The sequence below is a fragment of the Corvus cornix genome, chromosome 17, assembly GCF_000738735.6.
Source record: "Corvus cornix cornix isolate S_Up_H32 chromosome 17, ASM73873v5, whole genome shotgun sequence".
NCBI lineage: Eukaryota > Metazoa > Chordata > Aves > Passeriformes > Corvidae > Corvus > Corvus cornix.
Genome location: NC_046346.1, coordinates 7223517 through 7294827, shown reverse-complemented (window position 1 = coordinate 7294827; position 71311 = coordinate 7223517). Strand labels below are relative to the sequence as shown.

At 45.7% G+C, this 71311-nt stretch overlaps 2 long non-coding RNA genes across 2 annotated transcripts; one reads left to right on the top strand and one right to left on the bottom strand.

Annotated features, from left to right (window-relative positions):
• The first annotated feature begins 21070 nt into the window (after positions 1–21070).
• On the top strand, positions 21071–25314 carry LOC120410925. Its single transcript, XR_005603278.1, has 3 exons — positions 21071–21246; positions 21850–21899; positions 23675–25314. It is a non-coding gene; the product is annotated as an uncharacterized LOC120410925 (long non-coding RNA).
• Positions 25315–25369: 55 nt separating this feature from the next.
• LOC109950977 lies at positions 25370–48199 on the bottom strand. The gene is made up of 3 exons (XR_002273374.1): positions 48022–48199; positions 39798–39905; positions 25370–25670 (listed from the first exon to the last, which is right to left on the bottom strand). It is a non-coding gene; the product is annotated as an uncharacterized LOC109950977 (long non-coding RNA).
• Between the last annotated feature and the right edge of the window lie 23112 nt (positions 48200–71311).

Here is a 71311-nt window from a genome sequence, read left to right as displayed (position 1 = left end):
CACCACGGCCTGCAGAGGAATCTCGGCTCCGCTGCCTGGATCACTTCCTGCCCCTCCTTCTTCACTGCCCTTGGTGTCTCCATGTTGTTTCCCTCACATGTTCTCACCTCCTCCTCTTCTCTAGCTGGAATTAAAACTGTGTGCGCCCCACTTTGTTTTGATTTTCTTCTTAAATCTGTTATCACAGAAGTGTTACCATCATCTCTAATTGGCCCAGCCTTGGCCAGCAGCATGTCCATCTTCAGAGCCATCAGGGATTGGCTCTGCAAGACATGGTGGAAGCTTCCAGCAGCTTCTTACAGCAGCCACCTCTGTGCCCCCCTACTACCAAAAACCAGGCTGTGCAAAACCAACAGAGACCATGTGCTCTAAATGCCCCAACAATGCTACAGAAACCCCCTCCTGGGGGCCTCAGAGGAGCTTTTTTGTTCCTGCCACCTAATTCCCTTGAAGAAACGTGTCCAATTTGAAGTTCAGCTGGATGAAAAAAATTATTTGGGATTTGCCTCTAATGGATATAGGGCAAAGTGTAATTAAAAGGTGAGAACCTGAGCTGGTGTTCCATTTCTTCTGCGGTCAAAATGACTGATCCACCTGCAGCACTGCTTCTTGTCTCTATAGGTTATTTGGCAAAGAAATTGCCAATTATTTGCTGAGGAAAAAATATTCCTTAGAAAGCAGTTTTCTTTTTTGGGTATCTCATCTGTGACCTAGTTAAAGCTTGCCTATTGATCTTAGAGGTGGAGAGCAGAGAAAATCATCTATTGGATCTTTTGCCTCTGAGGGGAAGGAAATTTGGTTAGTAAGCACAGCTCTGGAAGAGTTTCCACTCTTGTTTGCTTTGTCATCCCTTTTTCTGTCCTCAGCTCTAGTCAGTATGACTGCTGAATCCCAGGGAGTCTTTTTACTCTGATAATCCAATATTTATACAGAGGAAAACATGGTCTTGCAGTGTATAAGATCTTCACTCACTATTTTGTCCTTTGCAGCCAGTTTTGAGATGCTGCAAACCCGAATCTGTCCAGCCACAACCGTTTTACAAATGGAGTAAAGGCAAAAGGAGATCGAGGAAAAACAGCTGAGGAAAAGCCAGTTATCTCTTAATGATAGAGGGGCTGGAAATGTTTCAAGTTCCTCTTCCCTCTGAGAGGGAACAAGATCTGAAAATAGTACAGGGAGCTAAAGACTTGAGTCACATTGACAGGACTGAGCTGGCTGCCAACAGGCTCTCACCAGCAAAGCCTAATTACCCTGGAAAACAGCAGCACCAGGAGCTGCGTTCTTCCCACCCACATCAAAGCCCACCCTGTCGTGCCCCCAGAGCTGCTCGCAGGCTCAGATTTTCTGGATCACTGCAGAGAAGCAAGCCAGGCCCTCTGGCATATTGGAAAACCAGCTCTCAGACACAAGTAGTTCAATAATTGCTCCGCCAGTTGTTCTTTTCTTTAATTTACTGTGCCCAGTACATATAGAGAGTATTTTAAGAGTGTCTCTCTAAACATCTGTCTTATTGGGAGTCAAAACTTCGGCCTCTATGGTAGATCTTAAGCTGGAATAAAGCAAGTGATACAGTTCAGCTGCTTTCATGGAGAGCTTGGCCTGGGAAGCTGATAAAACACTTTGGTATCCAGACAAGCTCTTGTTTCTTGGATGGCAAAATATTTTCTAGTTTAATCTCGTCTCTTTCAAGCTCCACTGACTTTGATTTCTACTGAACTTTAAAATTAAGTGGAAAACTAAGGGTAAGGACTAGCACTGAGAACTTCCCCATCTCCATCGTGTGAGCACTTGAATACAGCAAGGCAAGAGGAAGATGCAGGGGAGAAGGGAAGGGAATTGCCGTGAATCACAAAGTTTGCTCTTCCCCTGGTTTTATGTTAGTGCTTGTCAGAGTAAATCAGTGCCTTTGCTAGGTCTGCTGGAAGGCAGTCCCCTTGGCTGGAGCCTTCCCCTGCTCCCTGCAGAGTGCTCAGGATCCATTAAGGAGCTGAAGGACATGTTCTGAGGGAAGCTTCATCCTTTAACATGCTTAATATTGTTGTGAGTCTTAGAGGAAAGCTAAGTTAGGAATCTTGCTGCTTTGTGTAGCTTTCTGAGCAATTATCTCCCTTATTCCCTAATTTAGATTAAATTAACCCGTCATCCAGAAGGGGCCCACTGCCAGCTGGGACTTCATCACATGTCAGGTGTGTGTGCATTGGGTTTTTGAGGAGTTTTAGCAGAGGTGAGCTGTGCCTAGGCACCAGCTTTAGTCTTCCTAAGATCGGCTTTGCATTCCAGCCTGGCACACAGCCTCCTCTGAGCCATTAATCTGGCAGGATGTGCTTCAATCCAAAATTGTTCCATAGGAATGATGAAACAGTTCATTTTAATTTTTTTTTTTCGAGGTTACGATTAACAAAACATAAAATTTTCGTTGCAACCAATCCTGTATTGAGTTTGTTTTACAATTTGAAATATTTAGAATCACAGAATCCTGGAATGGTTTGGTATGGAAGGGACCTTAAAGATAGTTTTGTTCCAAGCGCCTTCCATGGGCAGGGACAATTTCCACTATCCCAGGTTGCTCCAAGCCCCGTCCAACCTCGCCTTGGACGCTTCCAGGGATCCAGGGGCAGCCACAGCTTCTCTGGGCACCCTGTGCCAGGGCCTCCCACCCTCACAGGGAAGAATTTCTTCCATGTATATTTGGAGAAATGAATTCCAGCAGGGACGTTGTTAGACACCAGAGTGAACAGGACAATTAAACCTGTGGATTTAAGCCTTTCTTTTATGAACCAGTCTGAGGAAACAACTTTGAAAACAAATCTTTTTGAATAATTTCCCTATTTCCCTGAGTTAATTTTTACTATTAATAAAACTGCCTTTTATAAGTGTTTGAGCACTAGAAAACATCAGGTGGGCTTGTAGAGATATTTTAAGGATAATCCTTTGGGTTATATTTTGCTTTCATGAAGCTATCATAACCCCTGTAAATGTCAGTGGAAATTAGGTATTTATATTAATGGAGGCTCTCCCCTCCCTTCCTTGTTCTTAAAGGTGGAATTTTTGCATCAGTGATTCAAAAGCAAGACTGAATTTCATCAACATTTCCGCTGAAGGAGCTTGTGCTTGTCTGAGATCTGCTGGCAAGCAGCAATTGTTTAGAGGGGCTCCTTAGAATCTAATTTACAATGAAACAAACTCAAATAATATGCAAAAATAAAATTAAAAAGTGCATCAATTAGCATACAAAAGTAGAACTACAACACATTCAGCTTTAACAGCTCCTCAGAGGGTACAGCAACCCATGGAAGGGAAACAACACTGAGCATGCAAAGTGAGCAGGGGAAAGGAATGAGAAAATAAACTCAGGGTTCCTCTTAGACAGCCAAAACCAAACAAGATTTTAGAGCGAACTTTGAAGATGAGATGCAAAACCAGGCTAATAGTCTTTGGAAAATAGTCTGTGCCTAAAAAAAAAAGCCTGGCTTTGTGCTGGACAGAATGTTGTATGGAATGTCTGGGGCTGCTACTGGGGATCAGTCTCATGTTGGCAGCTGAGGTCACAGCTGAGTGTAGATCCCAGGCTGCTGGTGCTGTACATCTTCAAAGGCATCATTATTGCACTGAGCAACTCAGGGACTGGAATTTTTATATATTTTTTAAAAGCCAACAGGACAGAGACTGCCCCACTGCCAGAGCACAGACTTCACCTCAGAATCACAGAATGGGTCAGGTTGGAAGGGACCACAGTGGGGTCCTCTGATCCAACCTTCCTGCTCCAGCAGGGCCATCCCAGAGCACCTGGCACGAGATGGTGTCCAGATGGGTCTGGAATATCTCCACTGAGGGAGACTCCACGCCCTCTCTGTTCAGGTCTCAGTCACTGCACAGGGATGTTCTGCCTCCTGTTAAGGTGGAACTTGCTGGGCATCAGCTCCTGCTCATTCCTCTTGACCAATTGCTGGGCCCTCCAGAGCTGAGCCTGGTCCCCACTCTGACCCCTTCCTGCAGACATGGATGAAGTCCCCTCTCAGCCATCTCTTCCCAAGGCTGAACAAGCCCATCTCACCTCTCCCCAGGCCTGAACTAGAAGCTGGCACTCATCTAAGCCTGTGCCTTACCATGGTGCACAAAGCAGGGACATTGTGTTCTCCTGCAACCTAAAAAAAGCAAGAAACCTCTGGTTTGGTGTGTATCCCTCAGAAAACCTGGCAACAGGTGGTGTTGGCCATGACTATAAAGCACGGGGGTAACATCGACCTCTGGAAAGGAGGGAGGACTCTGGGTGTTGTGTAAACGTGGGGTACCTGTGGAAGCGCCGCCATCCTCACAAGGTGCTGCCGTCCGCACCACCTTATTCCAAAATGAGCTGAATCCACCTCTGGGTGGATCAGCCAATTAGTTAAAACTCCTCTGCTGGATTCAGGAGGATTACAAGCATGGGAGCACAGGAGGGTTGGCTTTGCAAAATCTGCGGGGAAGGCAAGGGCGGAAGGATTTCTCCGATGCGTAGCCAAGCCCCAAAGGAAGTGCATTGGTGCTTGTCTGAATGTTAAGTGCTTGATTAAGCACTTTGCTGAATCAAAGCCTTAGATCATTCCTGTAGGCAAGGATTGTGTCTGTATTTTTATCTCTTGCACAATGCATTAATACATTCATGTGTTTTTCAAATTGCAGCAGATTTTTTATTGGGTGTTTTGGTATTAAGCATAGCTTCTAGGAGTCCTGAAAAGTCTTGGATGGCAGTCATAATGTCACTGTGCAATATATACAACTTATAAGGAAGTGATAATTAAAGTTTATGATTTCTGCAGACCTCACTGACCACTTTGGACAATTAATGACCCAATACACCTTTTTTAAGGTTCTGGGAGCATTTACTGCATGTCAGATTTTGTCTCAGGGCATTTGTTTTATTAATTTCTCCTTCTTCTATTAGTATTTCAACCCAAATGCCACTTTCCTTTTCCCTATTGCTGTATAGAATGTACAGAAATGGGGTTCCTGCTTTACTCACAGGTGCCTGCAATTCAATGAATGACTGAATGGTCTTTATAGAAAAGGTTTGCAGTGGGCTTTAGGATCTGTCTGCTTGAGAAGCACTGTGTATTATGTGTTGTTATTAATATTGCTCATCATGCTGAAATAGTTACCTGTTCCAGATGAATCACCACTGGCATAGCATTATTCAGGATATTGAAACTACCAGAAAATAGTGTTTTTCTAGGAGTAATATTCCCTCAGCACATTAGTTAGTAAATGTCACACACAAATTGCTCATGATTTCCCTTAGATCAAAGGAATATTTCATAACAGGTGCAATATGCTTTTCTGCCTTCAAAAGAGAATGTGAGAGTCAGCATGAGATACATCCTATGGAAAAAGCTGTCTGGGATAAATCAGATTATTATGAGGGATGTGTAAAAGGAAGGACAGTTTCTATTTGAGATCAGGCGTGTTGTCCATGGTACTGAAAGATGAAATATTCTGCTCTGCTGAAGGGCAGCTGAATGCAGTGACTGCAGACGTTCTTGCTGGCAAGTCAGGAAAATGACTTTCCATCCTCTTCACACCCAGTCACACACCAACATAGAACTGATGATGCTGTCATGTTGTTCATTCCCTTTTCTTTCTTTCCACCCCATCAGCAGGCAATGCTAAACTGCTCACCATGCTGCAGTGTGGGGTGCAACTGAAATGGGAGAATAAATAAGGATTTTGGGCATTAAATAGTGGGACTGGGGGTGTGTACTGCTGTGTGTGATCTTTAAAGCTGAGGATTTCTGCGACGGTTCTAGCATCCATGTTTCCATGTGAAACCCTGGAATGCTTCAATACAAGGGTAGGAAAGGAGGAAGATGGTGTTTGGGTCAAGCTATAGGATGTTTGGACTTGGAGCAAGGCTGGATATTCCTATGAATAAAGGGAAGGTTCAGCAGTGCATTTCACCAGCTGAAGAATTAGGTGTTACATTTCTGCGTGTGATACAACCTGGCCTGAGAGCCAGCAGGACACATCCACCTTGAGCATACGTTTGCTCTGGATGAGATTCTTGGCATTTCAGAAGTTTGGGGTTATCGCTGCCAAAAAGTGTGAATCCAGGTCGGAGTGTCTGCAATCCAGTGGCAGTTTGTGTCCTGACGAGCAAAGGGCAGTGAAAAACCAGCAAATCTGATCATTCTCTGGGCTTCAGAGGTGGGGAAACAGTGCCCAAACTGAGACTGACTCCAGGTTGCCCTGTGAAGGCATGGCAGGGTGGAATGGAGCCAGCAGCTTCTGAGACCCAGATCAGCTCCTTCCTCTCACAGCAAAAATCTTCTTCCCACCCCAGTCTTGGAGTTATTAAGAGCTGTTTCCAAACTGAAAGCGGCTTTATGAAATTGGAGCATAAAAATAATCTTTCTCCTTCTACTCAAGCTGAACACAAACCTCTGCAGATGGAGGGGAATGGAGAATTAGGGGAAGTAGAATATTCCTTTTTATTTAATCCTAGCAAAAATACATCCTTCTTAAAACCATACAACAAACAGAAAACCTGTGCTGCCATAGATCTTGTTGCTAAGAAGGAGTCTATCCCAGCAATCTGTCTGCCTGCCTTTCTTGCTGTGCTGGTACTTCTCTGAAACTGTTGAGTCTGCATTTTTATTCCTCCTCACACTCTGTACCCAAAGTAAATGATGCCAGACTCTATCAGCTCTCTGGACATCTTTCCCAAAGCATTTTCAATCTTGGCTGGGGGGAGAGGGATGGGTAGTTATCTGCTTCAGTTTAAACACTATGAAACAAAACAATTCTCTCCAAGAAAGCAGCAGAGATCATCTGAATTTACATAGCTTAGGTGGGGAAAAAATAACTTCACTGTCAGTGAGATTGCCTATTCTCCCTTCATACTTAGGTTTTTTGTCAAAGGATCATTTACCAGCCTAAAATGCAGGTAAAGCAGAGAAACATCATCTGAAAGCCTGGCAGGGAGGAAATGAGCATCATCACTTGTGTCTCAGTGTCTTCCCCATCCCTTTCCTTATATCTTAGCTTTGACTGTGAGGTCCCGACAATGGGGCTGTTTACAGGGACTGTTTTAGTATTTAAAAAAGTCTCAATCCTGAGCAGGACCTGGGAGGTGGGGCTATTATAGGTTGTAATAAGGTACTGGTCAGACAAGTCATAGATAGCAAAATTTGTCTTTTCTCTCCAGGTTTTCTCCGTCTGTGACAAACAGCAACTAGGAGATCCCAAAAATGAAGTTAAGTTGATTTCTCAGCAGACAGAAGTAGAAGGTGAAGTGCTGTGCACCACGTGAAATATTCCTGAGTGTTTTGGTGTAAATAGTGATTTATGCTCCCCCAGTACCATGGCACCACTGAAACTCCTGAACTTGGTCAGCTCTGGATCCTTGAACCACTGGGATAGCAGAAATCTCCTGTGTTGCCTCATTCGAAATCAAAATGTAAGACCCTGATATTTTCCTAAAAGGAGGAAAGATACTGTCCTTTATTTAATGGAAACTTTAGACAAAGTTTCTTTCCTTGAAGAGAAAACGTTCTTGAGCACATCCCTGTCAGAGCACAGTATGCTTTTATAGCAGGCACAGCCTGTTTGTCCTTTACATTTACCTCTTACTTGGCTGATATCAATTAAGGAGGAAATTCATAAAGGTCAGTTCACAGAATCCCAGGCTGGTTTGGATTGGAAAAGACCTTGAAGATCCCCTTATTCCAACCCCCTGCTATGGGCAGGGGCACCTTCCACTATACCAGGTTGCTCAGAGCCCCTTACAATCTGGTCAATAGGACAGGTAGTGGCTTATTATTCACATGGCCCCAAAATTATGAAATTATGAGTAACTTCCAGCTAGGACAACTTGTGTCTTAGCTCATTGTAATTGTTGGGGCTTTGAAGTGTATTGCTCTTATTTTAGCCAAGGGTAGGTTCTGTCTCATCTTCACATGCAAGACCTACATGACACACTCCTGGAAATTAGACCATATTCCCATTCCTTTTCCCTTCATTCTGGGAAAAGTTCCCCGTGCTGCCTTGGGTCTTTTATCAACTTATGTATAAATCCAAATAAAATAGAAATATCCAAATAATATTTTCCTGCCTGCTAGTGGGCAGGTGGCACAATCTTAAGGCGATTAAAGGCTTTCCCTCCTCTTTAGAAATAGTAATTTCCTTCTATTTTTAGAGGTGGAGACTGTCTCTGTGTGCCTCTACCCGGAGAGTTGTCCTTTACCCAACGTACGCAAATAACAGCCAGCATTAACAGGAAAATAGAACCAAACCTCTTAAGTCCTGCACAACTGGGGCACTTCCACAGCAGTGACCAAGCCCTGTGGTGAAATGTTCTCCCCTCCTGGCAGAAGGGTGTCCTGGGGACATGCAGGGCACTTGGAGCATCCCTCAGGTGCCAGCTCTTCAGCTCAAGTCCCAGGAAACGGGCAGCCCTCGTAGTCATTCGGCTCACGCCACATCCCTGTCTGGGAGTCCCTCATTTAGCGATTTATGGGCCATGTCAGCGTAATTTAGTGTCTTAATACTGCTGGTCAAGGACCATCAGCATCTTCAAAACCTCCGTTGTCCTTGGTAGGGAATGGAAGCAGAACTCGCCTGGAGTCAGCTCTCCGGGCAGCTGAGGGACAGCTGAAGGCAGAGCTGATATACACTCTTGGAGAGAAAATGATTTCCCTGCTGGAAAAAAATGGCTTTAAAAGCAGCATTAAAACTAGTAGCGAGAGAGAATGGGCTCTGAAAGATCCACTTCATGGGCCTGTGCTCTCCCCTGAAGGCAGCAGAGCTGGGGGTGTTGCAGGGCAGGCGCAGGAGCAGGTGGCTGCTCTCCAGCTGGGTTGTCCCCAGACCCTGCTCTCTGGCCAGCCATCCCTGCTGGACAATCACTGCCACGTTCAAGGACAGGCAGGGAGGTGAATGCTGAAGTGTTTAACACCTGCACTTTGGGGTAAAATATTCATGGTTTTATACTTTTGATGGACCCTCCTTTCAAGGCAAAGAAGCGATGCCCGATTTCTCAATCATCTGCGTTCAAGACTTTTACAGCTTGATCCAAGTATAGCAAAGATATTCCCTGTAATTCAGAGGCTCACTCACCAGGAAGAATGCTAGAGGTGGCTTTCTACTGGTAAAAAGGGACAATATAAGAAGGATCTGTCTAAAAATCCATATTAAAAAAGAATAGTAGCTTAAATGCAATATTTGTAAGCAAAAAGTAAGGACACAGTGGACTGGAGCTTGCCTGAGTGTATGGCTTCTATGGAGTACTGCAGGGAAAATGACATTTGATTCTCTTTCTCAAGGTTTTGGGGGAAGGTTTCCATCCATTTTGTCTCACAGAGTGTGCACACCCTGATGCTGGAAGTCTCTGCTGGTGCAGTCACATCTTCCAGTCCTCTCTGCCAGGTTCCCAAGGGCAGGCTCTTCCTTCCCAGTGGGTATTTACTTGTTTATTTTTCTAAGAGGGTCTTTTTCTGTTCAGATGCTGAGTAAGTTCTGTACGGGATGTACCAGAGTGGAGATTCACGTGTCATTGCTCTTACTGACTTCTAATAAAGAAAATATAATTATTGTAATTATTTACAGCAGTAACATCCTATGATTAAACCTTTCTCTGTCTAATCCCACTCCCAGCTCCTCTGCTCTGTCCCCCTGCTGCTCTTCACAGAAGGCCCCAGAGGGAATCACTTTGCAGATTTTTAGAGATGTTTTTCTCCTGTTGACCCTTGCTGCTCTTCTGTTGGCTTTTTGCAGGGAGTCCAGGCCAAGGACATGTAGTGAAACCGTTTGTTTTCCAGCCAGGCTTCTCAAGCGGGGGGACAGGGAGAAAATAAACAACTGGCTTTGAAATTCCCCATGCAGTGAGAGCAAAGTGGTTTTTTGGTAGGTTTTTGGTTTTGTTTTTGGTTTTTTTTTTCAGTTTTCTTCCAATAAGAAATTTTCAAGGAAAGGAGTGAGGAGCATTTTATCTTGCTGATAGGAGAATATTAAAAACACAGGAGGATGCTGTGAGAATGTGAAACCTTCATTGCTCTGAACCCAAGGAGAGGCAAGAGATAAAGTGCCAGTGCCTTTGTCCTATTAGCTGCTCCTGTTTACTCCACTGTGCCAGTCCGTTGAGGTGTTTAATGACTTTTCACATCACCATGGGGGCACTGAGACAAGAGAAACATTCATTTCCAGTCTTCTCTCTTCCTCCTCCTTTTTTTCACTCCTTTGCCTCAGCCTTTGATGTGACACATTCTTCCAGGGTGTCCTGGCTGTCCTAGTTCATGTGTCACCCTTCTTATTTGCTGTTTATTGGTTGTAGGCAGCACCTCTGGGGCAATGGTGCAGGTAAGGAATAAGCAAGACGAGGAATTGGCTTTGGAAGCCCATTGGAAGCAAAGGAAAAGGTGCAGGTAGGAGTAAGCAAGCAGAAGGAATTTCATGGTAAGAGAAAGGAAAGCATCAGCTGGCATTACTGCAGCAGAGACATCCTGGCAGTGCATCCCCAGTTCCTGAGGGTTTTTCCAGTCCTTCTCCAGCGCTGCCCTGCTCCTGGTGAGCTGCCTGGGCTTGCTGCTGAGAGCCCCAGGCTGGCTGAGCTGCTTTGCAGTTTACAAACAGCTCTGCATTCCAAAGTTCAGCAGGATTTATAATGTGACGGCGCCGTGTGAGTCACCAGTGCCGGGGACTGAACTCGCAGACCCCTCAGTCTAAATCCAAGAGCTGCCAGAGCCCGAGGTAAAAGGCCACGTCTCTGAGACGAAGGTTGCAGGAGAGCCATAAAATACCCCATGGCCCCTCTCTTTGGTGTGGAGGACAGTGCTGGCTCTCAGAGCAGTGCGAGATGTGGGAGCCCTGCAGAGCAATAGCTGCCACACCGCTCATGGCCGGTTCCCTGCCTTGCGCAGGGGCAAACAGGGACCAGGAGGGAGGAAAAGGGGACCAAAGCATTCCAGAGGGAAGCTGGAGGCGAGGTGCAGAAGTGGCTCTGAGGGAAGTTCGGTGATGGGTGTGGTGGTGGCTGGAGCTAAAGGCCCAGGGCCGTTGGTTGTCCCAGCAGTGTGAGCTGCACCCAGGCAGGGCTCGCTCCCTGCAGCGCCCAGGAGCAGAGGGTCCATAGCAGCTGAAAAGTGCCTTTAGGGGCCTTCTCACCACTGACTCTGCAGTGGGGCCGGGCAAAACAGATATGTGAACTCACTGCTGTTACCTCTTGCTTTGGGGTTGCAGGTGGGCCTTTGAGTGCTGGGGGCATGGAGACACTGCTGGGCAGTCAAGCAGCAGCAGTCTGTAGCCTTTAGGGTGTGTGGATGCTCCTTATTCTTCTGCTTTTGGATTCTGTCAGTGTCCTTGTGCTTAACGGAGACTGAGGATGGGAGGGGATGGGAAGTGAATAATCCCTCTGGTTTTTCCCTCTGGGAGAAAAAAGAGCTTTCTGTTGCCTCTCTCCACACCCAAAATATCGAGGTTTGAACCTTTGTTTTCATTCTAATACAGTGGGAAGATGGAGAATTGGTTTGTGGCTGAGCTGTGCCCTTTCATTGCCAGGGCTTTGAACATCTTTGCATTCCCAGTGGCATCTCACAGGTTACAGATGACTGATCAGTCTACCAGGCTTAGGATTGTAGAAATCCCATCCTTAATTCAATGGACCAGAATTTTCCAATGGGAAAATCAATAAGGTCTGCAAGAATTAAGTCATGGGGGGTTTCCTCAGGAATGCCCATCCCAGGGCATAGAATCTCACAGAGGTGAGGTGTGGATGTTCCCAGCCTGCATTAGGGCAGTCTCACTGTAACTAAAGCTAACTAAAGCTGTGGATTTGACTCCATTTTCTTTTAATCAGAGCTCAGATCATGGCCAATATCAGAGATATATTTGGTGTCTTCCACTCTGTATCTTGAGAAAATAGTATGTGGTCCAAAAATTGTTGTTTTGTCAAAACCAAAATATTTTGCTGGAAGGAGTCTTTTTCAATGATAGTTCCAGCTGGGAATAGTTGAAACAAATCATTTATATTTTGTTTTGATACCACTCCACTGTTTTGATAAAATAAAAAGTGTCAACTGCATTTATTATGACAGTTCAACTGTAATAAATATAAATGTCTACGGCCAGTGTTCTATAATATATTATGCTACTTCAATGTAACCAAAATTGACCATTTCCCTATTAAAATTTAATGTTGCAACACAATTGAAATAAAATATTTTAAGCAACAAATCATCTCTAAAATTTTAATTGAATGAGAAATATAAAAATTTCAACTTCTTTCCCTGAGTCAGATATAAAAAGACAGACAATTTTCTGTATAATTCATTCTCCCACCCAAGTAATTTCAATTCGGAGAAAGAGGTGAGAAATAACCTACTTGACAATTCTGAAATAATTTATTCAGCAGATTAGAAACTGATGGAACTTGTGTGTCTGTAAAGTTAAGTGGTAGGGTAAGGCCACAAATGTAGGTGTGAATATGGGAGTGGATATATATATTACCACTTACAGTAACTGACATCGTGCTCAACCTCTTCTGTGCTAAATGCTCCTTGTTTCCACTGTTTAAAATCTCAGGAGACAAGGCAAGGGAAAGCTGGAGCTGCCCAGCCAGGTGCAGATGTGTTTGTGACAGGCTTTAGGACACTTTTGCTCACGCAGGCTCCCTCTCACAGGTAGCAACAGCAAAGACAGGAAAGTTTTGGCTCAGCCAACACACTGCCATTGAAAAATAAATTTATTGCAGGTGCTAGGGATGAGTTAGCTCGACCCTTCTAGGTGACAGCAGTGTGTGGAGCACTGGTGGCCTGATGTCTCATCAGCTTTGCAGCAGATCAGAAGCTGTCCTCACATCATCCAAGTTCTCGTGGTGTATCCTGGCTATGACATCTCTCCTGCACATGTGGTTAGAGGCTGCTCTGTTAAATGGAGCAGGGTTTGTGAGTTGACTTCAAAAGCTGCTTTTAAATATTCTGAATTTTTATGGCACGTTGGTGACAAAGTTTTAAGCCCTTTTCAAAGAATAACCTCAGCACACTGTGGAATACAGAGGTTTCTAAGAATTATGGAGTGCTTTGGATTGGAAGGGTTCGTAAAGATCAGCTTGTTCTGACCCCACTGCCATGGGCAGGGACACCTTCCAGGTTGCTCTAAACCCTGTTCAACCTGGCCTTGAACACTTCCAGGAACACTTCCACAGCTCCTTTAGGTGAGAGAGGAAAGAGCAAGGACATTAATCTTCCCATGGCTGTGTAAAAGCACAAGTTCTCTGTGTGTGTGCTGGCTGAGCCAGTGGTATTCAAACATTGAATTCAAACACAGTGTATTTTGTCAAGTACATTGCTTGAAGGCCCTGAGTCAAAACAGGAGTTATTTATGCACACATAAAATTAATCCCCAAATGATTAGCTCTGGAATGCATGTCCTGCAAGTAATCGCTGGTAGTATTTTAATAATGAGAAGCTAAATCAGGAGAAATTCTGCTCTTAGTTATTCTGCTAGAGAATGTGGCTGCTAGTAATGAAATAATTCAGTGAGTTATACATTTGCTTTATTTATGGATGTACTCTTTACTTATACATATTTTTATTACTTAATATTTAAAATGCACTAAGGGCATGTAAGATGCAGCTGCAGAACCCTCGTGCTGCTCCAATCCTGTGCCAGGACTCTGTGGAGAAACAGCAGCAGGAGAGCTCAGATTCCCCAAGTTCCTGTACCTGCCCAGTGGTCACCTTGGGGATGTCTGGGTGGGAATGATGGTGAACTTTTGGGTCCCACAAGAGCCAGGCAAGGAATGGAATTCGGTCCAAAACAAAACTGCTTGTCTGGGCTGACAGTGACACATCCCTGCTGCAACACTGCCAAGCCTGAGCATACAAAAATCGTGGTGTAAAACATCAAATTCATGAAATGTACCAAAAAAAAATATAACAGCATATGGAAGATTGCTTTTATTTGGCACGGCTCGCCTTGTTAAATGTAGGAGCTGCATTTTTAAACCTTTCCCCTTCCTCTTACTGAAGTGAGGAGGGTTAGAATTGTGCTCTTATTTTTGCAAAAGAAACAGTCAGAAAATCCTTTAATGCTTTGGTTTAAAAATACCAGGTTATTACCCAACAAGTGACACAAGAAGAACTTTCTGCTCACATTTGCACCTCAATGTCCCCAAGTCTGTACAAGTAAAGGGTTGGCCCAAGTAGATTTTTTTTTTTTTTTTGAGATATAAGGAGGTATCATCTATCTGCAAGAATTGAGAGGAAAACAGATGATTTCTCTTTTTCCTTTTTTCATTACCCCAAGAGGTTTACAGTCTGGTCTCTGTGTGAAAATAAATGGGTGAGGCCAATAGTCTGAAAGCCCCATTGAATGATGCAATGGTGTGTCTTAAAGCAGTAATATTTCATGGCAAATCATCTTGCTCTGAAAGAGAGACAAGATGCTTCTGTTTTTCTCCAAGCTGCATCTGTTTTCTCCTTTTTTTTTTTACCCTTCTCTTCCAGAAACTTGGTTCAAATCCAGCCCAGGGCTTAGAGGCTGTACTGAGCTCATTTTGGAAAGTGATTTTAGTCTTGGTAGTGTGAGTTGGGTGGCTGCAGTTCCCTTGCTTGATGAAAATTCATTTCTGGTAGAGGAGAGCAAAAATGTGGGGGTTTGGATCTCAAACATCCTCTTGGTGGTAGATTCAGCCTCAAGAGCTGATGTTTGAAGGCAGAACTGAGCTCTCTGATGCACAGGACATCAGGCTGCTGTGAGAAGAGCCAAGCAATTGGATGGCATGGGATGAAGACAGTCCAATATTTTCCAGCTAAGAAGATCCCAAGAACAGTGACATTTGGGATGGGCAGGGAAACCACAAATATCATAACTGGTTCTCCTTTCTTTCCTTCTTTCTCCTTTTTTTCAAATATGAAATACAAAATAATTGTTTCAGCAGCTTCTGAAAACATCTATAGGTTTTTTTTATTTCTCTTCAATAATCCATTTGATTTTGAGATAATCCCTTTTGAAAATTATCAACCTCTAAAGAACTGGAAGGATAAAAATCATTAGCAATTGCATTTTCCTCTATTTTTGTTTTAAATTTAAAGACTAAAACAAAACAAAAACAATTGCTTAAATAATTTTTGGTGGTAGAGGGAAAAAAAGGTCAAACTGCCAAATTCTGCTGATGGGCTCCTCAGTGACTCGTGCAGGTGGACAATGCATTTTGATGTGCAGACCCAGAAAGATGGCACTGACTGCCTTTACTGAGGTTTACTTTCCTCCAGCTGCAGCTCTCACAGGGACAAAACCAGACAAATCTCCCAGTTCAAGCCCAGCTGACTCAAGTGCACTCCAGGTTTATTTTCCCTTCCCCTGTAAGTGTCAGGTGCTGCCCACAGCACAAACCCACCCCGAGCTGCCCAGCAGTGAGATCCTGTGGCTGTTCCCTGGCTCAGGAGTGGAATTGAATTGCTCCAAACCCTCTCCTTTATTATTATTGCTTTTAGATGGACAGCAGGGAGGTGTGTTAGGACCGGGTGCTGTGGAGCCATAAATCTGTGGCAGCAGCTGGGGAAGGAGGACAGGCAGGGGTCTGCAGGGGGTGACACAGCCCCTTCACAGAGGTGTTGTCTGTGGGGGAATTCAGCACTGCAGTGAAGTGCAATTCATGTGCATATGGATGCAATAATAAGTAAATACGACTGGCGAGCTCCTCACTCAAAAATATTGGTGCTCTTTTTATTGTCCTTTCTCTCGCTTTCCCGTGAGTTTGCTCCATTCCTTGGTCTGTTCCAGGGGTCCTTCGCCGTCCTGCCCATCCTGAGGAAATTGCCATGGCACCTTTCAGTGCCTCTCTGTGGCTGCTTGCTCGTCCTCATGCAGCTTCTGAAGGGAATGAGGAAAACCAAGCCAGCCCTGCTCGAACGCCGGGGGCTTTGTTGTCTCCTACCTCATCTAACGCTGCTCATTAGCCTGAATTTTTGCAGCGTGTTTGGTAGCCTGGGCAGAGTGCATTGATCTTTCTGCTGCCAGGCAGTGGAAAAGGGGGAGAAGCAGGAGAGGGAGAGGCACGGACTGGCCTGCAGTAGTGACTCAGCTGGAACTGCTTGGCAGGGCTGTTCATGAGCTCGGGAGAGGCGATTGCAAGGCACATTTTCCAATGAAATTTGCAGGAGGGCTTCCTTTCAGCCTGGGAGACCTGTGGCTGTGCTGATTGTCGTGGGTTTTGTGTCGGAGCTTTTGCAAATCTGTCTCATCTTGAAATAGTCCAAAGGGTTTATTTCGCTTCCCGCTCCAGCCAGAAGGGGTCTGGATATTTGTGTGTGCATGTGTGTGGTTTTATCTCCAGCCCTGCAGCGGTTTTAAAAGCTGAGCAAAAGGTAAACACAAGTGCTTAAAAGGTGTTGGGATTTTTAATGCCCCTCTGGTTAAAAAAGAAAGAAGTAAATGGAAAAAATAAAACAGAATAGAAGAAAATGCTCTGTGTACAAGGGAAAGAGAAAATGTAAAGAAAATGGGTGTTTAAAATGAAATGCCCCAAAAGAATGCCTCTGCAGACAGGAAAGTGTCTACACCACAAGCCTCTTTTCTTCCTTTCTTTTTGTCATCACAGAGGTGTTTCATTTGTAGCTGATGGATTGATGGTCCATTATCTTTATTTACACTCTGGCAGAAACAAATCAGGGTCACTCACAATGTTACCCCCATCAAAGGCTTTTGTACAGCCACAGCAGTACCAAAAGGATGTGGGGGTACAGAAGGCTGGTTTGAGAAGTGGCACTGCCACCATAAAACACCCCTAAAGTGTCTGGAAGGCCTCTTTGGTGGCTCCTTCCTGCGAGCCAGTGCTGCTGCCATTGCAGTCCTTGAGATTTATGGATTTGAACAAGCTTCAGGTCCCCATGCCCAGGAGAGGGAGAAATGCCATCCTCTCCTGGCTCCACAGATCCTGACCTCGTTCCCCCTATGGCTCTGTTTGGTTTTTTCTGGCTCACCAAGCAGGCTCAAAGGCAGTGATTTGGCCAGTGTCTCCCCCCATCCTTCCCTTCCTTTGGCTTTATCTGATGAGCCAAGGCTGGGGAGAGCCAGGGTCTGGGGAGAGAGCCTCCAGCAGTGTTGTCTTTTCTCTCCAGTTTAGTGTCTCCTACAAGCACTGCAGAACTCCCTTGCCATCAAAGGACTTTTTAACACAGGGAAATCCCTCTGAGACCACTTTGAATGGGGTTAAGTCTCCTCTGCATTGCCAAGTGCACTGCCAAGTGACCAGATGGCACTGGAGAATCAGGCCTCCAAATATTAGTTAAAAAGCCCATCTCCTCCTCCCCTTCAATTCCTTTTTTGGCTGTTGGCACAGGGAAGATGTCGTGTTTCCAGAGTTGGACGCTTGTCAGCATCCTCACTGCTCACCCATCCACCCACATCCACCCCCCAGCCCTGAACAAGCTGCTCACACTACAGATGTGATGTGTCTTTAGCCATGGAGTCCCCATTACTGAGGGATTTGTATTCAAGCAGGGTTATGCGTTTGTGTAGCTTTTTTTCCCCCCTTTTCTTTAGCACACCTTGTATTCAATTTGGCAGAAAGCTCTGTTGAAGCTGCTTTACCTTTCCTACATTATTATTCAATTGTATTTCCCTTGATGAAAAGCCTGGCAGTCTGCTGCTCAGTGACAGATGTGCTAGCTTTGGTTGAATCACCACCACTAGGCTTATTATGGGTTTTACTAATGTTTGCTGTTTTACACTGTAACAGGTAGGGTGATTCACTCAGTCAAGGCAAACACACAGACACACATATGCACACACAGATTTAGAGACACCCACACACACACACAGAGAGGTGAATCAGCCTAAAATGATCTTTCCTTTTTGCATCTCTTTGACAAAATGTTCCTGAATCCCCTGCCTGTGTGTTGATTCCTTGCTGAGCAGCCACCCACGAGGAGTTATCACTGCCCAGAGGGGCTGGGCTGCAGGGGCTCTGAATTTCAGTTACCAGCACAAAAAATATCCTGACGAATCACAAGCAGGCAGCTGTGACTGGTGGTTAGGACGCCTATGTGTAAGATTAATGGAATGCTTCTTCAGTTAATACAGGTTGCAGGAATTCTTATTATTCAATCCAGAAGTCCTGAGGCTGGTTTTAGCGAAGGATTTATCCAGCTGTCCCACTGCATGTGGGGAGCTTCCCCTGCCTGGCATGGGCAGCAGGGATTTGTGACTGCTGAGGTTAATTGTGTGGGGTTAGATGGGTGTGAGCCTGAGACTGTTTTAACAGAGAAGATCCCTGTCCCCTGCAGTGTAAACCCAAAAGTCTCTGCAAATGGAAGTGTGTTAGCAGCCCAGAAACCCCCCCCTGCCCTGCGCTGAGCCCCAGCGTGGGCAGCAGGGGAGGGGGATTGTGCCCCTGTGCCCCCGTGCTCAGGTGAGACCCCACCTGCAGAGCTGCCCCAGCCCCGGGGCCCAGCACAGGAAGGACCTGGAGCTGCTGGAGAGAGGAGGCTCCAGGGGGGATCAGAGGGATGGAGCAGCTCTGGGATTTTTCAGCTTGGAGAAGAGAAGGCTTAGGGGGTGACATAATTGCAGCCTTCCAGTAACCAAAGGGAGCCAAGAGGAAAGATGGAGAGAGGCTGCTTACAAGAGCCTGGAGTTCCAGGACAAGGGGAAATGGCTACACACTGCCAGAGGACAGGACTAGATGGGATATTGGGAAGAAATTCTTCCCTGTGAGGGTGGGCAGGCCCTGGCACAGGGTGCCCAGAGCAGCTGTGGCTGCCCCTGGATCCCTGGCAGTGCCCAAGGCCAGGCTGGATGGGGCTTGGAGCAAGCCTAGAAATTGTCCGTGCCCATGGCAGGGGGTGGAACGAGATGAGTTTTAAGGTTCTTCCAACCCATCCCATTCTGTGATATGCCAAGGCCTCTGGGGAGAGGGATACTGCCTGAATGTGGGGCCCCAGCATCACTCCAAGCTTTTCAATTCAGCTGTGTGATGAGTGTGCAGGTCACAATCCAGTTCAGTGCTCCAGAGAGCTGCCTTTTTAAAGTGATTTTCTCAACTTGCAATGCCAGGGAGCCTGAAGTGTTTGCAGATTTAATTCTACACATCCACACACTGAAATCTCCAGTGCTGTCCTGAATTATGTAAATCTCCAGAGGCTGCAAAACTGGGCCAGGAGTCTCCCAAGAACAGTTTTCTTGAGGGCTTGCACCCTCCAGACTGTTTTTTCTCCCAGCTTTCAGGGTGGAATTGGCCATGTACTGTGCAGTGATAGAAAAAAACGTTTAAACTAGGAAAACTTTGGATTCATATTCAGTAAGATATTAAGGCAAAATATTAGGCAGTTTATATACAAACTGCCTGGTCTCTTTAATTAAAACTCACAGGGACTTGCTGTAAAATAATGAATGTCTCACTCTGCAGTACTGAAACTTTCTCTAATGAATTCTTTGCCTTGTGTGCCTCTGTTCCCACCTGACATCCTGTATTCATTCACAAGGTGTTCCTCTTAATGAAAACAAGGTCACTCTTTCAGCATTTGATGGCCAAGAAAGGAAAAGGTGATGGAGCTGCAGCCTTACAGAGCGTGTTACGTTTTTTCCCTCCTTCCATAATTGCAAAAAGCTTCCATTGATGTCGACAGGACTTTGGCCTGAATAGGAAGAGGAGAATAGGTGCCAGATTGGACCTTAGGACAAATTGGAGTTCAGTCCAGATATTCAGTTTCTTACATCGATTTTCCACTTTTGTCTGTCAGTGCCTTATGGGACAACAATCCTAGTTTGTATGAAGGAAGCATTTGTTCTTCTCTGCTTACAGGCTGATGTCTAATGCTTATTAGGTAGTAATATTGATGTCACATTCACAGACTAAATTTGAGTCCTGAACAACTCAGGGCAGGGCTGCTCTCTGCACAGAAACTTAATAGCAGGTGTGGGCCCTGACAAACACAACAGCCAAAGGAAAAGGAAGGGAAGGAAAGTTTTATAAACTTCCCTCACAGGCAGGGAGCTGAGCAAGGAAGGAAAAGTACTTTTTCATGCTTTTCATGTGGCAGTAATAGAGCCTAAATCCCTGTCCCCCTGTGCCTGAGGGTACAGCCAGCACTGACTGGAGAAAGAGGGGTATAATTGACCCAGCAGTTTCCTGTCACCTTCTTCCTCAGGGTCATTTCTTTCACCACTTCTTTGTGCAGAGTCATGCTTTGAAGCAGCAGTGTGCAAACTCTTCACACTGTGGGCTTTCCTGATCTCTTGCCTGTCTCTTTGGCCTCCTGTGAAGCTCCTGAGCATCCCCCCAGCCTGCTGCTCTGCTGGGTGCATGTTCCCTTTCCCAGCTCCCATAGTGTAGGAGGTTATTCTCACCCTCCCACCACAAGGCACTACCCTCAGAGTGGTTCTCCACTCAAATGGGAAAGGACGGCACCTGAAAGGAGCCCACAGGAAAGATGGAGAGAGATTACTTACAAGGGCCTGGTGTGATAGGACAAGGGGGAATGGCTTCAAACGGAAAGAGAGTAGGTTTAGACTGGATATTAGGAAAAATATCTTCCCTGGGAGGGTGGGCAGGCCCTGGCACAGGGTGCCCAGAGAAGCTGTGGCTGCCCCTGGATCCCCGGAATTGTCCAAGGTCAGGCTGGACAGGGCCTGGTCTAGTGGGCGATGTCCCTGGCCATGGCAGGGGCTGGAATGAGATGGGCTTTAAGGTCTGTTCCAACCCAAACCAGTCTATGTGAGAGCCCCATAGTTCTTTGTTCCAGACCCCATCTACCAAAGTGTGTGAGTGAGGCTGTGGCAGAGAACTCCCACTCTGGAATCCCACCTTGTGTCTGCTGCACTGAGCCCTGCTTAAGTAGATGGAGTTTCATTTCTTTCTCTGTTGGCCTGTTTGTGAGAGTCAAGGCTTTTTTCCTACTTCCTTGGAAACCTATTCTTGGAACAGATTATTATTTAGCATAAACCCACAGAGCTCCCTGATATGTTTCTAAGAAAAGTAAACATCCCAGCACACGTGGTAGCTGGCAGGAAGAGCTGACCTGCAGTGTTTTCCCCAGAAACACCCTGGAAAATAACTTTGAGGAACACAAGACATTGAAGATTGGAGGGGGAAGAGGGAAATCACAGTCTGCTCACTGAAATATGGCAAAAGGGGGGGAAAATTAACTTAAAAAATAATTACAAATTATTTCTTGACCTCTATGGAATGAATACAAACACTCTGGCACCTCTGGGAAGCCCCAGCATGTAGCCCCTGCCAACTGTAACGAGTCCAGGAGCTCATCTGTCCAGGAGGTGAGTGTCACTGCCAGGGGGGACACATCAGACTTCAGCTCTTAGTGACATCCACCTTCTGGGGACACTAAGCCAATTTACCTAATTCTGAAGAAATTTTGGTAATAAAAGTAAAGGTGTCGAGCAGAGCAGAGGCTGGGGAAGGATTAAAGGCATTTGCATTAATAAATAGAGATGTTATCATGGAGAATTAATGTTCTTTGATCTAGATCTTGGCAGCATTAGGAGATGCTAGGTACAGTGCCTCATTATCTCTCAGAGGTTACGGGGTCAGCCTGGGACAAGGGGAAGTGATTTATGCAGTATCTCTGTCAGAGGGATGAGAATATGTATGAAATAATAAGACTTGCAGAGACCATTAGTAAAAATCTCCCTGGATGCCAAGGTCTCACACTGCACTGGCTTCCCTCTGTGCATCATCCAAGCACTTTCTTCCTCAGCTGTGTCCCCTCTCTTTCTTACCATTTTTATATCTCAAAGTAGGAGTGCTCCTTCCCCTTTCAGCCTCTGATGGGCAAATGGCATTTAAAATGGGCGGTTAATCCAGAAGAAAAAGCAGGATTCCGTAATTTGAAAATTCTCCCCCTTCCTCTCACTCCTTAGGAGAGACTGGTTTGGGAGGTGACATTTGAATGAAAAGGACAAGTGAAGAGGTGAGTGTTGAATGGTTCAAGTACTAATTAAACCATCAAGGACAAATGAATGCGTGTGTGGATCTCTCCTGTGTGTGTGTGAATTGAGAATCCTGCAGGTGGACATGGCAGGGAGAGTTCAAAGCAGCCACACCTCGGGTTTTGCTAACAGAGTAATCTAAGCTCCTCACTGAAAACAGCTTGTGGCCAGGATGAGCAAAATCTACTGATTTTAATTCCTATCTTGCAGAAAAAAAAATTAATAAAATATGACTTTTAAAAGCTTGTTTCTCAAAGAAAATTAAACTTATTTGAAAGCATCATCTGGCCATGTGCTTCTCCGGATTATTGTTTGAAAGAGTCCCATTTAAAACAAAAAAGGGCAGGAAGATGGAATCCTAAAAGCTATTGATTTCTTTATGCCTTTTCTAAAAAGAAACAAGTGAGAAGAAGAGAGAGATCTAAATAAATGAGGCAATCTGCTGAAGGAGAGGCTGAGACTGAGCCCAGATCCTGGGAAGCCATAGGAAAGAGAGGAAAAAACCTCTTTACGAGGGAGTACTTGTGTGCCATAGGTTTCCCTGAAGTGCTCAGAGCTAAGGATGCCCATTAAAGAAACCCCCCAATAATCTCCAGTTCTGGGCTCCAGAGACACCAGTGAGCACAGGCCCATCCCTGTCCTCCCTCCTCTGCGTTACAGCAAGAACCACGATGGACTTCAAGCACCAGCAGCAGCAATTAAGCATTTAATTCTCATTTATATTCTAAGGGAACTGGGCCCTGGACTGCTCCAGCTGCTTTGGAGCCTTCTCATCTTCCCTACTGTCACCTCTACAACATAAGACTTGTCAATAGCTTTTCCTATGCCAGATCAGGGTAACAGGTAAAATCAAAATTAAATTGGTGTGTGAGAGAAATGGACCCAAGAATCTGGATCAAAGCAGATGAAATCCTCTATTTTCACCTTTTCATATTTTGTTCTATTTTCTCTCTCCACTTCCCTCCTACATTTCAGGAGAAATGCAATGCTTTTGACCAAAACCACCTGAACTTTCCATTTTTAAAAATACCCTTCTCTGTGCTCCCATCCCATTCAGTGGCATTTGCCTATCAAAACGTCTTATTGAAAAGTTGCCGTCCAGCCTCATAAAAGTTACCATTTCTGTTAGCAACTATATTTGGATCTATATTGAGCCTTATTTATGGACTTCTTGATTTTCCAAGTGGAATGCTGTCAAATTGAGTGGTTTTTACAGTCAGTGAAGAAAAAATCATAAAGGAAAATAAGAATGAAGGCTATTATAAAGTTTAAAAGGCAGAAGCCAAGCACAGGACTGCATAGGAGGCAGGGAAAAATACAGCAGAAGATTTTGTTATAATATAATGAATGTTTCCAACTCACTTTGGCCAACCCATTTCATATGTGGGTGGGTGTGTGGAGGTTGGGATTGCTTTGGTTTGTGCGCCAGTCTGGTTCAGAGGAGATAGGAAATACAGTGCCACAGTGAAGGAAATGAAACTCTTTGTAGCCGTTTTCAGCATAACTTTGTGCAGGAATGCACAAAGATCAATGCAAATGTGTGTAATGAGCAGCCTCTCTCACCGGAGAACAACTGTGTTACACCACAAAGAGACAAACTGGGTGATTTTAATCCTACTGAGGCTGAAGGGGAGGGAGTTTGCCCAGCTGGCTCATCCTCCAGTGTGTGCTATCTCCAGGCTGGTTTGCTGGGTGATGGAGAACAGCCTCCCATGTGGGGGAAACACCACCTCGGCCATTTGCTTCTTGTCTGCAGAGCCCTGAGAAGGCAAACGGGCCTGACAAAGAACTGCAGGTCTGCTTTCAGACATCCTTTGAACACTTGGGATCTTCAGGAGGTAAGAACTTCTTTTAACACTCAGGACTTTTTGTCTGCCATGTTTATGCATGATGAGCTTGTGCCAAGGACCCAATTACGATTTTCTTAACTCTCTCCCCTCTTTCTTCTCTACTTCTTCCTCCACCCATTATCAGGGACACCTGGAAACAATAAAGAGTTGTTTGTTTGGTCCCTCCTGCTTCCCCTTATTTTCTGGTGTATTTGATGTTGTGAAAGCAGGGCTGTTAGAGATCCATTAAGCAGTGTTTGTAATGGAAGGGAAGAGTTCTCTCTGGTTTGAGGAAGATAAGGCACATAAATCAAACTCCCCCTACATCTAAACATTTCTGTAAATAGCTGAGAAGGACACAAACATGGAGCAGCTTTTCCTGTGTGCTGCGTACCCCATCTTGTCACCACTGGAAGCCAGGAGAGCTGAAGAATTGGGATCAGAAGCTTCAGACAAGACTGATGAACACGTATTTACAATGAGATAATTCATTTGTTTGCCAAGGTATTGTTTATTCAAGGAGCATCCAGCATGTTCACCCAGCCAGTGAGGCCATTCTCCAGTAATGATCCATTTGGGAATTGCCTCCTCTGGGTTTAGGAAAGGCCCGTGAGTGCCAACTACCTCAATCATGGGGCTGCAGAGACAACACAGTCCTGTCTTTATTCAGTAGGGTTCTGCCGTGGAGGGGTAGAGTCTCCTGCTCTAAGTGATCCTCTACTTTGTGTTTGTATCTGTTCTGCAGCAAGAGGAAACCAGTCAGATCCTACGCATCCCTGTGGGATGTCCATGCCATTTTCTCACGTCCACATATTCAAGATTTTTCTCCCAAGAGATACTCTAGAACTTTTGTTAATAATGCAGTTCACAGCTCATACGGGAAGGAACACAGAGAGTCTTTTTTTAGAGCTGTTTCATCCTGAATCCCTTGGCTTAAATGATACTCTTTCCTTTCAGCAAACTTAATACGGATTGGAAAGACTCCCAGACGTAAAATGTGCAAATTAAAACTCTCCTGGAATGATCAGGAAGGAGAATATTTATTCTCACTCTTGTCCCAACGTCTCAAAAACCCAGGTCAAGAGATTATCCCCTGCTTCTGAAGGAATGAAGAAAAGTGGGCAACAGCCCTTGATAGACAAAACCTTCATGATTTGAGCTCAGAGCTTAGGCCCCAGGTGGATAAATGAGTCCTCTGCTAAAGGATAGAGTCCTTGGATTTAATCTGTACTGGAAGGGGTTTGTGGGCAATTAACAGGTCAAAGGCTCTCCCTGAGAACTCCAGAAATCTTTCTTTTTGTACTTCTGGTGACATTATTTAAGGAACATAATGCTGTTGGGTGGGCAATCAGGTTTAACCCTGATTAATTAGGGACTCTGCACCTAATCATTATGGAGGCACAGAACAGCTGGAGGGGAAGGGGCCAGAGCAGAATGAAGCCACACTAACAGGAGTCCTGTGTTTTTCTCCAGCTCCCACTCCATGGCACTGAGGATCACGGTTTTGGACATCCTTCTACAAATAATTTTGTGTTTCTCTCTTCAAAAACAGGCCCCAGTGGAGTTTTGTGGCCCTCACCTGATCCCCCTGAGTGAAAAGCAGAGGCCACGACATCAGAGACTCCAAGTTGCCAACTTGTCTCTTTTATTAATAGGTGGGAGAAGATTTTGGAAGGAAGGAGGGAATTTGAAAGATTTTAAAGAAATATTTCAGCAATAGAAGCAAGAGCTTGAAAAGCCAAACCAGTCCATTAATCCCTTGCCAAAGACAGTTTAATAGCCATTAGGAGGCAGACACAGAGTGTATTTCCCTTCTTGGACACGCAGATTTGGTTCTGGAGTTAGAGACACCAACCTCGTATTTCAGGGACTGGCACAGAACTGAGGAGTCCATTCCCCTTTGGGGTGTAATTTCTTAAGATACTGAAAACAAAAGACACATAACATTAAAGATGACTTTAAAAATGTTACTAATAACTCCCTGGGGTCAAGAGATCTCGAAGCACTCAGTTATTTCTGACTTTGAGCCAGAACTAGCAGGGTTTTTCACTTTAATATCTCTGGTGTCCGTGGCTGTGATGTGCTGCCTCTATTTTAACAAGAGATTTTGACAATTTTGCCCTCTGAGTCTTACAGAAATCTACTGTCCCCAGGGAGCATGGCCTTGCAGATGGTTTATACTTAATTTGTTTTTCTCTTTAAACAGATACACTTTCTCAGAGACATTTGCTAGGCAACCACAGCGTAACTGTACTTTTCTACAGAACATTTCATCTAGGCCTGCTAGAAAAGCTTTAAAATCCTGTGAAGAGCCACGTTATGCTGCTGTTCTGTAGCTTACATGGTGTAGGTATGTGAAAAATCAAAATTAAATGTTACATACCATTTTGCAAAGGGAACTGAGGGAAGCTCCAAACATCGTGTTCCTGGGATATTTTCTCTAGTTTTGAGATCATCGAATTGGTCTTGTGCTTTTATTTTTGAGAGCTACATGAATTACGTTTTTTTAAGGTTTCTACCAAAATTGAGGATGCAATCTGTGTGTTTCTTTTCCACTGCCCTCCAGCTTCTGATACCAGCTCCAAATTCTCACCCTGGTTTCTTCCAAATCCATATCACATGGAGATGATCCATTTTCATTTCACAGAATTTTGCCTGCTGTTTTAGCATCCATCTCACTAAACATCATCTCCACTTGTCTGACACTGCTGAGCTCAAACCTGGGTGAAACAGCACAATTCTAAACCAGATCTGTCACTTCGATGCAGCTCGGTCCATTCTAATGATCACTTTAAAATTATATTCTTTATAATTAAAGATTAGTCACATCCACCAAAAAAAAAATATTTCCCAACAGATTATGGGTTGGAGAGAAAAATTGTAATAAAAAACATAGGGATTTTACACTTCTTGGTTAATTTATTTGTCAAGGAAAGGCTATTTTTAGACAACTCCATGAACTTTTTCCTCTTAAAACCTTGTTCTGGACATCCTGTACCCTGGAGACATGGATGCATGGCCTTAGTGGGTGCAAAAGATGTGGAAATGATAAAAGTTACACCAGACTCCAGGATCAAAGACTTTGTTTCAGATGTTGTTCAGGAGGGTGGTCCAGCTCTGAAAGTTCCCATGGGAATCCTTGGTCAAGACCAGGGAGGGTCTTTTTTCTCTAACTGCTGCCTCTAATAGGGACTGAGCAGAGCAGATTCAGATCATCAGCCCCTCTGCTTCGTGCCTGCATTTTCCAGAGTGCCCTTGCTAAAGGTCGGGGTTACACCATCCAACAAGGTCCTGTGAATCCCAGCAGCTGCTCTTCCAATGGGAAGGTTATTAATGGGCATAATTCATCAAGCAGGAGACTTGAGGAAATGAGACTGCAGAAATGCACCTTTATGACTTGTGGAAGCTCAGTTGGCTGTTGACAGGGCTGAGGAGTCTTAATAAGAGGGGTAGGAAGAAAAAAAAACGCCCTTTATGAGGAATTAATTTCCTGTCTCCATTATGAAGTGCTGCAATGTTCATTTAGCATGCAGGAGGTGGGTGTGAAGATTAGAGCTGGGAAGGAAATGGATATCAGAACATGCTAAATCTTCCTCAGTGCCACAGCAAGAAGCTCTGAGAACATGCTGATGAACCTTCTTCATTTCAGCCAACCCTAACAATATCTTCCTGGAAGCAGGAGGCCACTGCTTCCCATTAAATCTGTTCTTCCTATGTTTCAAGCCCTCAAAAGAGATGTAAAATATGTCAAGACTCAGAAGAAGAGACATGCAAATGTTACTGATGAGAAAACTTTCAAGAAGTCTTCACAAATCCATCCTTGGCGCTTTGGGATTCATTCCATGAGGTTAAACCTGTATTTATAACTTCTCTCTTTATTATATTGACGTATTTATTCTTAAGAAAGAAAATGGAGGGGCTGAATGTGTGTTGGAGGACTTCACATCTGCAGCCCTCAGAGACCTAAACAGAGCCCTGCTGATCTGGTCAGCAGACCCAAACTCATCTGATATAGCAACCTTGGTCCCTTCAAGAAATCTTACTCTAGATCTGATTTCAAGTATAAAAAGTGCCCTTGCTTTCCTCAGACAAAAAGAAGGTTTGGGTCATCTCATGGAAAGCCATAGGATGTTTAGCACTTTAACTTCTTTTTGAGTGCTGGAAGACTTATCCAGGTGATATGTGAAACCAGAAAAAGACAACAGGGCTGCCCATGAAGTTGATCTTTATGAAGGTTTCCAGCACCCAGCCTTTCCCACTGCTTCAGTCACTCTCTTTTCTGGATACAACAGTACTCAGGGCTCACCTGCCGTGTGAAGACAAATGTCACCTTGCGTGGGTGGGGAGAGAGCATTTTCAGGGACTTTGAGAACACTCTCAGTTCTTAGTGGACTGGGTGCTTTGCTCTTTGCGAAACACTCCTCTCTCCCCATAGTCTGTGATAGTTTCTGCTTTGATTTTTTCATGAAGAATTTGATATCCAACAACATTAGTATCATCACACTCCTCCTTGGTCTGTCTTGTCTGTTGATATTCACCCACTGGGAGATTTTAGATATTTAGGGTTAAAGCTCTTTGGAGAAGACCAGGTTTATTCCAGAGTGCCCTTCTCCAGTACCTGGCACCGTCCCAGGTCTGAGCCACCACCCTGCCAGAGATGATAAGCAAGGACATCCCCCTTTGCAGCTGCTGTAACATCTTGTCACCATCAAAGCCCTGTCCTTCACATCTCATGCAGTACATTTGCTCTGCCTTGTTCTCCCCTTGCAACAACAGACATTGTTTGGTGTGATAATGGAACCTAAGGTCGTATTTTGCCTTCAGCCATCAGCATGTGCAAACGCTGTGTGACTAATGAGCTAGTCCCTGGTGACTCCCCTGTGCTGTTTGTCTACAAGAAGCTTTGTTGTGTTTGCAGTCCCTCCTGACCACTGGTGAAGAGCTGTCTTTTCCCTGGGCTTCTGACTTGAGCTGGAAATCCAATGGCAGTGCAGGTTTCTGCCCACAAGGGACTTCCTTCCCCTCCTCTTCCAAAAATATGCTGAAAGGAAAATCTGCCTTTTGGTTTGTCTGTCTTGCTTTCAATTTGTTTTCAGTTCTTTTTCCTTAGGGGACTCTTTTGCTGGCTTGGGGAAGCTTTGTTCTCTCAAGGATATCAGATGGTGGCTTGGCCAATGCACATGCTGGGGATGAGTGGGACAGACGTGGAGAAAATGGGGCAGCAGCAGGATTGGTGCATGGCCACAGTGCCAGGAGATGAAATAAGGTTCTCCCTTCCTCCGTGTTTCATGGGCAGAAATGACTCAGCTTGACATCACAGAAAGCTCTTGGACAAGCAAGGTTTAAAAATGATGGATTATAGGACGCAACTCATCAGTGACTCAGCTTGCCAGCGTTCATCACTGGAACTCTGACCCTTCCTCTTCTCCTCCAGGGTTTTCTAGCCCTGGATCATTGGCAGCGATTAAAGGGGCAAATGGACAATATTTTCAGACACTGTGAACACTTTTGGAGAGTGCACTCCCAGTGTGTACTTGAGCAAAGACACTTTTAAAAAGGACCTGCTTTTCATGAAGCATTGAGTGTCTTCTGATCTGAAAAGTCAGGTCTCATTAAGGATGCCCACATTGGACATCCTTGAAATATGAAAGCTAAGGGAAAAAAAAGGTGGTGAGGTCTGGCTCAGAGTGCCCAGAGAAGCTGTGGTTGCCTCATCCCTGGAAGTGTCCAAGGCCAGGTTGGACAGGGCTTGGAGCAACCTGGGATAGTGGAAGGTGTCCTTGCCCATGGCAGGGGGTGGGATAGGATGAGCTTTAAGGTTCCTTCCAACACAAATCAGTTTATTATCCTATAATTCTATGAAAATTAACTCCTGACTCCATTTGGAAAAATACCCTAAGGAGCTGCAAGGGACTTTTCAGGATTCTTAGAGAAGTCCCTCCTGGGTCAGACTGACACTTCTGGTACACAGTGACCCAAATAGGCAGGCAAAATTTCCTTTTCTCCTTGCAAATGTAGTTTACAAACTTTCTTTCTCATTCCACCCTACATTTCCACAATTTGTTCTCTCCCTGACATCTAAATCCAAACTCCTGCTTTGCTCTGAACTAGAGAAAAAAGCACAGATATGATTTTGTTTTGATCGGACGCCTGACCCTCTCTCCTCATCTCCTTTTTTTTACCTGTTGAAGGGAATCCATCAAGATAATTTCCTGTTATTAGGTCTGAAGTGTTTTGAATTTGGAATGGTTTCTCACTTAGAAAGAATTGATGCCTATAACTTGTAATGTGCTCGCAGTTGTGTGCAGTGCCTGGCAGCCCAAACTCCATTCCAGGGAGCTAATCCCAGCGGCTGAACTCCATTAAAGCCTAGATGCTATCTGTTAATACAGCCCTGTAGTTTGGGTCATTGTGCTGATGTAAGGAGCACAGCTGCCTGGAGACAGATTATGATGTGAGGGGACATCTTTATTCTATTTTAAACTGAAAAAAATGGATGGGAGACACACTAGTCATGATTGATTAAAGATATGAAAAGGACTTTATGAGCTTTCTTGAGCGCTCTGTGTTTCTCATTCTGTTTGTCATTCCTCTGTGTTTGGTAAATAAATAAATACATAAATCCAAACCTTGAGGATAATAGCAAAGAGAGAGACTCCTCGTGTTCAGTGGGTTTTATTATAATGGGCTGAGGACTGTGAGTCTCAGAAATCAATTCCCAGCTCTGGCACTGATCTATTATGTAGTCCTGGGACACCTTTTTCCCTTATATCTTCTCCCACTATTATTTCATCCAATCTGTTTAAAATTATAAATATAACATGGCAGTGCCTTTGCTCTCCTGGGTGTGTGTGCAGATCCAATCACAGTGACAATCCAGTCCCTGCTGGCTTCTCTGGGCCATCATCCAAACAATGTCTCTTTCCCCATCTACTGCGTTTCAGAGCCATGTGCCATTTTACCAAATAAATATTGATCCCTCATTTCCCAGCACTGGTTATTCCAGGGACACTCTCTCACCTGAAGCCTTCAACCTCCCTGTCTTCCTTCTCACTGCATTACCAGTAATATCCAGGGCTGGAGATCCTCTGCACATGGAATAACACTTCTGTTCCTTATTCTCTCTATGTGGAGTGGTTTCTGTGTGCTGTGTCACAGCCAGTGCTCACCTGACTCCCTTATCTAGGGGAGGCATAAACTGGCCTGGCTCTGCCTCTGGATCCACCTCACCACTCCTGCCATGACTGCTCATGTCTGAGGTTGTACTCTGACAGCTCCATGTACTCCTTGGCAAGCTTGGAAAGGAAACAGTCTTAGAAAAAAAAAAAAGAAATCACATTAAGCATAACATGTGTTTCATGCTCCTTTAGCATCTTATCCTGCTCCAGAGCATTGTAATTCCCCTGGCTGCTTTTGAATTTCATGTCACACTTTTAAATGTGGTTTGGTACATTCTCTACATGCTCTGTCAGTAGAGTTCTGCCAATAACCTCAGCCCATGAGCGCTGGGAAAGCAGCTCCTGGCTCTGCTTCCCTGCATGCTGAAGTGTGGGGATGTCACAAATGGAGATATTTGTCACGTGGGAAGAAACTCTTCCTCCTGCTGGAGCCACGCAGGAGCCTCTTTCAACAAGGCAGGGTTTTATTAACTGGGTCACTCATCTGCAATTCTGTCCTGAGCAAGAAGCATCCACAGGACGTGGCTACAAAGGGGGGCCTGAGTGTGTTAGTTTGAATTAATTTTTAAAGCAAACAAGTCAAAACTTCTTGCAACGGTCTTAAACATTCTCACCATGAATTATATAGACTCATCTTAAACTTGAACAAGGTTTGACAAATCCACTTTGAAAGTTCATTAAAAGAAATGTTCAGGACTGTCTTCCATGGAGACACAAACCCCCTGTCTGTCCTTAAACTAAGCCAAATCAACAACTGCATCTTTGCTGGGAGACAAGAGAATGCAGGACTGTGGAAAGGAACCTTCAAAAACCCTGAGTTACTGGTGGGGTTTGAGCTGTCCACTGAGAGACAATGTCAAGACACAGAGACAACCAGGATGTTTGGGAAAAGATGAGAAGGAAAGGGCTAGAATCTGCTTATCTCAGTGAACATTGAGGGTGACACAGATCTTGTATAGGAGAAATAATGTCTATTGACTTCAGTTCCTCTTGAATCAAGGGTGGTATTTCTGCTTGTTGTCTCACAGCAGCCTCATTTATCCTGTTTTTCCTTGCTCCCCTTGAAATTTATTCATCATTTATAGATGTGCCCAGTGTGCCAACACGCTACATTTAAATTGGTCATATGGGTTTAAAGGAGCCAAATTCAACTCCTCCCTGGTGCTTAAGTTTATGTTTGATTTGAGGACAAGGTAAAGGTGAGATTTCAGACCAGACTTTCTGATGTGCATTGATTCTTTAAGCCAAAAAACAACAATCAGAAATTTCAGTTTTGTCAAAAAAGGCAGCAGACACCCTTCCAAAGAGGGAGTGAATGGATTTTTAAACTGAGAAGTTTTAGTTTAGCCACAGCCATTCTTCAGGGCAACATCACAGCTGCAGATGTAGTTTAGATACTTTGAGGTGTTTGCAAAGATTAATTAGCTGCCTAAATGGGAACTGAGCTCTGATGAAAATCTGGCCCTTGTGGGCACTGAGCCTCGGGCTTGGTGTGCTTTTGAAAAATCTCACCCCAGAGGCCTCGGTGGATGCACTTTCCTGACCTGAGCTCATGCATTAGAGAATAACCTCAGAGTTATTTCAGTGCTTCCAGGAGCTCAGGCTCATTCTTTAAAGTGAACAACCTAATGCTTCCCAAGTTCGCTGGGAAGTGGTGAAAATCCCCAGAGGGTTCCCTTTTTGGAGAGAGTTCATCCGAGGTAACACCTCTGGATAGGCAGCAGACTGTGTGGGTGGAGATGTGTATTTTAATAACTACAGAGCAGGAATCTGAGCTACACCACCTCCCTTTTACTGCCACCCGCCCTCCCCTGCCCACCTTGTCCCTCCACAGCCACCCAACCCTCTCCTCTCCTCTCCTCTCCTCTCCTCTCCTCTCCTCTCCTCTCCTCTCCTCTCCTCTCCTCTCCTCTCTCCTCTCCTCTCCTCTCCTCTCCTCTCCTCTCCTCTCCTCTCCTCTCCTCTCCTCTCCTCTCCTCTCCTCTCCTCTCCTCTCCTCTCCTCTCCTCTCCTCTCCTCTCCTCTCCTCTCCTCTCCTCTCCTCTCCTCTCCTCTCCTCTCCTCTCCTCTCCTCTCCTCTCCTCTCTCTCTGTGGTGGGATCCAGGTCCCCTCCCTGCCCATCTCCCACCTTGCTGCTGCTCCCTTGCCTTTGTTGGAGCTGCTTTGCTGCTGCTGCTGACTGAGTATGTTTTGCAAACTTGCAATTTCACGCTGCATTTGTTGCCACAGCAACACAAGGGGGAGTTCAAAGTAGGGAAAAAGAGTCAAAAAAACCCCCCAAAAACTCTTTGATCAGCCCCTTATTTTGTGCCTTGCCCATACAAATTTGGCCATGCAGCTACATCAGCAGTGGGGTCTGCCAGGAACCTGTTTACCCCCAGGGACTTCAGAGACTGGAAATCCAAATCTCTTATCCTCCCCTCTTCCTCCCTTAGAGCTGCCTTCTCCCATCTCTCTCTTCCTGGGTATCCAAGAGTCTGGAGCCTCCAGCAGTAGCCCTGGACGTTCCTGCTCTCAGTGGCAGCTTTTTCAGCGAGTCCTGCTGTCTTTGCAGGGAATGGTCAGGCATTTGGGAACTGGCATGAGACTCCAAGAGCACGATGGCAACGCCCAGTGGCAGCACAGTTTTACCTTTATCTTTCATCCCAGCAGCAGATCCGTCAATACAGAGGATGGAGCACTGGCTTCAGCTCGCCCCCATCCCTCCAACCCCTCCCCTTCCCCATGACTACTGAAAAGGAGTCCTTAAATGCAAACTTTATGGCAAAGAGCTGCTGACACTTCTTCATGGAAAAGATACATGGAGTGGCTGGTGGCTAATGAGTGTCAGTACTCCAAAGGATAATCTCTGCTTCTCTCTGATACAATTTAACATCGTATTTCCCTAATTTGAGGCTGATTTAGTCGCTGGGGTATTTGGATGCCTCTTCTATGGTGCCGATAGTTAATTAAACAGATGTTGCAGAGGGAATCATTAATTTTAGTGCTGCAGATGGGAGCGGAATGACTTTGTGAAGTTAATGTTTCAGCAAAACAATAGGCTTCTGTCATCAGTTGCTATAAACCAAGTAAATTAAGAGAACAAGTAGAGTAAAGGAGATAGCTTTGAAAGAATATCAATTATTCATTTTAGAATTGTACTTTCCCCCCACGAATCATCACAGGAAGAGAGGAGGGGAAAAATCTGCAAAAGCTGGGAAGTGGGAAAGAGAGGAATCCCCAAGCCAGCAGCCTGAAAGAGAGTTTAACCCTGCTCCCCCTGGAGCACTGCAGGGTCCTGCAAGAGCACAGAGAGCCAAGCGCTGGGGGCTGCAGCCCCCAGAACAGCACCTGGCTCTTACCCCTCTTCCTGAAGAGCAACTGAAGTCATGGCAGTAAAGACAGATGTCCATTCCCATGTCCAAAAAGCAGGTGGGCACAAACATCTTCCTTTTTTGAAGGCTGTGAAACTTCTTCCACTCCAGGCTGGGTGTCCCATACCTGTGGATGAGGTTTCCTGGAACAGCTGGCTGGATTTTCTGGGTGTGGTGAGAGTTTCTAATCACAAGTTCACATGTTTTTATACCTTTCAAAAATCTCAGGGCCAGTGGAAAAAGCCCCTAAGCACTCCTAAAAAACTTGTAGGGCTGCATCTGTGTATCAGGTGTGGCTGTTCTGCCCCAGAAGTGGAAAAATTTAAAATCTCGAGGTCTTTACAAGTTTCTCACTGGCATTAAATGTCAGTAATTTCTGTTGAACAGAAGTTCCTATTTTTGAACTCAAAGCAACAGAGGGAAAATCCAGCTACCTCTGCACCATAAAAAGGCAGTGGCAGAAGAGGATCAGGGAAACAAATGAAGTCCATCCATCGTGCTGGAGTGAAAGCACTACTGACTGCTTGAGTGCCTCATATTATGAAAATTAGGTTTCTTTTTTCAGACAGATGAGTCATTTGACCACTCAAACTTCTCCATGAACACATCTCTGACCATTTGTATTATCTTTCTCTTTCTCATATGTGCATGTTTTTCTCCTTGTTACCAGCTACTCCTTTCTCCAAAAACAATAATCAGTGGTTATTCTCATTTATTTGATAAGGCCAAACAATTTCAGTGCCCAGAAAGTAATTATGAATTTGGCAGTTCTGATTAATAAATCTTTCAAGAAGCATGCTGCATTTCATCCATAAACAGCATCTTGCAGAGATTCATTGAGAAAACACAGAGAAACAGAAAGACACAAAGTGAAAAAGAATTCAATTCTGCCTGGCAGTGAAGGCCTGAGGTCAATCTTACATGTGTAAGGTGAATTTCACCATTGCATCTATTTCTTTAGCACTCACTTTGTATTTTATTTTATTTTATTTTAATGGATGCTGTTTATGTTTTATTCTTTCTGGTTTTACAGTGCCATATATTAGTGTAGCTCCAACTTCAAAAGCAAAATGTCCCAAATTAATTCTAGGAGATCATTTCCATCCTCAAACTGCAGCACTGTAGAGCCCTTGTCCCATATAACAACTGAACAAGTTTTTTGCATCAAACTGGCCAAGCACTGGTTGTTTTCAGCTGGTTAAGAAGAGGTGTCCAGTATGTTTTGGGAAACATCAGGTACTCCAGATAGCCGTAGGGATACCATGCAGGTATTAGGAGGTTGTAGGGCCCCTCAGATGGTGATACTGATCTTATTTTCAGCCAGATGAATCGGTCCCCTTAGGCCTTGCAGAGAAATCTCTGTGGTGTGGATGTCAATAGGCACCGAAGTCACTCAGAACCAAGGAGAATAAATTCAACCCCTCCCAAAGTGTCCTGCTGAAGGACATGGAGGGGCTGTGATTTCTGCCTGGCAAAGACTGAGTCTGAGGGTTCTGAGAATGAAGGATCCTGAGACCCATCTGCTCTTGCAAAATATTACACTGAATTGAAGGACTTTGGCTCCTTCCTGTAGGAAATAAAATTCTCATTAAAGGCATGAAATTGAGCTCCTTGGAGACTTCAGCTTCGCTCTGCTGAGCAATCTGAACATAAGTTTTCAGCAATAGCAGCTCCTCGCTCTGTGTGCTTGTCTCAACACTGTGCCATGGGGATTTGCTTCTCTGAGAGTCCTTGGGATTGCTGTGTTTGTTCACTGGCAGCCCTTCAATTCCAGCTCCCTGGCATGGATCTACAGGCACAGAATTCTCCAGAGATCTGCATCCCATCCATGAAAGTGCCTTTGTTTTCCTCTCCCCCATGACAGGGCACCAAGCACCTACCAGTTAATGGGCTACCACAATCCTGCTCAGTTAAGGAATAGGATGTCTTGAAGGGGACTAGATCCCACCAGAGATGTGGGAAAGGATGTTCACAGAGCTCTGAAGTGTCTTTATCTCCTTCTCCAGAGCAGATGATCCCATAGGGTTGTAAAGTTCCCCCAAGCACAAGCGCACCCCAAGGCAGGGTGGTTCAGCAGCACTTCCCCTTGCTCTTGTCCTCATGGATGGTGTCACAGTGCCACTTCGTGGCAAGCCTCCCTGGAGCCACCAAGAGCACCTGGCACACAAGGAGCACCCTGGTCTCTCTCCATCAGGGAGCCTCAGCATCATGCCACAATTCCTTTTCTCCACACGGCATCACCTTCCAGTGGTGTCTGCCCCTGAGAGAGGTAATTGATTCCCTTCCCCTTTCCAGCCCTAATTAAAAATGCACCATATTAAACTTGAATGCATTGGAAACAATTAGCTCCCTCTTTTGTCTCCTTGTTCGAGCCGGCAACGCGAGGCAGCCAGGTGTCACGTTCAACAAATCTCCATCAAGTGATTTCTCTGGAAGGAAATGAAGTTTGAAGAACTCCTCTGCTGCTCCTGATGCTTTGGCTCTGACCTTCTTGTGCTCCCAGCTTATCTCCATGGAGATGCTCATTTTGCAGACCGGCTCCATCTTCTGCCAGCAGCCGCTCGTGGAGGCAGGAGGCAGGGCCGGGGCCAGGGAGCCAGGATGTTCCAAGGATTCAATCCCGTTCTTTTCAACACTCCAGCACTTTAAAATGGACAGTGGTATGGATCATCCTGCAGGGAAGATGTGCCCTGGCCACTCCAACCTTGCATGGTTATCCAAACCCCAAAAAGGAGGATTTTAGCTTGAGTTAGGAGCTCCCACAGCAGCTACCAGGTCGAGTGACCCTCACAGCCTCAAGGACAGGTCTGCACTTTGTTTTGGAAAAGTCTGACCATGCAGAGGCTCTTGTCAGAGCTGGAAGAAAGAGGGGGGGTGTCTGTTCCATTCTACACCCAGGAGGATAGCTCGCATCTCCAGGAGAAATGCACTGCAGGAGCACAGCATCCCTGCTGGGATTTGGGACACAGGGCTGCCTCGCCTGCTGCAGGTAAAAAACAATGTTTGGGAAAGGGGGAAAAGTGAAAAAGATTATAATAATAGGTTACATCTGCAGAAGTGTCTGGAAAATGGGATGTCCAAGACAGAAATCCTGCTCCAAATCTCAAGTAGCCTTTATCTGACCTGATACCCACAAACACCTCCTGTGAGGGCTGAGGGGGATCCACACCCTCCATACAGAAAGCAAGCATTAGCAGGACTATGCTCAGTGCTCTCAGGAAAAGCACTTGTTGGGAAATTTCAACAAACCATTTTTCATTGAAAAATGCTGATTCTTTGAAACAGGCTTTCTGTGAGAATAAAAGGGCAATTTTTCCTCATTTTAGCAACTCTAAATATTGCGGCAGCTTTAAGTGAGAAAAGAAACCAAGAAAAACCCTGCTTGAAAGTTGGTTTTTTATCCCCTTCTTTCAGGTTGTAACTTTATTATGATGAAAACCAAAAGAAAATCAAAACAAATGCTGTTAAAGAGAAAGGAAACTTTTAAGACTGCTGTAAAAATGAAATCCATTGATCTGACTAGAGGTATTTTTTCCCAGTGTTTGTTCCTACCATTTTTATTTAACTTCAGGTGCTAGAGAAAGGAAAGGGATGGTGAGATCCCAGGAGAAGGGGAGAAGGTTCAGCTGAGCCTGTGGGCCAGGCTTTGTGTCTGCAGCAGCAGCTGTGGTGAATGACAAATTACAGCTTCTCAGGACTTTGCCTACCACAGGCAGAATTCATTTAGGGGCCAAACCTCTTCCTGGGTGCGTCTGGGATCAGCTACAGGGAGGGGATGGGGTCAGCAGGGCTCGTTCCCCAGGCTCAGCTGTGGGGCGTCATGAAATGTGGGAGGAGGGAGAACGTGGTGCCTGAGACTTTGCCTAAGTTTCCCCTGAATTTAAATGCCAACTCAAGTGCCAGAGCAGTTGTCAGCCAGATGGCACCTTCAGAAGCTCTTCCACCTTCACCCAGGCTCCAAGGGGTGCAGTGAAGCTCTTTGCAGGCAAGTGTCTCTTCCTTCTGTCCTCAGGGATTTCACAGCCCTGCCTGCAGTTTTGCTCTGGTGTGAGCTGAGAGCTCCAGGGCTCTTGCATCTCCTTTTGTGTTGGCAAGGGCAAGTCTGAGCATCGACATGAGGCCCCCTCCTGTCTGCAGAAACCTCTCTCTTTTTTCTCAACACCACTTCTGCTTCCTTCTGCCTGGCTTCTGCTGTCACATCAGCCATCCCTCAGGGAGTTACAGCATTGTCTCATCTCTCCATCAGTCCTGTGCAGTCGCTGGTGGAAGCAACAAGGACTTTCCTTGTTTATTTGTTCTGCAAAGTTTATTTGGAGATGGATTTGTTGTTGTTGGTTTTTTATAAAGACTTATTGAGGAAAGTAAATTGGAGTTGGAAATACGCACAGCAAGGGGGAAACTTCATTTCCCATGAACTCAGCCTTTGGTGGAGTTAAAACAATGAGTAGTAAGATGGAAAAGCGGAATGTGTTTGAATCTTTAGCATACAGTTTCTCTGAGCAGAGGCTGTAAGGTGAACTGGGGCACAACCTCAGCCCTTTTCTTGCCACTCACATCTGTCAGTCCATCTCCAAGCCTGGTTCTCGCTACCCACTGTGATCGGTGTCTAGAGGGATCAGTGAGAAGGGCTCTCACTCAGTACAAGCCAAATTCCAATTTGTTGCTGTTGTGCCAGGAACTGTAAGCTCTGCCTGTTGCAAATCAGCTCTAGTTCTTATGATTTATGTTTTTCTGTCAATTTCTGATCCCACATAAAGCTGAGAATATGGCTGCAGTCTTCAATTCCCTCTGAAGAAGTTGTCTCCTTTTGAATTAGCTTTTCATGTCAGGACAACATGGGCTGGCAATAAAAACCACGGGAGAGATCTTCCTCAGTGAAAATGATGGAATGAGTTGAAAGAGAGGAGAGGGATGGGGAGTGAGGGGAAGGAGTGAGTAAGAAGCAGAAAGATCCTATGTGAGGAGGCAGAAAAATGCAGAGTTGCAGCTCTGACACTGAAGAAATGCTTGCTGGAGACCCAGCAGAGGGGACAAGCCAGCCCTTGTTAAAGGTCTCTTTGTAGGGTGATAATTTGGAAGATCGGAGCCTGGCAATGGAGCCTGGATGGGAGCAAGAACATGTCTTCCTTCCCCTCTAAAGAGCAGAGGGAGCCACAAAGCAACCATATGGAGCTGCAGCAGAGCTTGCCAGCACCTTCTGGCTTCTGACGGTCAGAACCAGTATAAAGGACAGAGTTAGGCACAGATCCGTGTTTTTTTAAGCACCTGAAGTGAACTGAACTATGTGTTTTGGAACTTGGATCTAAAATACCAGTGCTAAAACAGGAAACCTGTGAGCAGGACCAAAGAATGGGAATTTCTGGTCAAGTTTAGAGAGTGCAAAGGCCTCTTTGGCAATCTTTGGGAGTGCAGGCCAGAGTGTTGTGCAAGGCTCCCTCTTTTTGTTTGAAAAAGCTATTGAGGCCTCCCCTGGTGGAAATGCTCCCCTGGGAAAAGGAAGAACTTCAATCCCACTCACCAGAGTGGGTATGGATACGTGTCCCACCAGTTAAATCTCCCTTGCAGGCAGGATCCTGGGCACTGGGCAGAAACTGGAGACTCTCCATCCTTCCTGCTGAAGCCAGACCTGATGAGCAAAATATGTGAGAGTGAGGGACTTCAGTGAGCCCTCACAGAGACTGAATTAACGTAAATCATGCAGGAAAATCAGTGGTGGATTCTGGACTGTGCTCCATGAGTTATTTATTCACATTTTCAGGTAATTATTGAGTTAAACACCAGTGATAGAGATGAAAGGACTTTCAGGTCCCTGGAACACCCAGATCCCTGCACACATTTACCTGCTGCAGTGCTGCTGGTGGTGTGGGGAGGAATTTGCATTTATTTCACAGGCGTTGTGCTGAAACAAAGAGCGCTGTGTAATCCATTTATCACCAACCATTCCAATTCCTATCTTAAGTAAGAGAGGAGTCAATTAACAAATGAAAACAGAGTGCCAAAACACTCTCTCCATTTAGACCACAAAATGCTCTGTAGCAGCACAGCATGAACATTGTTTTCCTGGATGTGAATTTGGAGATCACAGGGGAAAGTAACTCATTCTGGGATTCAAGCTTTGAAAATGGACTGTTATCTTCCTGATGATCTCCCTGCTTTTGTAACTCCATCACCAACATTTTCTGGCTTTGTGGATTTGTCTGCCCAACAGTTGTGACAGAAAGAAATATTAGCTTTACAAATGGGGATAAAAATGACATATACTGAAAGCTAAAGCCAGTTAATGAGAAAGGATTTTTGAAATGTCACTCATCCTGTTTCCCACATTCAGTTTATATTTCTAAAAACTGGTTCCTCTTTTATTTCCATGAAAAGTCCATTTTCAACTTAAACTTCCTTCCATCGACTTCTAACCAAATAATTATTAGCTTGCAAATTAATTTAACTTGTTAGTCAAATTACAGCCCAGCAAAAAGGAAACCACAAATGTATTTATGCCTTTATTTAATCTTTATTAAGACTAACCAGGCTTGAGCAGAAATGATCTCTTGACAAAGCCATTAAGAGCACAGACAAGATCACAGGTCTGTAACGCATCTGAAAGGGTACAGCAGAAAAGTCAAACGTTTGTCTTCTGGGAGACAGTCAGAGCCAGGAATTAAAGAAAAATAGAGCAACTGAAGGACCAATGCTGCAATGGTTTGATAATTATTCATTGCTTTTTAAAGAAAGGCAACAGAACTTAAAGGGGTTTTTCAATGCTATGATTGATGGCCGCATTTCAAGGCACAGAGAAAGTGTGCAAATCAGAATCCCAGAATGGTTTGGGTTGGAAAACTCATCCCATTCCACCCCCTGCCATAACGAGGGACACCTTCCGCTATCCCAGGCTGCTCCAAGCCCCATCCAACCTTGCCTTGGGCATTTCCAGAGACCCAGGAGCAGTTACAGCTGCTCTGGGCACCCTGTGCCAGGGCCTGCCCACCCTCACAGGGAAGAATTTCTTCCTAATATCCAATCTAAACCTGTTCTCTGTCAGATGCCATTTCCCCTTGTCCTGTCACTCCATACTCAGGGTTAATGTTGCTACCAGAGTGAAGCCTGTGGCTGTGTCAAATCCCAGGAGTTCAGGGTCCCTGGGTGATTTGGGCAAAGCCAGCTGTGCCAGCAGGCCTTGATGCCCTGAAGGGGGCACCTCCTTGTGTGGCACCAGACAGAGAAGTCCTCTCCCACCCAGCTCCCAGCAAATCACCCCCCAGATCCACGTCTGACTGCACCAAGCATTTCTGGAGCCACTTGGACAGAGGTGTCCAGGAGGGAAGGTGCCCCATTCCTAATCCCAGCTGGCTCCCTGGTTCCAGTGTGCACAGCCTTGGCTCTGAAGCTTTGAGTGACTGAGAGGAGCTGCCAGCTCCTCTCGAAGCAGTGAAGTTTTTCTTGCACTGCAGGGACTTCCCAGCCATGTTCTCTTCCCCTGTCCCCAGGCTGCCCGGTGTAAATTTGGGAGGTGACTTGCATGATGTCATCAGCTGAAGGGTCATAAAAGCTGCTGGTGTGAGCACATTGCTGGGCTCTGAGATGCCATCTGCTCAGCTCCCTGTCTTCAGGGAGACATTAACACAGCCTGAGGGCTTCCCTGTATCTGACCTCCCTTCTCCTCTCTGCACAGAAACATGGCCCCTGGGCATCTCTGCTGCCCAAGTGTAAAATGGACTAAAATCCAGGACAGAATTGGAATGGAAATCAAGCAAAAGCACGCAAGCCTTCCCTTCAAGGGAATCTCTACAGAGCTCCCAGAGCCTTGGCTCCTCTGTCTGACAAAACAACCTGCAGGTTATTGCCTTTATCATCACAGGATCTCATCCCCTCTGCCAGCTCTGGTGCAGGCCAGTGAGGATGGAGGGGACCCATTGGAGCGTGTAAGGGCTGTCCAGGCCCACAGGGAGAGCCAGAGATCAGAAGGGATTTGGGAAAAGGACAGGCATGAGCATGGGGGAAGGTTGGTGGCTCAGGCAGACAAGACATTAGCACAGCCAGAGCAGCCCCTTGTGTGTCTGGCTCCTTTTTCTGCCTTGCTCTCTCTGCTGATTTTCACTCTGAAAGCTCCAGCTCTGCCAGCTCTTCAGCAGTCTAATCTTTTTTCCAGTCTCAGCTCGTGCCTACTAATGTGTTTCAGGCACAGAAATTTCATTAAGGCTGCCCTGATGTCCACAGGCTTTAGCCATGGACTTCATCATTAAGTGGGTTTCATTCCAGCCAACAAACAAATCACCCTCTGCTCCTGGGTGGGAGCAGAGGGGCTGGGGATAGAGGAGGCACAAAGAAGGAAAAGAAGCAAAGAAAAGTCCTTTCCATGCAACCAGGGTTGATATGGAATAGCTACCCCCGTCCTCAGGAAAAGAGATGCACAGAGGTGAAGATGAAGCACTAAGGACCGTATTTCACTGTGCTGTGGCCGTGTTTAACACAGCCTTGGAAGTGCTGCTTGTCCCAGCTGCCCTCAGAGACCCCCAGCCCTCTGTCCCATCCCTGCCCTCACCCCAGATGCTGACCTGACTGTTGCATTTAACTGGAAATGTTTGGCAGCTCAGTTCTCCCATTCAGCTTTGTCAAAGGTCTAATGTGGGGATTACTTAGCCATTAGCTCTGGCTCTCAGGTTTTTTCTGAATTAAGATTCCAACAAGTTCCTTGTCTGATTATCCTCAGCGCCATGGATGGACCTGAGCAGCAGAGTTTTGAGCTGGAGCCAAACTTGTTTCTCACTGGGGAATGTGGCTGAGTTCTTCCATTCTGGCCTTTGTTCAGCTCCTCTGGCACCAAAAAATAATCTGTAACTCCCAGCAGTTGGATCATCTGCCTAGAAAAGAGAGCTTGGAAAGGAAGTCTTCACTGCCTGGAAATATCTAGGAGAGGATTTTGTGTTCTCCCAGTGACAGAAAAATTCTTTCAAACACACAGTAAGGATCCCAAAGATGCAGGGGAATGTGAAGTCCCTATCAGGCAGCACCATCAAAGGTGTGTGCAGGCTCATGCTTAGCCACAGCCTTGGAGAAATCCTTCTTGCCTCTCACAGAGAACCTGCTCTGCATCATTAAGTCAGGTGAGGACCCTGCTGGCTTTGGTGGTTTGGCTCTCTGCTGTGGCACAGCTTTTTCATATGAGAAAGGAATATCAATAATGTCCTTGGAACCAATGGCAGGTTAGGCAGAGATGTCAAAGCAGACACAGGGCCAGAGGCAGATGGGTGCTGGGAAGGGAGCTGACGGGAAGGATGGAGAGAGACTCTTTACAAGAGCCTGGAGAGATGGGACAAGAAGGAATGACTTCAAACTGAAGGAGGGCAGAATTAGGTCGGATATTAGGAAAAAAATCCTTCCCTGTGAGGGTGGGGAGGCCCTGGCACAGGGTGCCCAGAGCAGCTGTGGCTGCCCCTGGATCCCTGGAAATGTCCAAGGCCAGGTTGGATGGGGCTTGGAGCAGCCTGGGATAGCGGAAGGTGTCCCTGCCTGTGGCAGGGGATGGAATGGGATGAGCTTTAAGGTTCCTTCCAACCCAAACCATTCTGGGATTCTGTGAAACTCCACAGTTCTTCCCTGTGTGAATGCTCCTGATTCTGCTCCCAGACAGACAATGCTGATCACAACTAAAGCTACCTTTGAGCCCTTGGAAAGACCCCTTTGTTGCTGTATCCTGCAGTGGTAGGGAGGAGAAGAGAGATCCAGCAGGCAGGAATTGTGCAGCAAGATTGATCTATTTAATTATTTTCCAACTTTTATAAACTTTTTTTCTTCATAGTCTAATTGGTCAAAGGATCAGGCACCCCTTGGGGTTATTGGCTAAAATCCTAAAACATCCATTGTCAAAATATTTTCCTACTGTACCATAAACATAGTTCTACAAGGTTGCAGGTGTTCATAGTTTATAGAACTCTGCTACAATCTTCGTGAGAGAGAAAAGCATCTCACAGCACTGGAAAGAAGCAAGAAAAGTTATTGCTAGCAGCATATTTATATCCACACCCCTTAAACCTTCTCTAAACTTTTATTATTTTTATTCTGAATTTAAATCCAACCATGGTTTTCCAAACAGTCCTGGGCAAAAAGAAATCTCTTCCCTCCAGCAGAAGGAGAACTGCTCCCACACGGGCTGTCCTCAGTGGAGCCTACAGAGCTCTGTGCATTCCCTGCGTGGAGGGCCAGGGGTGACAGGGAGCATCTTATTTGAGGCTAATCAGAACAGCATGCAACAAAAGGAGCAGCTGTCATCTTTTCCTTTCCCTCAGCCACTGCTTGATAGATCAATCAGATCAAAACATTTTCAGAATCACTTTTTTGGGAAGGATTTTTGAAGTATTTTCTTTTCCTCTAAAACGCTTCCATTTAGAAAGGAAGTATGTAAAACTGAAATAAGTCTTGTAGGTTTGTAACAGAAATAAACCTCATTTTTCCCTCTGAGAGGACATACATTTGGCAATCCATGCAGCTCATCTGCAAGAGACAGAAGCTTCCTAAACATCCAGAATGAAATTCTTTCAAAATTCAGCCAGCATCAAGCCAGTGAATTAATTTTGCTCTTTGTTAGTATAATCCTGGTTGCATTTCCTCGAGGGCTGGAGCTGCAGAGCCCTGCTCAGGACCAGACAGTCCCAAAATAGATTTTGGATGATTGCTGGGAGTGGGACACAGTGCTGGGGCTGTGGTCCCTCCTGCAGGCAGGAGGTCCTGAGGTTTTTGTCTCTGTCCCACTGGAGAGCCTGAGAGCTGCTGGCTCTGGGATCACTCTCTCCTATTGCTCAAAGCCCTTAGATATTCCTGCTATTACCCTCTGTTTATCAGGAATGCCATGGGAATGCTGGGTGCAGGGAGGCAGTGGGGCTCCACTGTGTTACAGCCCTTACAGGGAGAGGAGAGTGGGTTTATTGCCTGAACTCTGCAGAGTGCCCAAGGAAGAGAAGAAAAAAAAAAAAAAATCTCCTGTTGCCTTTTTCTGGTCAGTTATAACTCCATGCCTGGGCCAGCTTAGTCTGTGATGTTCAGATTTTATCATTTAATCACACAAACTTTGCTTTATCTGACCATCCTGTGGGCTGAGGGGAGGCTGGTGCTAATCTATGAACTGAAACGAGTACCTGTGTTTAACTAATGCTCATTGTGTCTGTCTGGGGCAGCTGGGGGGGTGTAACATCCCTGCAGCATTACAGCCTTCAGCTGCCTGAGGGTGCCACTGTGCTGATCACTCCCAACTGGAAAACAAACTGGGAGTCCTGGCTCAGGCATCCCATTAGATGGCACTGGGAGGGAGAAGGGGCAGACAGCAGTGCTGGAAGTGATGCTGGAGCTGGGAGTGCCCTCATGGAGGAGATGGGATCATCCTTTAAGTCTGAGGAAAGGCAGCAGCCCAGCTGGGGTGTCCCTGGTCACCCCCCTTGGCACGGGCAGCAGGACTCTTTGTGTCTGTCCAGCAGCTCTGGAGAACAGTGAATAGAATCCCTTGGGATGCTCCAGTGCCTGATGACTGTCTCTTAAATAATGTTTGACCTTATACTACAGTCCTTATACCCCAGTCCTGCTCCCTGGGGCCCACAGGGCTCCATCCCTGTCCAGCTCTGACTTGCTCTGCTCAAGCCCATCAGGATTTTGCCCGGCTGATGATGCTGTGCCAGTGCAAGTCGCTGTCTGCAGTCAGGGGCCGTGTTAGCATTGATTCTTCCAGCTGCCAAAGCAGAGCACGGGCTTTCCTTGAGATGTTTCCCTTTCACAGAGTCCCCTTTTTGCAGAGTTAGAGCAATGGAAGGAGAGGAGGGATGGGGGAGAGAGGGAGAAAAGGGAAAGAAGTGAGCAGAGCAGTGCTTGCTGCTGATGGGGAAGTGTCAGACTCTCCAGAGCCCTGCCTAATGTGACCTACTTCAATGGTCTGCAGAGAGGTATTTGTCTTGCAACAGTTCTTTTTGGAGGAAAACAAACTATGATCTTGAGTAGCTCCAGAGCAGGAACCTGGTTTCCAGAGGAGACTCTGGCTTTTGCTCTGTGTTCAGCAGGGAAGGGAGGAATCAAGGGTTATGGTTTGTGATCCCCGCTTCAGCACTGCTCAGCACCACAGTGGCACACACAGGGGTGCAGGAAGCCTCTGGCCAAGGTATAATCCCAGTGCAGTGACATTTTTGAGTCGCTGGAGTTTTATAATCCACAGGCTGTGTGTGCATAGAGGTCTCCTCTGCTGAGGGTCTGCCCAGTGACCAGAAATCTCTTTCCAGACTAAGAAAAGGTGCTGGGGCAGTTGGATCAGTGGAACATTATTCTGTGTTTCCAGCACTCTGGGAGACCTGGACTCCACTGGGATTTTAGCAAAATCACTGTTTTTCTATCCTCTCTCCAAAAAATGCAGGGATAGTGAACTGAGTTGTCCCTGACCCACAGTTCTAGGGATATGCGAAGAGCACCCAGGACTACAGGGTTTGTATCTCAGCATGGGGAGCACGATGAGGCTCTGTGAGAATCTCGATGCTCCTCAGTCAGGCAAAGACTCGTGGCAGATGTCCTGGATCCAGCAGGACATAAATCCCTCCAGCTGCCAAGAGATTTTGTCAATGCCCCTGGCCAAAGATTTCTTTCAGCCTTTTAATACTTTCTGCATAACGTTTCGTTCCCCTTCTTCCTCTCTCTGTCTCCTTTCTCTTTTTTTTATTCTCTTTTCCTGGAGCACCTTGATGTGCTCTCTGAATAGAGCTCCATGCAGCAAATGGCATCAGCAGACTGATAAATTAGCAATGGATTGGAGCCTCAGATTAGCTCAGGCCAGTAATTTAACCTGATACAGGAGATGTTTGCATTTGTTCTGCTCATGCACCAATAGATAGCAACTATGCTGGAAACCTGACACTTGTGGGCACTGCCCTCCCCATAAAGCACCCCTGTGGCAGCCCACAGTCGCTTCCCATTTGTCTCACCCCGGGCCATGCCGGGTGAGCCGGCTCTGGCTAAACCTTTTAGGAGGGGAGGGAATGGGAAATGAAATATTTACTTTTTGTTTTCTCTTGCTGGCGGTGAAAGGATATTGATGTGGTGTTGATGGAACATTAAAATCAGAATTATGCCGAGGAATAAAAAAAAAAAAAACAAAAGCCAGGCATAAATTAGCAAATAAATAAATTTGCTTCCTCCATGGCTGAGGGGAGTCTGCATTACGCCAGTGCCATATAACACACCCGGGATGTGTTTGGGAGCTGCTGGGCCATAAATCACAGGCGGCATTTAAACAGACAGGAGGAAAGGCCACATGGAGATGGATGGGTGTCCGAGGAGGGGACTGGCCGAGGGGCAGCCGTAAACACGTCAGGAGACGAGGCAGCCGGGGCAGGAGGGGGAAAGGGGATTTGAGGACTGAAGGCTGAGCGCTGAGGGCAGAGGTGAATGCTGGCAGGGTGAGGCAGGGGAGAAGCTGACCCCCAGTCCCATGGCTTTTCAGAAGTACAGGCTGAGGGATGGCAGTCCTGTTTTGCCACACTTCAAGATTTCTAAATTACCTCTATGTTTTTCCCACCTGTGAAACAGCAAGATGTTGTAGTATTCATTTTTCACTAAAAAGGTCAAATTTTCGATTCTGCTTTCTCCTTCTGACAAGAGCTGACCAGAAAAACCCAAGGCTTACATACTTTTACAGGATATCTTCATCCTATCTGAGGTGTTGATACAAAATTCTTTCTCTAAAATACTCTGCCACAAACTCTCAGTGATGAGGTTCATACCTTGTGCCAAACCAGGATGACAGTCTGTGATCTTGAGAGGTGCCAAATTCACCCCAAAGGGGAGAGGGGCCTTTTCTTCACCTCAGCCTCTGTGTGGGGCACAGAGATGTTGCCGTGACTCTGAGCACTGTAGGACTCCAGGGGCTCTGTTCAAGGAGCCCTCTTGACTTTAGCAGGATTATTTCAGGAACAATGTTGAGAAATCACTCTCAGCTTTCCACCCCCTGGATATCACAGTTCAAATGTGCCTGCAGCCAAGGGAGAAAGTCCTTGTGTGACGGCAGCTTTTTGCAATGTTTCACTGTGCTCTACAAACTGCCACTGAAAGGTTACTGATTTTTTTGGCATGGTCACCACACACTTTCTCACACTTCCAATAACAAGAGAACAACAAGGGCATTCGCTCTTTAGTGAAGTGCTGCAGTCATACTCTTTAGAAAGAGGGCCTGAAAAAAGGAGTGTGATTCAAGTCAGGCTTAGGATCAATAAACAGACTTAGGGTCAGGGCTGGAGTAAAACTGGGGGATGGAGAAGGCAGGAAAATCTCAAGGAGAAGGGATTCAAGGACAAGGACAGATGGTTCTTCAGAAGAAAAGTGAGGCCTTTTGGCAGAGCTGGTAGGTGGGTGGTGATGAAAAAGGCTCAGGACGGGGACAGCCAAAGTGCTCCAAGTCAGAACTGGAAGTGTTAATTCTGTTTGGAGGAAAGCTTAATCCTAGCAGCTGGCAGCCTGGAGTGTCTCAAACTCCAGCACAGCTCTTGGCTTTGAGGTTCCCTCCCGCAGGAACACAAGTCCCCTGCTGCAGAGGCAGATGCGCAGGAACCTGTTCCAAGAGCAGGCGCTGTCAGGACAAGGCAGCCACCTTAGCAAGGGATGTGTCACAGCTTCAGAGGGCCCTGCCTCCCTGCACAGGGAAAGGCAGAACTGCTTCAGAGAGGGACTAATTCACCAGTAAAACATTAATTATCCTAATGACTCCATTCATTAACCTCTGAAGTGAGAGGAACTGGTCTCCCACTCCGGAGAATTTTAGCCCCTCCCAGCTTCAGCACTGGAGTCCCATTTCAGAAATATAGGTACATGAACCTGTTAAAAATGGGGCAATCTGGGGAGCAAATATCCCACAGGCAAGAGCACACACAGGGCTGAAATCCCCCACAGGCACCAATGCAACACTATTAATGTCAGCAGAACTTCTGCCTTCCCCAAACACTTCTGACTCCAGGTGTGAACATCAGGCTTGCTCTCCAGCAACTGTGCTTGTGATTCCCCAGTTGTACTCTACCAAAAAGAAAATCCCATCTTTTGGCCAGCAGAATATATGGATCAGTCCCACTGGGACTGCAAATCATATTCTGTTTAAGAGTTGGTCTGAAGAAAGGCTTAATTATGTGCACAAATATTGCTTTGGCAAGGAACCCATGCTGTGAAGGCAGTTCATGTGTATGAGCTGATCCTGCAGTTCCCCCTGTGTCTGTAAGGGCCTGCATCTGTCAGATAAATTAGCTGGGAAGATTAGAAATGCATGGAAACTCCTCTTCTTCAAAGAGGCTCTGGTCCTGCTCCTGCTTCTGACACTGGCTCCCAGCTCATCCCATCTCCTCTCTGCCTGGGTTTGCTTCCATGCAAACTGCTTTATGATCTATTAATTAGAAGTGCTGCATGGGAGCTAGCTGAAAACCAACATTATTTGTGGGATGGAGCCCACCTCTGCCCTTGGGAGACTCAATGGCTGCTTCTGAAGCCATGTGCTGATTAAATTCAACTTCATGGTGCGTTCAAGTCATTAACAAATGCAGTCTGCAGCTCCAGGGGTCTCTGTAAGGCATTTCCAGGTGGGGCTGATACTTCATACTTTACTCTGAGCTGCTCACATCTGTATAGGAGCCTCTTCTAGGCTCTTCCAGTGCAGCAGAGTCTGTGTGATCTTTTCTTGTGCTTCAGCCTGGCCAGAGGAAATGAAGTGGAAGTCACCTTGCTGTGTGACCCCCACATTCCTTCCTGGAACTGATGTCACAGCAGTGTCTCCTGCACACTGTGTGTCCGTGTTACCTGTCGTCTCCTGGGCTGGATTCTTCCTCTGTTGAGTGCCAGGATCCCCTGCCATCTCCGCCTGCTTTGCTGGATTGCTGTCGAGTCACTGGAGCTATGACAAATCTCTCCTAAGTGCTGGATCTGAACTGGATCCATCCTGGATTTAAGATGCTTTCCAGAAGCCTTAGCAGAGCCATTCCAGAGTCTAATAATTTTATTTTTAAAAAGCTTTCAATTTCTTTTGACAGGGCTGGAGTGTTTAAAGATGGCAAAGTAAAGGAGATAAATAGATTATTGATCGGACAGGCTTGTAATTCCTTAGTGAATTGGATTTAGCTCCTTCACTGAGATCAGGTCTCTGCCATAAATCTCCCAAGGAATCAATAGGATGGAGAGTGCCTGGTGAGCAGGACTTTTGTTTGTTACCATGGCCACAGGAAGGGACTGGGAGCAAGTCTCCAATGGGTGTGGAGGGCAGGAACTTGGATCCACACGTTTCTGCTGAGGCAACCTTGGCCCAGGCTTATCCTCGTTGCACCAACACAGTAACTGCTCCCAGGGCAGCAGGGACCTGCACACGTGGCCTGTCTCTGCCATGTGGAGGCAATTCCAGGTGCAATCAGTGCTACCTGCAAGTTATCCTGGCAATAAAGGACAATTCAGCTGCGGGGGCTGGAGGTGGGAGTGTGACCTGTCTTCCTGGGGGCAGGAAAGCCAGGCAAAACAGGATGGAAAACTCTCGTCAGGTGCCCATGTTGTCCATTCCTTGTCACCTCCAGGCCCTTGTGTGCTCAAGTCCTGTCTGACTGCTCACTGGAGGCAGCTCCAGAGCCTTCCTGGCTGGGCTGGGCTGGGCAAGGATTCAAACCATGATTAGAAAGACAGTGGGAGCTGTCAGCAGTTAAAAATGCCAAAACCCCAAACTCCTATTAACTCCCCAATGTAGCAATAGTGCCAGGGAATAAAAACTGGCTGCTGGGAGAGTAAAAACTCTCTGCAGCTCTTCAGTCCCTCTCGGGGGTCTGTGTGTGCTCTGTGTCTGTACTTGGCACCAGCACAGCCTCCATGGCTCCTGAGAGCTTTGGGACACAAAGGACTTTGTTATTTGGAATGGCAGGAGTACACTTGGAGCCTGGGGTCCATTAGAGCCTTCATGGTCTCATGTCTTGATCTAGTTGGAGATCTGTGTCTGAAGATTTGTGGGTATCCAGATTGAGGGTGCATAAATGTCCAGTACACTGTGCTGGTGTGGAGGTCAGTCTGTCAGTGCTCCTGCTCTCTGTTCTCCACAGCTTCACCAGCAAATTCAGACTTTCCTAAAATCATTTATAATCGAGTTTATCAGCATTCAGATAAATGAACTTGAGCATGAACCTACAAGAATATATAAATTCAGACCTTCTGGACTTTTTTATTTTTCCAGTCAGGTGTACACTCCTCCAGTTCCCATCAACTCTGCTTTGCTCACACAGCTGAAGTCTTTGAGTTGTATGTGGCATTTCCCAGAAGTTCAGCCACTCTGTAGAACCTCTGGAGCCTCAGGCCCCAACAAAGTGGCCTGGAGGGCTTCCAAAGCTGGGCTTAGTTGGGAGACTTCCAGTGCTTCCTGATTCCAACTGAGCTGGCAAGGGACAAAATAGCTTTTTTCACTCTATTTCATTCTCCTTCTGGTGCTGGCTACACCCCAAAAGGCAGAGACAATGAAAGGGAAAGGAGGAAGGAATCAGCTGCATCTTCTCAGTGCTCAGAAAAGGATCTGTGGGCCCTCAAGTTGGGATCCAGTATGGGGCATGTGGGAAAGGGATGATACCTACACACCTTGGTCACTTGTGGAAACTGGGGGGAATCTTATTTAGAGCCAGCAAGAAAAACTCGTTGGTTTCCCATCTTCCATGGAAAAGCAACATAAAAACTGGTGGTGGCTTTTTCTAGTTTAAAGAAAAAAAAATTCCCAGATATGTCATCGAGAACTCTTGAGGGGAGGGGGCAGAGGGGGTTCTGCTGAAAAAGTGCCTTGAAGTTTGAGTTGAACATTTTATAGACTGATTTTATTTTAGAACAACTGCAATCCAGGAAGAGATTTTGAGCCGAACAGATCTGTTTGCAAACTTTTTATCTCATCAGAAAATCCACAACCCATGAATCGCATTTTCCATTGTGAGGACTTTTCGAAAACATGAGCTGCTCGACCAAAACTCATTTTGTTTGACCATTCCCAGAAGCGAGTGATGCAGAAGGAGCTGAGCCACCTAGAGCTGCAAATCCAAAGCCAGTCCAATTTTGTCATTGTGTACAAATCACAGAGCTGTTGTGGGGTGTAATCCAAGCAGGCATCGCTCCCAGCCCTTTCAGCTCACCCAGCGGAAAGCCATGTTTGCATCCACCACATTCAGGCCTTGCTGAGGGGGCAGAGTCAGCATCAGTCAGGTTGCAAACTCTTTCTGACAGATCAGGTGAGACGGACTCTGGAGCTAGATGGTTCCCCTGTGGAGTTAGTCAGGGGTTACACAGTTATCCATGGCTCCAGGAAGCCCTTTCCTAGCCCAGATTCCCATATCAGCAGACACAAGGTGCACTGGGGACAATGCAGGAGCTGGCTGCCAGGGCTGGGGCCTGGGAGAAGCCAATGGGAAAGGTCTGGAAGGGCCAGCTGGGATCTCCTGCTGGCCCTGGGCAAGGGAGGTGCAGAGAGAGGTGGAGATGGCTTAAGGTGCACGTGAGTTGTGTGCTCTGGCACAAAACTGAGGTTTATTAACAGAAGGGGAACTGTTCCACCCTTCCAGGGCTAGTGGCCTTTTCTAAGTGACTGAAGGGGACAGAAGGCTCCAAAGCAGGCTCTGGTGATCACCACAGTCTCTGTTTGAGCTCCACACCCAATGTCAGTGTGAGCTAGCTCTGGCACCTGGCTTTCACGTGTTCCTGCAGTGGGTGTCGCCTGTGGGTGATCAGAGGTTGGAATTTGCAGTGTGCAGGATGGTGCTGGTGGGGGAAATCTGTTCCCCACTTGGCAGAGGGGAGGCATGAAGCAACACAAATCCCTCTGTGCTCTCCTGAGTGCTTTGTAAACAGAGCTAAGAGCGGTGACAGGGAGAGCTGCCAGCCTGGCCTCCTTTCCCAGCTGGGATAAACCATTCCCAGTGCTCCATCTGAACCCCTGCACCAGCCAGCCCCACTATTAGCCCCCCTACCACTCCTCAGCATGGGAGCCAAAGCAAACCTTGCTAGTGAGACAGACTTCCCATGGCTGGAGCATTCCTGGCTCTCCAGAACTGCCATCCCTCCCCTCATTTACCACCTTCATTTGTCAGGCACCACCTGAACACTTCCCAGGCTGCCTCTCCCTGGAGTTCCAGAGCTCGGAAAAGGTCACCTGTCTAACAGGGAGAGGTGCTGGAAATAAACTCAAGCGCTCTTCTGTTGCTATGGCCCAGCCCACTGCGGGGCTGGGGCAGCGTGATGCCAATCAATCCCAGCCCATCCCCTGGATTGAGTTTCCTGAAGAGACAAAATTGGTGGGTGGGTCGAGGGGTGGCTCAGAAGCCTAAGCTGCACCCCCTGGGTGGTGCCCGGGTCCAAGCTTCCTCCCCCTGTTCAGGAAAATTCTCTGTTCCTTGGTTGTTCGCTGGTTCTCTGTTATAATGCCAACCTCTCGGTTTCCCCGGTGGTTCTTGTTGAATTGTATCCTCCCCTGGCTTGTAACTCATTGGTTGTTTCCCCCTTTGCCCGAGTTTTCAAACCCCCATAAAACTGAGGGAAAAGCGTCTTGGTGGGATCCCAGATTAAGATCATTGCCATGTTCTGGTTGCTGAACTTCTGACAATAAACCTGTTAGAAGCCAGACCAGAACAGCCTCTCTCTTCCTTTATCTCTGAGCTAACGTGAGCTGATACCATCGGCTCCTGCCGCATTTCCCTCTGCAAAGAAGCCAGCGAGCTCAGCCAGCAGCACCTTTCCTGATGCCGAAGTCACTTCTGCGACGCACAGAAGTAACGCAGCTGGACTCTCTCTGACCGAGGGCACGCCAGAGCTCGTGCCTCGAGCACAGAACTGCGTTATTCTTCCTCTTTTCCAACATCCAGTGTGATGTGGGAAGATGAACCAGCTGCCAGGAACCCTCTTGCTACGTGAGGTGCTCTGCAGTGGTTTGTCTGGGCCATGCCTGTCTGCCACAGATCCTTGGCTGTTCCTGTTCCCAGGCTGTGCCTCTCCATGCTATGGATGCCTTATTTCTGCTTAGAAACAATAACCTGTGGGTGCATTTGAAACCCAAAGAGCCATGCAGATGTCCAGCTCATGTGAGATCTGGCCCATCCAGCACCACAGGTGTGCACATGGAAGGGAAAGGGGGCTCCAAGCTCTGTTCTTGCTGTGGAAGCTGAGAATGCTGAGCTGAGAGACTCCCTGTGCCAGGAAGTAGCAGCTCCCTGCCTGCACCAAGGGCAGCAAACCCAGCCTGAACTGTTATCTTCATGTGCTGTCAGAGCTCCAGGGACTATGACCTTGCTTTGAAAGGTATTTAATGTCTACAAGGAAGATACAGTCAAAACAATTCTCTTCCTCCAAAGTGAAACACAGCAGAAAAAGAAGTGAGGAGAAGGAGTGAGCAGAGGCTGGGCAGTTTTTCAGTGAGGCTGAGTTGCAGCTTTTTGCTATTTTGAGCCGATATCTGCTTGGGGCAGCTCTGGAAGCTGAGCTGGGCCCGGCTGCTCAGCTCTGGATGCTGAATCTGAGCCCCCACTGGCGATGGCATAACTGGAAAAGGATCAGGAGCCAGAGTTCCGAATGGATGTAGCTAGGCTGCTGATAGTTCTGGCATTCCCCCTCCCTCCTTACCAGGACATCCCATTTACTGTTTGCACAGTTCCTGTGTGACACTGGTACAAAGTCCGTCCTCTACAGCAGCTCTAGTGACAAGCCTTGCAGTGTCCAGGTGGCTTAGGAAAGGAATAGGACAAGGGAAAACCAGGAGTTAAGACAGGCCTGAGACATGGAAAGCAGCTGTCCAAAGATATCTGAAGCTTCTTTACAATGTTCTCCCCAAGATTCTTCCATTCCTCCCTCAGCAAAGGAGTTTGGACTTGTTTCCTCTTCTGTGTCCAGAACTGAGAAAAAATGTTTTCACTTCTACCAAAGATGAAACTGCAAAATGTCCATGTCCACTTGACAAAATCAAGAAACTCAATACTTTTGTTAAAGAATTTAATTTTAAAACTTTTACTTTAAAATCTTTATTTTTTTGTTAAAGGTGGAACAACAGCATTTTGAACATTCAAATATTCCTTTGAAAAACTAATTAAAGTATTCCACTGTTAAATTTTAAAACAGACATAATAGGAGCAATGCTTTCCAGAAGAAGGGCAATATTTGTGGTCATCTACTTTGCAGTGGACCAAGAGAGTAGAAGCGAACACAACAGGGAAACTGAGGCACAGCAGAAGCCACACAATTTGTCAAAAAACCAGAGGAGTCACTTTAGAGCCACAGCTCAAATTCATGAGGACATAACTCCTGGAGCTGCTCTCTGTTGACTGGAACATGCCAAGGAGAAGCTGTTGCATCTGATGCAGGGCGTGACTTGTGTTCCAGGCTGTGGGAATAACCTCTGGATTTTAGCAGCTCTGCAGTGACCCGAGTCCCACAGGTTTGTCTGTCCCATCTAGCTCCGTTCCCCCAGCCCCAGCAGCTTGTGCCAGTGCGCTGGGATGAGACCCTCAGGCACTGACTCGGGGAGGGGGAGCTGTTTGCCTGGGAATGGGAACGGGACCCACCCTTGTCAGGCCCTGGCAGCTCATTTCACCTGAATTTTTCAAATTGTTGTGCCCAGTCTGCCATTTACCAGGTTAGACGCTGAGTTCTGCCCCATCCTATGATCATTCTGCTGTTCATGGAGATTGGAAGAGCTGGACACACCAAGATTTCAAAGATGGAAAGGAGTCTAATAGATCCATGAGTCCTTGACAGGTTTCCCTGAAGAGAATTTGGATTAAGAAGGAAGGGAAGAACTGGGGCTGCCTAGAGACCCAGAGATGTCCACACAAGCACCTTGAACAATGCACAGTCACAGACTGAGGTAGATGCACAGTCAAGACATCAAACTTCTTAGACCCACTTTCCACCTGTAACAGAGCCCCTGAGAGTGGCCAAAAGATGGAGTTCCCATCCCTCTATCCAAACTCAGTGTGCAGCTTGATGACCCATCTGGCTGCCATCCAGAATGGAGGTTTGGGGATTCCCATTCTGAGCCCTGAAGCCTTTTCTTCTACCTTTAAATAGAACGGGGCTTTGAGGGAAACTGGAACTGGAACAAAGTTCCTTCCCCACTGTGGGGCCAGCGGGGTCGATGAGGAAGCAGCTGAGGGTGAAATCAATTAATTCATTCATTACAGAGCTACTGCAGTCACAAAGATCTTTCAATTGTGCTTGCTGAGAGGTCCTCGTGAGAGATACATCTCATTTTCAGAGAGGTCCCCAAGGGGAGGGCATCGTCAGACAATTTCATTCCTGCTGACTAGAGGGTAACACAGATGTTCTAAGGAAAACGTACCCTCTTGTCACCTCAAATTTCACTCCAGAACAAGCAAGAGTTTGAGTGAAATCAGACCCCACTTCAACCCAGGGAGATTTGTAAAACAAAAACTTGGGGAGAGAGGAGGTGGTGAATGCTATTTTCAAGGTTTAGAGAATGAGAAAGTGAGGCTGGAAGTACCTTTCTCATCCAGGGAAGTTTGCTGTCAGGCTTCTGTTGCTGGGCAGGATGAGATGGCTCAACACTCACAGGGAAACCTTCCAAGCCCTTTGATCATGATTCCACCAGAAATCACACGCTCTGGGCTGTAGGCTTCTGCCCCAAATTCCTCCTGGTGGCTTGATGGGCACATCCTGCAGCTGTATTTGAGTCTATACCCATTGTAGCCCTCCCCGTGCTTCACACACCCCTGTACTGTCTGATCTTGTAAGGGAAATTTAATGGTTTTAAATATAAATTTAGGTCATTTTAAAAAGACTGTGGAGGTCTGATCACTGAACAGCTCTTATAACAAGGTATGGCACTTTTCCCATGCACTTTTGTGCCCCAAACCAGAGAACAGGATGTCAGTTGCTTAATCACAGTCGTGATTTCAAACCCTTTGCTCCTTGCAGAGAGATTTTTCAAGAGTCCTACAATCAGTATCTCAAAATCTTCTGAAGATACAGCTATTTATTGCAGGATTTGGCTGGGTAATGTTTCAGAGAAAGAAAATGTCATCCTGTCTGGATATTCCATGTTAGCAAGAGAGAAAATGCACCTATTGACAGATGAATAGACAAAAAGATCCTGCAATTCTGGAGAAAAACCAGAGCTTTTCAATCATTTCTATGTACCCGACAGCAAAGTTCACCTGCAAAGCGAGGGCAGAGTCTAAACACCCACAGTATAATCCAAAAAACACTGAAGTGAGCAGGGCTATGGGGTAAAAGCATAAAGTGCTGATGAATTTAGTCCATTCCTTTAATATATTGAGGATACAGATGGCACAAGCAGTCCCTTCCCAGGCTGGGCTGAAACCATGAGAGGAGCAATGGATCACAGGAGAGAAAGACTGAAATCCATGGAAGGTTCAGTGACAGCAACAGAGCAAAGTAATAACTGTTCTTCCTTGCTTGTCTTTCTAAAAAGGGATCATTCATAAAGTAGAATCAGCTTTCTCAGTTTGGAGGAAGGATGGATGGATGGATGGACGGATGGATGGAAACACTGGGTTTGCAATTCTGTGTAAAGAAAGTTCTTATACCTGATGCCCGCATAATGTGAAATTTCATCAGGAATTTGATTAAGTGTTGAGGGGTGTGGTGTGAGACATACCTGGAAAAATACTTCTGAAGGGATAAAGACTTAGCAGAGTCTGGAAGTTTCATGTTTCCATGCCCTACATTCAGTGCTTTTTTTTTTTTCCTTTTTTTTTTCAAAGCTCCAATACATTTATAGAGATATTTTCTTGCTTCCATCCCCATTTTCAGTCCTCAGCCAAGAACCAAAAGTGCTCGAAGTACTTCTAAGGGCTGTCTGCATAGCCAATTGTCCAATTTCACAGGCTTTAATGGCTTAGAGTGGAACTCACACGTCCCTCTCTGTCTGCCGTGCTCCAGCCCAGACACAGCTAATGACAGCGACAGAAAGCCAAGCTAAGTGGCCAAAACAAACCCTTTGATATACAGGAGGCTGAAAGGGATCATTTTTTTACTATTTCAATTACCTTTTTTTTAACATTTTCAAGATAGTTTGTCCTTAGTATAACTACTTTTTAGTGATAGAAGAAAAGACATCAAAAGTGTGACACAGCCAGCTTTGGGGCTGATTTGAATAGCTCTTCACTGACGTATGTCTTTACATGAAAATCCCAGATGGTCACTTGCTCAGTTCACCAAATTTGCAATATTCAGCAAGATGTAAAAAAAAAAGCCTTCTCCCTAAGCCCCCAACATCTGTAGCTCTCTCTGCACTGATTTTTTCAGCTATTCAGACCCTGTTGTCCCCACAGCCAAATGCAGAGCCCCTCTGTGAGAGCTGGTTCATTACCTCACTTCCTTGTTTGACTTCTAATTTTCAAAAAATACACAGGAAAAACCTGAAAGAGCCAATTAACAAGAGAACCTGAGAAACAAGGGGGATAATTCTCCTGTTCCAAGCCTGTCCTACACTCCCTGTGTCCTGCTGTGTCCTGCTGTGGGGTCTGCCCACATGGGAAGACGAGCGGGAACTGCCTCTGGAAGCCTCAGTCTCTGTTTATTTAAGCAAAGCTTCATCTGGCTGATGGGGATCAGTGAAAATGAATGATTCCACATGGCAGCACAGACATATCCCCCTGCTTCCTGGGCTTTTTCTTTTCTGCAAGGAGAATGAAATCTCCAAAGTCTGCCTGACTGCTGCCGCTTTCAGGGAGTGGGTGGCTGCTCTGCTGAATTCAACTCTGATGTTCTCAAACTCCAGAGAAAAAGTATAATTAAATTAACCTGGAAAGGCCTTCTGATTCCAAGTGTGGATACATTTTCTGAAGAGAGAGGGTTATAAAAGGACTTATTTTCTGTGTTCCTGCTGCAAGATTTAAACCCTCTCTCCTGGTGGGATTCTGCTATGTCCCAAAATCCAGACTAATGTTCATGACATATTCACTAACTCTGTGCTGCATTATCATTGCCTTGCTGGGCTGTGCAGGAGTGTAAATACAGGAACATGAAATCTTCCTTCTCATTTTCTTTATTTCCATTTTTAGCTGCTCTGATTGTTTTCCACCTTCACTCTCTGCTCCTTTCTGGGTTGTTTTTGATTGAAAAGATGGGAGAGCAGTGGGTGGGTGCCTGTCACACAGAGTCAGAGAGCACCAGGGGTGGGACAGGTCCATTTAGAACCCCAGGGCAGTGAGGTTGTTCCCTCTGGCAGGTTGTCTCTGGGGGCTGCAGCACAGCAGCCTCCAAAATCCACATCCTGAGAGCCAGGCATGTGTCCAGGGTGTCTGCAGAGGCAGCTCCGTGCCCTCATCGCTGTCAATCCTGTATTTTATGGGAATAAATTGTCCAGGCCAAACCCTATGGTTAATGGCTGAACTGGGGAGTGAGAAACCTGCCAGCACCAAGCTAGAGATGTAGAGAAACCAATGAGTCACAAGAACAAGTTCAGGCAAGGTTACAATGGGGAAATAACCAGAAAGGCAGAATTTTCCTAAGCTTTTAAGAGAATTTATCCTACATATTTAGAAGCATAGAAAAATTTGGGTTGGGACTGTTACTGGTCACCCAGTCCTACCCCCCTATTAAGGACTGCCCTTGGCAAGGCAGGACAGTGGCAGTGCAATGGCTTCTTTAGGGGCCGTGCTTGCAACTTTTCCCATTGAAATACTCTGCTTTTAAGTGCTTTTAGTTATCTGGACTTTGGTGTGTCGTGCTGAACAGCTGCTGCGAGTTAGATTCTGCATGAACAGTTTGAGATAAAGTGAAGCAGGGTTCAGCTCCCCCCCACCTCCACCTTGGAGATCATGCTCATCTTCTACCCATTAAAAGAAAGAGCTCTGGTAAAAATAGTGTGAGATGATGTCATTAAAAATTATCATAATGCATCTGGAAAGAAAAACCATTGGGGATACCTGGGTGATCTTAAATCTAACTTTTTTTTTTTTTTTTTAAATCCCTGATTTATTAATTGTAACCTGCTTCTAGCAAGAAAGAGGACGTGATTTGTATGATTTGTATTTGCAGAGGTTTGGCTCTAACCTCAATAGCATGGGAGAGTGGGAGAGGAGGGTGTGGTTTCATGTGATCAGTTCTGGTCCCCTTTCCTGTGCAGGTTTCTCACAGGTCAGAGCAGTGACAGGGATGTAGTATGCCCTCCCCAAGACGGAAAGTAGAAGCAAAAAGATCACCAAAAGCTTCAGGCTCTGTGCCATCCCCTTAATCCTCCCCAAATTGAATGGAAGGACCGGCAGAAATGAGGACAGGATGTCCAGGCAATTTATATCCATCCTCTCCCTGATAACATCTCTGCTTCCTCAGGAAGGCACCATTTCTGTGCTAAGAAATAGCCTAAACTGGTGGCTGTGCAACATCTTTTCCTCCTGATGAGCTGGGGCCATTCCAAATGAGGATAATAAACGATATAAGGAACAATATAAGCGCTGCTATAAATAAGAATGCTGCAATTCCACTGATGACTTATGGTGGCATTATAAATGATCGGAGCAAAGTCAGGAGGTCTCCTCACACCACCAGAGCCTCATGGTAGAATTATAGATCTAATTTAAGTGCATTTTGGGGGTAAATTATTTATTAAAGTGTAAAGCTTATGGAGACAAATGTTCAAGTAGTCAGACTCCTGGACTAGGTGAGCATTCCTAATAATTACAGGTAGAATTTGCTCCTGGGCAAAAGGACTAGATTAGGATTTTAGCAATGTTTTAGGTATCCAAAAGCCCTGCAGGACACTTCTTGGCACAGGGCTGCAATCTCTAAACTTACAATGAAATGGGCTCCTTGTACAGGTCATCAATCCAGCGCAACTACTGCTCATAAATCCATTTTAGTGATTAAACTGGAGCTAGGAGATGAGAGCAAGAAGAAACTTTTCTCAGGCTCATGAAAAATCACAGGTTGTTGTCTTACAACTTTTGTTTTTAAGTTTTCCTGCATTTCAGGAAAAGGAGTCCTGTTGCTGGTGTTTGCACCTCTTCTTGCATATTTCATTCTAATTTCAATCAGGATTTGTTGCTAAACAAGGAAGGTGAAATTTCTTCACATAAGGGGTTGTGAAATACTGGAGGGGGCTGTCCAGGGAGGTGGTGGAGTCCCCATCCCTGGAGGTGGCACTCAGTGCTCTGGGCCGGGTGACAACGTGGGGATCAGCCACAGGCTGGACTTGATGATCTTGGAGGTCTTTCCCAACCTTAATGATTCCAACTGAAATTCCCTCTGCCACACCCTTCTTGAGTGAAATCAGGCAACTCATTAAAGCCTCTCAAAAAAATAAACAGACATCTTGAAATATCTAATTTTCTATTTTATCTAAGGAGCTCTCCACACCAGGCTGGCTGATCTCCCTGTGCCCAGAGCCTGCAGGTCCCACAAGGCCAAGCTCATGGAGGCATTCCCAAGTGTGACCTGAAGTCTGCTTTTGGCAGAGGAAGTAGAGGAAGACTCGTCTTATAAATCCCTCTGAAGACTGAATTTTCTGGAGTCTTCTGCACCACAAAATTAGCCCATGGAGCAGGAGGCTCAACGCTCTTGCACCACTGAGCTGCATCAAGGATAAACACATTAAGGCGAGGCATTAAGGTCCTGTGGTAATTAGGAGCCATATAAGTAACTTAGATATAAAATGAAGCTACTAATAATGCATGAATGCAAAGCCTAAAGAAGTTTGCTTCATATAAAGCACCCAGCTATTCGGTGGCTTAGCTCAATTCTCTGAAGCTGCAAATTCAGGCTGAAAATCTTAGGAGAATGTGCTCATTCAGGGAGGTTTTTTTTTCCTTGTCATGCTTAAAATATTGCTGAGCCCAACTTTTTGTTCTAGGCAATGTTTCTCCCATAGCTCCCAGCCAGACTAGGAAATGTAGAAAGGCAGGGCAAAATGTTTTTGTTTTTTTTTTTTAAAAAAGCACATAAAATTAGGCAGAGGGCTTGGGGGAAGATTCTGATTAAGGGAGTGTGTCTAATGGTCAGGCCAGGGAGATGGAATCAGTATTCCTGCCACTAATTCACTGTGTAACCTTGTGCTGGCGCTGAGCTTTTCTGTGCTCTATTTTCCTCATCAGTAAAATGAGTATTATAATAGTTACCTTCCTGATAAGGGTTTCAGTTAATCAATTTCTAAAGCCCTTAAGTACAGAGAGACACAAGATATCATATCAACAAAGTTCAGCGTTTATCTGTGCCTGGATATTCCCTGAACTGCACCAGCTGTAAAGGAATAGAACCTGAGCTGTATAAACCCCAAAAATTCCCATTGACTTTGATGAATAAACACTATTTCTTGCAAATACTACCTGCGTGTTTTTGTCACAGGCAGGATTTGCTGCTTAAGAATGTGTTTGAAAAGCAAATTAAAAAGGTTTCAGGTGGGCTGGGAGAATTAAACTCCCCTGATGATTGAATTGCTTGCACAGTTTACCTGTGCTGCTCCTCACAGTAACTTGAGTCAGTCTTTGTGCTGCTGCTGGTAGCAGGAGACAGAAAAAAAAGCGCTACAGTGGGTTTTGCTCAGAATTCTGAATTTTTGCCAAGGAAAAAGGAGGAGGAAATTACGAACGTTTGACGGGTGTTTTTCAAACAATAGAATACTAAATCATGGTCTGGGAAGGAAGATCTTTTCTTATAAGCGCTGACTAAGGAGCTTAGCAAAACCGAAGGGTGAAAGAGAGGAGGGATTGTTGTATATAAGTAGATCAGGGTGTAGCAGCAGGGAAGGAAAAGAGCTATTAAATCCAAAGGACAATGCTGAAAGAACAAATGGGTATAATAAACAGGCCTTTAATAAATTCACACATTAATTAGAAGAATGCATTTAAATATCAGAAGAGCTGGATTTTAGCCAGCAGGCATGGGCAGGTAAGGAGCCCACCAGCTATAAGCTGGGCAGGGGAGTGGACCTGAAACCAACCCCATCCCTTTCTGATGCTCAAGCAAGTAAATTGCTTTAAGTATTTCACAGTTTTTCCTTCAGTTTGCTACATTTCCTGGAAAATGCAGGAGATAATCTCCTTTCTTCAAAGTACCTTCCTACACATATCATAGCAGATTTAAATAGAGGAGGTAGCAACACATCACCACTGTGTCATAGATATCTTCCTTCTGTCCCACTCTTTGCTCTATGCTCAGAGTTTGCTGCCTTCTCTCACTTCTGTCACAGCCCAATCCTTATTTCATCCTCTTCCTTCACCTTGCAGCCCTGTCCTTCATTAAGTAAAGGCAAACAGCTGCAGTTGATGGTTACAAGCTTCAGCACGCGTGAAGCAGCTTGAATTTAAAATGTGTGTTTCCTTCCTTGCCCTGCTCGCTTTGGGCTGCCTTGGCTTTCAGTGCACCAGCTCTCAACCTGCCCGAGTCCCAACAGCTTGACACTTGAATAATTTAAGTGATTTACATTCCCCAAAGTGCATCCAAACAGGTTTATTATGAGTGTTTGCGACCTGTTCTTTTAAAGCACTTCTCTGATGTCTGTTCTTCATCAGAGTTCACCACCCAAGTCAGTTCACAGAGCTAATAGGAAGGTAAGTGCTGTTTCTTGAGTTTATCGTGGGAGCTAAGCCATCCAGGTGTGCATTGAGGCTGTAGAAGATTTCAGGTATGATAAAAACAAAATACATTGGAAAAAAAATTTCTCCATGTGGAATTTCTGTCTCTGTACCAAGAAATTGTATGTGCTACTTCATGAGCTTTTGCCCTCTTTTAGGGCAAAGTGTTGCAATTTGTTTGTTTATTTATTCTCTGCCAGTTTGTCATATGCCAGTGGATTCCTTGGGATACACAAATCATCCTCTTTCTCCTTGGACCACTCTGGTCTGCCAGAAGAGGTGTCCCTTTCTCCAGGCCAGCAGCTCCCCACTTGGTGAAGCTTCTTGTACACCACAGTAGTTTTTTTTTATTCCCCACAGCTCTCCTCCACACCAGGGTGGGACCTCCTGCAGCTGCCTGCCCAATTCCATCTGGCCTTACAGATTTTGCTGTGCTGCTGGAAAATCTTCTCTTTCCCCTTTCTGACTTGTGTCCAGAAGGTATTAAGTCCTCCCTCTGGATATGCCTCAGGGACTGTAGCATCCCAGGGGGCAAGGAAAGCATTTTAGTGGCTACTGTGGAATTGAGAAAGGCCATATGGAAGTTGGTAGAAGAGTTTGTACAGAATTGGTACTCTGTGGCTCAGTCCTAAATTTGTCCTTCCTTTTGAATTTGTACAGGTTCCTGCCTTGGTCTGAGTTGCCTCAGTTCACTTTGTCACATCTCAGTACTGTGTAGTCAAAGTTCCTCTCTGTGCTTTCTTCCATCCTGTTCTTCACCATTTTCCTGCCTGGCTCGAAGCTTCCCTGCCTCGCTGCACTGCTGGTCCCTCAGCTTTCCCTGCTCTGGTTTGTCCATCACTCTGAAACTCCTCTCCCTGTCAGAGGAGTCTGCCTGCTTGCATTTGAACACACACCACTCATGTTAAGCAGCAAATCAGTCCTGCATTCCCTGTCCTAATGTGTCATGTGGGAATCTCTCTGGAGCCCACAGTGAGGGTTACAGCTTCCCCCTTGACCTGCGAATTCACTCCTGCTGTGGGGACTGAGCACTGGTCCCTCATCCACTAAAAGAAGATTTCAGCCTCATTTTTCACTGGCAGTGACCAGAATGACCAATCTGCTGCCTGCTGAGGAGCAAAAGGTCAGGCCAAGTCCACTTTGTGGCTACTTGTTTTTCTCCACAGTGACCAATTTCAGGCGGTAATAGAAGCATCAATAATGTCCCTGTCTTCCCTGACTACTTCATTTCTTCTTTTTCTTTTTCCCTATTGATTGAAATATTGCAGCCTCCATTTGTTAGCTGGGCCCCTGCGAGGCAGGCTGAGGCACTCACAGCTCATGTCTTCCTCAGGAGCAGGATATGAGGAACTGAACTAATTTGGGATTGTGGAAATGGTGGCCACAGAATGCAACTTGTGATCTCCTTGGCTTAGGCTCTTCTGTGGCTGAGTTCTTGGTGCTCTGGCGAGCTGCCTGGCAGCTGAAATTGTTCTATTGTGTTTGCATGCTGAGAAGTACAAAGGAAAGGCCCCCTCAGACTTTCCTCAGACCAGAGGCAAAACCCTCTCCAGGGCCTGTCCCAGTTCCTGCTGCCAGAGCTGCCGGTGAAGCTGAGAGCAAGAAGAAACCTTAAGGGCAGGAGCTGTGTGGCACATGTGTCCCCAGAGCCACCCCAGCTGTGTCCCTGCTCAGCTCCACGTAGAGCACGATCCATTCAGTAGGAACTCTGTGGAAATCAAGTCTTCCTTCCATCTAGGTGGGGGAAAAAAAAAAAAAACCCCAAAGCCAACAACAACCACCAAAAAACCCCGAAAATCCCAAACCACCAGAGAGCTTCATCAGAGGTCATGCTTCTTCCCTGAGGCTGGGTCAGGCCTACCAAGATCCCTCAGCTGAGAGCTTCGTTGAATTTCACAGCTCCCTTTTCTCAGGATAAGTTAAAGTTCAGCTGCACTGTTGCACCCCCAGCCTGGGACTCATGATTTGTGAGCTGTCACCCCTGATCATTTCTCCTTGCACACTCATTTTGGTTTCTACCAGGCAGATCCTGTGTGGTGCCAAGTCAGACCCTATTTCTTGCTGTTTTCCTGTAATTCTACTTCCAATTTCTAATTGGAAATTAGAATTAATTCCAATTTCTCCTTCCCCACCTTGTAACTGCCTCCACAGCCTGTCCCACCTCACCACAGGGCAATATGACACTAGAGGCATCTGATTGTCATTGGGGTCACGTTTGGAGTGGGTGTAAGTTCCTATTTCTTTACTGACCTACTGCTCTGCAGACTCCCTATCCCATCAGGATCCTCCTCTGGAATACAGCTCCTTGCAAATGCTGATTGCTGTTGACAGCTGAAAACTTGATGGAATTTGGTGGTTTTAAACAAATCTGATTCTGCAAGCACAGGCTTTTGACTGCAAAGGCTTTGTAGTTTAAAATTGCTGAAGTTAATTGATATTCAAGAGTTATTATTCAATGGTAATGCATTCATAAACAATGTCACTGCTCGTTTGAAAAATTAAAACATTAATTTAAATTAAACTGTAAACAAGGGAAAGATGTTGTGTGAGTAAGGATTGAGAAGGCCCTGCAGAGAACATTTGACTGGAGTGATATTGTGCCTATATCCATATGGGATGTGTGCATTTCTAAATCAGGAGAGTCACAACCATGTCAGGCCCTATTTTCTAGCTCTTCTTGAAGTCTTTCTTCTCTACTAAGAGGAGACGATAATCAGTGGTCACTGAATCTTCAGAAACCTCTGTCAACAATTTTCTCCATCAAACATCTCATCTGCCTGGGACATTTGACCACCCGAGCTGGGATGTGATGGCACTTCCACCCTATGTAATTCTTACTGTGATTAAAATCAAACCATTTGGGGCTGAAAAAAAAATACAACTGCCTGTTTTCATGATCTTACCTTATATCACTTCCAATACAAAAGGTTTCTTGGGTAGAGTGTGGCATTTGCTGAGACATTTCCCTGTCCTAATAAATCCCTGCTTTATAGATAGATGAGACAGGTTATAAGCCTGGGTCAATAAGGGAAGCTACAGAAGTACACAGAGCAGTGAGTTAAATCTTGGGTGACCTGGGTTCAGGATTCTGCACTGCTACAGATCTCTCTAATCTTGAATAAGTCACCTCTTCTCTCCTGTTTTTTTCCTGTAACTGGGGTCTGTCAACACTCTCTTGCGTAATGGGATTTTCAGAGTATAAATACTCCAAAAGTGTGGAGGCAGTCAGTGCAGGGGTAATGAGGGTCATCTAAATACCACACTTAGGTAAGTAAGGATGATTATTTTCCATCTCCTTTATCCCTGCATGATAAAAATGTTTCCAGAAACCATTATATACAACCCATGAACGAGGAGCAGCAGGAGAGTAATTCCCTGTCCTCAGCTATTTTCTACATGTGGATGAGGTCTATTTTTGGACGGGAATGGTTATTTTATCCCTGATCCTTTTCTCTACACGTTGGTAAATAGGGTACATTTTGCACAAGTTTGTTCCTCACGCCACCCCAGTAATATTAGCAAGTAAAATATATAAAGTTATTTGTGGTGAGTGAGAATCAAATCTTCTCTCAGGAATTATTGGCAATAGAAGAGGCAGAACGACTTTAATCCTGTCCAGAACAGAGAATTCCCAGTAGTTTCAATGTTAGTCTTTTGTTTTCCAGAAGTTTACCTTGGGTTCCCTGTGGATCACAGCAAACTTGATTTGGTGGAATCTGATCCCTGACATTTCTTCTAACACAGTCTCTCTATCAGCTAGGAATCCCATCTTTTTCTCCTTATGAGTGCAAAGTAAGGGGATTGTTCCTTAAAATGAACAAGAAAACTTGAGATGTCTAAATCAGCTTTATATGGCAAAACATATTTATTATTTATTTGTAGAAAGGATATAAGAAGCAGAACTCCTAGGCTCTATCTTTAGCAGCAAAAGACCAATTTTAAGTTGTGTCCTTTCATGCCTCAGTTTCCCAGTGTTCAGAAAACCGTAATTAATTTTTAAGGTAAGATATGCCCTATCTACACAGTTCTATATTCCATTATGCTTGGTATAACCATTAAATTATTTTTTTAAAGCAAATGATTTAAAACTGATAGTAAGAAATACTTTTCCTACACAGCACATAATTAACACGTGGCACTCAATGCCACAGACATTATTGAAGCCGAGAGCCTTGGAGGATTCACAAAAGGATTAGAGATTCATATGAATAATGGGAAATTCTATTAGAGAAAATAAAAAATGTATGAAGGATGGAGGACGTCATGCTTTGGGGTTATAAAGCAGCTGCTAATTGAGGACAGAGACGTGCACGGGACACCCTGGGATGGTTTTCCACAGGGTTTCTTGGGCAGGACAGCAAAGCTGGGCTGCTGAAGTGGTTGCTGGGCTGCTGAAGTGGTTGCTGGGCTGCTGAAGTGGTTGCTGGGCTGCCTGAACCTCTGCCCTCCTCCAGTGAGGCAGCTCCTGCCTAAAGGTAACAATAGAAATAAAACCCAGCTATGGATGAGCCGACATGGTCTGGTAGCCCATGGCACAGTGGAACTGGGATTCTTGGCATTGCTTCCAACTGTTCCTGACTTTCCAGCTGTGTGGAAAGGTCTCAGGGGCACCACAAGTTCCCAGTGCAGGGGGTTGTCACAGGCACCTTGGGACAAGTTCTAGCACACTATCCCATCTTCCCACTGTGTAACCCCACAAAAACCCCACAACTAAAACCCTCAAAGGTGAATCACACCTGCTTGCTCAGTTGGTTTCAAGTCATTCCTGTCCAGTCTCCGCCTGCCTCCTTATCCAGGGCCTTCCACAGATACCTTCACAGGAGTCCTGCAGCCATTTAACAAACACCTCAGGTAGCTGACCATGTTTGTGGCTCCTGAGCAATTATAGCTCATCCCACCAAAGGCTTTCATTTGATCCAGCCTCAATTAGCAGGGAAGGCATTGCCACATCTGCCCACAAGTTCAAAAGTGTCCACAATTCCACTTAGATTATTGCTGTATTTCTGCAGCCTTTGACAGACTAAGATTGATTACAAGAAATAAGAAAAAAGAGTGACCTTACTCAGACTTTTCCAATGGTATTTCTGTTAGTATTTTATAATCACTGTTTAAGGGAGAAATTGCTCTCCGGTTATTAATGTAAAAATTATCACCTTCTTTGACTAATAAAATCAATAAAGGCTCCTATCCTTTGAAAAGGCCAGAAACCTTCTCTCTCTTCATAATTAAACATTTCAACCTAATCTGGAGCAATAATAACCTTCAAAGTTTTATAAAATTCCTAATAATAATATCTTACAGAACACCTTTCTGCTCAGCAGGTTTCACAAATTGCAGTCTAGATTTGAAAAGCATCTTTATTCACGGCTGGACTGGGACACACATGTCGGCTTTTAAGGAGTTTTTTGTGGAGTTTCATCATCAGTGGTAAACAAATCCCTGTAGGATATCTGAATGTTGCATTACTGGTACAATTAAAGGGCTGTTGTTTCTGGGTTTGCTGTGTAGCAGCCAGAGGATGTAATTTTTAATTGCTGGTGCCTGTAGTAGGGTTTGCACTCACTCAGAGACCTCTAAGGGAATCGTGGAATAAGTTGGGTGTGAAGGGAGCTTACAGCTCCTCAAGTTCCAACCCCTGTCATGGACAGGGACATCTTCTGCTGGACCAGATTGCTCAGAGCTCCATCCAGCCTGGCCTTGGACGTTTCCAGGGATGGGGCAGCCACAGCTTCTCTGGGCACCCTGTGCCAGGGCCTCCCCACCCTCACAGTAAAGAATTTTCCTGTTATCTCATCCAAACCTGCTCTTTGTCACTTTGAAGCCATTTGCCCTTGTCCTGTCACTCCAGGCCCTGTAAATAATCTCCACCTTTCTTTAGGCTCTCTTCAGGTACTGGGAGACCACAGTCAGGTCACCCCAGAGCCTTCTCTTCTCCAGACTGAACAACCCCAGTTCCCTCAGCCTTTCCTCAGAGCAGAGCTGCTCCATCCCTCTGATAAACTTTGTGTCCTCCTCTGGACTCGCTCCAACATGTCCATGTCCTTCCTGTGCTGGGGACCCCAGAAAGGATCAGACTGTTGCAGATATTGACCATTTAGAGCTAATTTATATTAAAAACTGTATTTTTTCAAAATGTCTCATTTTTTATATGTGTGTTGCAACATAGTGGGCAGAAGCACTTTTTTGATGTCCTTTGTTCCAGCAGGGTTAGCTGTGGATGTGAGGGTCAGTGATGGTGTAGTCAGTGAGGATGAGAGCACCAAATATCTCTTCAGCCCAGCTGGAGTGTCAGCGGTAGAAGTCGGATCAAAATTCCTAATCTCACACGGAGAGATACTGCTCCTGCCTCTCTAGCTTCTCCTGTCCTTTTCTGGAGTTCCATTTATCAGGATTACTCGCTCCTCAGACAAGTTATCTCTGTCAGGCTTGAATGGCTGCTCTCCTGGGCACCGAGAGACATCCCAGCTAATTAACTATCATCCTACATTTGACGATGACGAGCATCCGCTGAGAACCTTCCATCCCAGTGGATCTCTTGGAGCTCCACATATTAAACAAACCTGCCTGTGCCAAGCCCAGGGGTTTCCTCCTCACAAATGAGTGGCAACCAGTTTGGAGCCGAGTCACTCGGCAGTTTAGGAGCAGGCAGAGGAGCTGTGCTCCAGTTCATGGCAAGGGGAAGGAGTGCCCTTATGGAATGATTAACTTGTCTAGGAAAATTATGTCTCTGCAGGGATTTTATTTCACACGTAGCTGCCACCAGGAGCCCTGTAACAGAGCAGGAAATACAGTTTAGGAATCCCCTCTCAGCAGTGCCCATGTCTAGAATTCCTGCAGGTATCACAGGTGTGTGTGTCAACTTATAATTAGGCAATCATACCTCAAAATTCACCATTTTGATCTAATCTAACCCTTTCCTGGGTAATAAACATTTCCAAACGTGTGTTTTCTTACGAAAGAGTGTCCTTTCAATGCCTGTCCTTGAAAGCTCTTAGGCATTCCCAAGGGATGACTGAGCTAATGCTGGACTTTTTTATCCATATTTCAGCCATTTCAATGAGGGATCTTAACTGGTGTTCTCTGGCCCTGACTTGTGCTGTATGGACAACTCTTCTGACTCCTTTAGGCATCTGGGAAACACCTGTTTTGGGGCAAATCTTAGCTATAGAAGTTTCAGGTATTCAGTTTTGTTTGGATATGGCTTGGCTCTGGCTTTCAGCAACATCCCCAAATCCTGTAACAACCAAAATGCACATCTACAATTAGAAGAAAAAATGAAAATCCCCACGGCCTTTGTACCCCCTCCCTTTCTCCCTCTGTGGGTGAAGATAATTTGTGCACAGTATCAATAGATGAAAGAGCTGCCTGAACACTGAGTGCTGTTGTGAGCAGGACTCAGTGGGTGTGAGTCTGTGCAGCCCCACTGAAAGGGATGAAACTGTGCTGATTTCTACCTCCTATGAACTCAGGCCCTTTCGTATTTATTACTGTTATC